At 39.5% G+C, this 72,089-nt stretch overlaps 1 protein-coding gene and 3 long non-coding RNA genes across 5 annotated transcripts in view; 2 read left to right on the top strand and 2 right to left on the bottom strand.

Moving 5' to 3' along the window:
* The first annotated feature begins 24,327 nt into the window (after nt 1-24,327).
* Nucleotides 24,328-26,098, top strand: LOC137173134 (uncharacterized). 2 transcript variants are annotated; one of them, XR_010925106.1, is made up of 2 exons: nt 24,328-24,559; nt 24,880-26,098. It is a non-coding gene; the product is annotated as an uncharacterized lncRNA (long non-coding RNA). The 2 variants fall into 2 exon arrangements; XR_010925107.1 differs by having other exon boundaries at nt 24,328-24,479.
* A 7,429-nt stretch (nt 26,099-33,527) lies between these two features.
* LOC137173269 (uncharacterized) lies at nt 33,528-37,414 on the bottom strand. Its single transcript, XR_010925144.1, has 3 exons — nt 34,483-37,414; nt 34,003-34,247; nt 33,528-33,748 (listed from the first exon to the last, which is right to left on the bottom strand). It is a non-coding gene; the product is annotated as an uncharacterized lncRNA (long non-coding RNA).
* Nucleotides 37,415-47,203: 9,789 nt separating this feature from the next.
* On the top strand, nt 47,204-49,189 carry LOC137173171 (uncharacterized). The gene is made up of 2 exons (XR_010925119.1): nt 47,204-48,143; nt 48,628-49,189. It is a non-coding gene; the product is annotated as an uncharacterized lncRNA (long non-coding RNA).
* A 14,338-nt stretch (nt 49,190-63,527) lies between these two features.
* The window catches only part of cdk13 (cyclin dependent kinase 13), a 9,229-nt gene continuing 667 nt past the window's right edge, over nt 63,528-72,089 (bottom strand). Inside the window, exons 1-14 of the mRNA XM_067577788.1 lie at nt 70,695-72,089; nt 69,670-70,236; nt 69,405-69,563; nt 69,167-69,306; nt 68,880-69,050; nt 68,573-68,762; nt 68,400-68,456; nt 68,147-68,248; nt 67,959-68,036; nt 66,922-67,038; nt 66,706-66,837; nt 66,429-66,625; nt 65,296-65,802; nt 63,528-65,085 (exon numbers count right to left, since the gene is read on the bottom strand). The exon at nt 70,695-72,089 is cut by the window's right edge and continues 667 nt beyond it. Coding sequence (XP_067433889.1) covers nt 64,385-65,085; nt 65,296-65,802; nt 66,429-66,625; nt 66,706-66,837; nt 66,922-67,038; nt 67,959-68,036; nt 68,147-68,248; nt 68,400-68,456; nt 68,573-68,762; nt 68,880-69,050; nt 69,167-69,306; nt 69,405-69,563; nt 69,670-70,236; nt 70,695-71,842 — 4,266 coding nt within the window. The 5' untranslated portion in view covers nt 71,843-72,089 and the 3' untranslated portion in view covers nt 63,528-64,384. The remainder of the gene's footprint in view (nt 65,086-65,295; nt 65,803-66,428; nt 66,626-66,705; nt 66,838-66,921; nt 67,039-67,958; nt 68,037-68,146; nt 68,249-68,399; nt 68,457-68,572; nt 68,763-68,879; nt 69,051-69,166; nt 69,307-69,404; nt 69,564-69,669; nt 70,237-70,694) is intronic.

Below are 72,089 nucleotides of genomic sequence, written 5' to 3' on the forward strand. Positions count from 1 at the left end.
CACTGCTGCTCTGCAAGCAAATAATGATTTACAGCTCTTACAATTAGCTCAGAGATTCTAATATAGTAGCCAGGGAGCAGCATGTTGCCTCAGCCATAAATCAAGAGGAATTACAAACTAGAAGACATGCCAAGACTGAACATGGAAATGCATCACCGCGACTAAATATGCATCTACATATTCCATCCATTCATTCATATACTTTCATTTCCACATCCATCAGTGCATAGCTTGATAAAGATTAGTCACAATGAGTGCCTTGAGTCAGCTAATACTCAGCTAAATCATTAATTTGCTCCAATTAAAGAGGCGAAATCCTATTTCTAGCTCGCATACTCAGTCTTTGAAACAGCTGCGTTATTAGTTGTTGATTAAGTTTGTTTGTGAGCCTCTGTTCATTTGCATTTTTGAAGCTCCTTACAATTTTCAGCTCCCAAAATGCATCCAGAGTAAGCCGGCAGATGGCTGCTTTTGAGTGTTTATCAAGCAACACTAACTTTTATGTCTTTCACTCTCATCTCCTGAGACTCATTATCAATGCTAGTTAAGTACTGTAGTAAAAAAGCAGTTCAGAGGTTGAACACCTGGCAAGAGAGATGAAGGATAATGAAAAATTCTTGACATTTTTTTGTAAAAACGAATCAATATATAACAAAATAGAGGTTGAGGAGAACACACTACAAGGTTAATCCTAATATGGGAAACCCCACTGCTCTGTCCATTCAATGAGGACCCCCACGATCCTGTGTCAATAGACCATCCTCAAATTGTATTTGTAAAATCCATCACTTAATCTCATTTTCTTTCATAGCCAGGCTTTATCAGTGAGGGGTGTCAGGGCCCGAGGCACAAACCAACTGAAAACCATCAGAATAATTCCATCAGATTGCCCAGAGATCTCATTACAGGGCTGGAGTGGGACACTAAGCATTAGACTTTCACTGTTGCCAGCAGAGGCTCTCTGAAGGCGGTGGGTTGGCTGATTGACAGACTGAAGGTTCTTTCAGGGTGAGTTCATAGTTAAATTGCCTTCTGCTCCCATTCTCTGTATCAGTGCTCTGTCTCTCAACTCTCACATTCTCTGATACCCACTTTCAAGTCCTTTATGTAAAAGGTGTAGAGGAGCAGCCAACGCACATAACAGTAGATTTTATGATAAAAGAATCTAATTTAATAGTGTTTTTTTTTTTTTAAATCGGCTGCCAGATACTTCAGTTAAACTAGGTTTTCAGTATGATGCATGTACTTAAATATATTAAACCCACCAAATGCACTTAGGCAATTCTTGTATTTTTAATGCAACCAGTAAGTTCGAGTATCAGTTATTGGCTGTAATTAGCCATGCTTGCTGTATGGCTAGACTAGCCATGAAATTTTAAACAGAAAATGAATGGCCCCAGAGGATGAAGCCTGATTTGTGATCCCCTGAATTTTCTTCTAGCACCACAATGAGGCTGATATTGTTTTAAGTAAAGTATCTATAAAACTGTCAGATGGATTGCCATGAAATTTGGTACACACGTTACTGATCACTTCCTGAACATTTCATCTAGCGCCACCTTCAGGTCATTTGTCCAATCCATTCTTAATGACTACATACTTGCAAAACTACTGACATATTTCAATCAGCCTCAACTGTAATTTGTATTTAGTGATAGTTAGCAAATGTTAGCATGTTAAGATGCTAAACTAAGATGGTGAACATGGTAAAAATTATACCTACTAACATCAGCATGTTAGCATTCTCATATTGAGCATGTTAGCATGCAGACATTTGCATTTAGCTTAAAGTACTGCTCTGCCTTGAAGAGCTGCTAGCATGGCTGGATTCTTAGTCTTAGTTTTAATGTGATATATGGGTAATCATTCTGGCTTTATAGCAAACAAGATAGGCTTTCTGGCACAGTTTGTGTCCTCAAAGTTTGATACTTCATCACAGACATCTCCAAGAACATTTTGTTATCTGCTTGACTCATGAGACTGCAAACATTTTGCCAAATACTAAAAGCATCTTATATCATGTAGAACATCACACCTAGAACAATGTTTATTCAAAAGAAAATATCTTGAGAGTTCACATGATCACTGGATCTTTTTTCTCTGGTGCAGCTCCTTGATGGCGTAGAAACAGATGTGATTTTTCAAATCATCTCAAGGGCAAAGTGTGAATTGTACATTGTCAGATAAAAGCTGCTCAGCAGCTACACAGCATCTAACTAATGAAATACAAATCGCAGTGTGAAGCTCTGCTATGAATTTGGAGTCGGAAATCTCTTTATATGTGCCTAACTGCAGCATCTGGAGAGAAAACTGCACATTTTCTCAAGCTAAAGGCTCTGCTGGGAGCTAAAGGTTTAATGGCTTCTGGCTGCTTTGCAAAAGGCTTTTACTGTGGCATATTTTGTATTATACAGGGTATATGGTCTAGGGAAGAATCAGTAACATACAGTAAAGCATATGCCAATGATCCACAAATCTTTTTTTCTGTATTGACAAATCATCATATATAGCTTGTAATAAAAATGTTCTATTTATTCCATACTTTTCTATCATTTCTGTTGGCCCTTCACCTCTTTTAAGAAGGGTGTCTCTCCAACAGTAGCTGTACCTGACTTCACTAAGCTGTCTTTCTTCTTCTCTCCGTCTCCCCCAGACTTGGTCCATTTATTCTCCAATTATATTCCATTACTGGACCATATACTGGAGGCTGGACCATTTAGCTTTTTGACCCCTTTTTTTCTCTCTTGGATGAGGGTGTCGACTGGTCCAGCAGCAAATCCACTGACAACCAAAAAGAAAAAGTAGAATAACGATGCAAATAAACTCACTCTCAACAAGGACTATACCTTCCACTGAATGAGTGGCAGTCTCTTAATGCTATTTGTGATTTTCTATGGGATTATGATACAATTGAACAGTACAAAACGTCTCAGAAGAAAGTCTTTACTTACGTCAACAAATCATTGTGTCTGAGAATAGAAAATCCACTTTCATTGCATAAGACTCTTAGCCATTGTGTCTGGTTTAGACTGGAAATACAAAAGCATGGAGGGGACAAAGACAGAAACGAAACCAATTTAGGAGAGAACTCTCATTTATAATCCAAGGTTTGTTCTGATAGACAGTAGGTGCTTTGATCGAAGGATTCATGCTTTACTCTACATTTTTCATGGGTTTTTTGGAGCCTTATGAACCAGTTTCTTCTCCTTTCATCTCTAGGCATTGCCAGCTGTTATTGCACATGAACAAAGCTTGACCAGAAGTCTTCCATATAACACAATTTCCACATAAACTGAAGTCTTCATAGAATTATAACCAGAATGTGACAAGACCGATGTGTCTTCTTGATTTCGTCTGTCTACCATGGATGATATGAAAAAGATGCCAAACTTCACTGAAAAAAATAACAATTTTTCAGTACAAAATATAATCCATGCATTTTCTGCAAGACTGAGGTGGGTGAGTTTTAATCATGTGTCAAGGTCTTTTGATCCACTAAGCATAATTTATGACCAGTTTACAGTTTTGTTGTCAAATATGAGCAAGCTTTGAATCCCATTACAACTACGGTGTCCTCTCTGCAGCTTTCTTTGGGCTAATACAAGAATTCTCCTCATGTGACAGATGAATGTTTGTAATTGGGCCACATCTTGCATACATTACATTAAAATAGCAGTGGAAAAGATGAATGCAGAGCGCAAATTCCTCCTGTGTTTCTTTTGCCCTCTGGCTGCGCTTGTTAGCGTTTAATGATCACTTGATCATATGTGATGTCTTTTTGGTCAGCTAAGGATAACATGGTGAGGAGTGGGAGGAGGTGAATGACTAATAATAACTTCTCTTCCGACCCTTTAGTGAAAACAATGTTGCACATTCGGGACAGTTGTAGCCTTAAGATATCTGTGCTTGTGTCTGTAAGGTCAAGAGTTCAAGTCCTACCAGTTCACTGATGGGAGAAATCTGGTTGGTGAGGCTGAATGAGCCCTGGTCAAAGTGCCCTTGAGCAAGACTCGAGCTGCTCTAGTGGGCACAAAGCAGAAGATTGTGGTTGTACTGGGCAGCTCCCAAGTGTGAATAAGTGTAACCCTATCCGGGAGAAACCATAGTAGTGCTGTGAACACGCTTGTCTGCTCAGCAAACCTTTCCCTGCATAATTAACGCTTGGAAAAATGAATGTGGGTGAATGTGAGTGAGGTCAGCCTGCTGTTACCATCTGTGCAGCGGGAGTAGAGGAATATTTCCTATTCTGCACTGAAAATACAGAATGACACCCACAATGCCATATCCTCAGTACCCTCTGAAGTATTTAAAAGCACAGGAGATCGCTAAATTCACACCCATAAAATGTGTTTTCAAATATTTATATGGTCTGGTGCTCGGTTTTGTGGAAAATTTGTGAATATGTTGCAGCCCCTGGGTACCAGAGTGAAATATAGAAAATGCACAATCCTTTTATTGCAAACCTTTATGAATCTGATTTTATCCTTCAAGGATAAGGAACTTGTTTACCTTGGACTTTAAATGGCTTTGTTATTTTAAAATATATTTTTAAAATGGTTGCAGCATTAGCATTGCAGCCAAGCATAAAAAAATCATGTTTAAGATAAGACTATAAGAGAAAAGAAAAGAAAGAAAATAGAGATTTAACATTAAAAAGCCATATACATTACAAAACTTTAGACTATTTAAACGAATTGACTGTAACCTCTATAGTTACTGTTGCTATGCCTAGCTTTTAGTTCTCACAGTTTACAATAAAAATGGCAGATTTAAAACTCAATTTTTTTGTAATTTTTTAAACAACGGGTCCTCAATTCCTGACAAAAATAACAAAAGCAGGCTTCTCATAGCCAACAAACATTAATTTCTTTTCTGAAATGACAACTCACTGGCAGATTTTATTAGTTCTAGCTAGTTTGCTAATTAAGCTAGCTCCACAAGTTTATTTAAAAATAAAGGAGCTAACGTTAGCAAACTACAGCACAAAAGTGCTTGTTTCTCACATACTGGGTGGTCAAGAGGTATCTGTGAAGATACTACAAATGTTAACACTTGTAACCCATCTAGAGATCACAGAGCACTTAAACGAATATTGGACCAGTGTCTATAAGTTCATAGGGAGGGGTTGAGGGAGAAAGTAATAGATAGACACAATAAGTAGCTGGAGCCGGAGAGTATGTTCAATTTGGCAAAAATATATTTAAAACCTTTGTAGAAAAGGGGGGAAAAAAGTCCTATGTCACTAAACATTAATATCTTATGTAGTGCGTTCAGTAGCCCAATAAACCTTTATAGTTAGAACACATAATACCACAAATCATGTGAAATTGGTAACTTAACCCAGCTCACTTTGTAATTGACTTCATGACTTCCAAGAGCCGTTTACTCTAATGGAAGTCAGCGTCCCTCTGAGGTTTCTGTCAATTCTGCTGGTTTCCATCAGTTAGGATAGTTTCAAGTCAGTTTTAGTTCTGATGTGCTCTTAGTTCTGAGTTTGCTGTTATTCTGGCTCCATCTGAAAATAATGAGTCAAGAGATTAGATGTGGAGCTGTAAAAGCCCTATACTCAAACGATGGAGATGAATGAATGGATGGTTACCTCCTCAGAGTAATGAGGTAATCAGGTCCAATGGTGGCTCGCCCTCACCTTCATTAATGGAGAATCCAAAATCAAAGGTATTTCCAGGGAATCTAAAAAAACCTAGCCAAGACGCTGCCAAATCAGAGCAATCAACTCTCATAACTGTTGTCTCAAAGCACGTTTAGCATCCACAACACATTTATCAAATTAAACCTTATACAGAATTAGTTTCTCACCCGGTTAGCACTCTAAATCTGCTCTCATTGTTTTTTCTTGCTCCGTACTGTCAGATTTTACTTCCTCTGCATTGCCTGATCTAACCAATAAGAAACAAATCTGAATAAAATGACTCACAGGCAGACACATAAATTGACCTATTCACTTTGTTTTTAATGAAACAGAAAATAACACTGAAAATGAAATAATTTTATGGAAGTCTTTTCTCTACTGGGTTACACAAGTCGTGCTTATATAGTTTTTTTTATTACGAAACCTTTTTAACTTTGTTATTTACATTTAGTTTGACATTAATGTGCAGACATTAAAGCAAACCCCACCACAATGGCACCAACACCGTGCATGAATGTAAATTATAAACAATGTAAGCTACTCTGCTGTGATACAATACACCAAGCGGCTGATTCTGAATGTGTCTTTGTGTTTATGTCTTCCCATTCACACGAACCGTAACTAAATGAAACTATTTTGTTCACTCAGCACCGAGGCTTAGCCACCGTCTGCTGCTCTGCTGGTTCCGCCGCTCGCTCTCCTCAATCTGTGCCAGAGGCTGTGTCCGTCCAGGAGATTCACTGCTGTGTACTGAGCCCATCAAGAGAACCGCTTTGTTGTAAACAGAGGAAGCTCAGGTCCATGATGAGGTTTTGAAGCCAGGGTAAGTGGAGTGGGTCAAAGCACAACAAATCAACAGGGCTTCACCAAGTAACGTGATCTGGCCCAAAGCCAAACAAGTACAGTAAGAGGCGAAAGAAAGGTGAATCACTTACGTCTTAACTTCAGACACTATGATACTTGTAGCTAAATGACACAAAATACAGAATTGAGGTGTCATTGCTTCACAAATTGACCATGGGCAAGACTAAACCCATCTCCTTCATTTTAAGTTAAATATTATTAGGCTATCAGCAAAAGTTGTAAAATTACAATGTAATTATTGGTTTATGGATAATCCTTTAAATCATTTGAATGTTAATGGAAGAAACTGCAACATCAATCCCCTTATAAAAAGCCATCATCAATTATTGTCTAGTTTCAAGTAATTGCTATTTAATAATGTCTCTACCCGCTAAATACTCATACATTTTATTCATGGCGTCTAGCTCTGGATTCATTTATTATGGTTAGTACAGTATGAGTACAGTCTGTCGACTTTTGTGCCTGAGTTTCAGGCCTGTTAGTTTAATCAGCATCTATCATTAAACTCTGTTTTAAGATTCCTACGCATGTAGGAATTCTGTGAAGTCTTTTTTTAATTGCACATATCTAAAATGCCTATATTATAGAGAGTTCTAATATTTCCTTTGTAATTCACATTCATTCATAACAATTTAATATTACAAGTGGGTCCCTGTTTTGTTTGTATCTAACACACATTGAAAATACAAATTTCTGCCTTCAGTTTCATGCTATTCTTCTGACTGACAATTGGTGGTGGTTACGCTACAATAATTGCAACAATGAGCCAACAAAGGCAAGAAAAAAGGAGACTGAGCGAGCAAAAGGATTGTTTTGTGTGTCTTAATCAGCTCTGCAAATGTTTTATTAGGAAGAAATATTTGTTAAACCTCAAGATTCAAGATGTTAATTGTCACTCCGGTTATACAAGTAAAATAGTATGAAATAATATATATATTACTATGCTATGTAAGTAAGTATATTACATAGCATCTGTTTTTTTTTACTCAGTTATCCTTTAATTTAATGATGTCTTATTTATGTTAAACATAGACTTTGCCACAAGGGCAACATTAAAAGAGAAAGATGCTATTCAATCAACATCGAACATTTAAGGTTGTAATTCATGTATTTCAATGATTTCATAAATACTTCTGTCTTCACACATTTACCAATTCATTTGTTAAACTAATTTTTGCCAGAAGAATAAAATGTCATAATATTTATTGTAATCCTACATCATCACATACAGTATCATGAAGATTCATCAGATCCTCTCAATATGTCAAATATTTATGTATAAAGAAGATTATTGATTTATACTCCCACTCTCTTCTACATTATCTCTCATGTAAACGACTTTAATCAAACTTCCCTTCAGTAGTTATTACATTTCATTTGCAGTATAATTAATGAGATTATCCTTGTGTTTGACCGTTCTCAACTGCAGTATTAATCTCAGTGTACAGTAATCCTGATGTTATCTAAGACAGTGGTTCCCAACCAGGGGTATGTGTATCCCAAGGGGTACTTGAGCAGCTTGCAGGGGGTACGTTGAAAGATTGGGGATTAGTTTATTTCCAAAATGATAAGAAAATGTTTCAAATCATTTCATAAGCCCATTGCTAAAATGGTATGTGTGCAGTTTCCTCCCCAGCAGGTGTCAACGGTTACAATACTCTGTGAAGAGGTCATGTTCACGCATGTCAAAATGGCGCACAAACCAACTAGCTAGCAAACATGGATAAATGGCTCGAATGTCCAGTTGCTGTTGCTCCAGATTCAGGTTTAGGGGAGCCTGGTGACAAAAAAGAGGCTAAGCCCAAACACCAGCAGTTCAGTGAAAAATATATATTTTGTATGGATTTACTTGAATGTCCGTGGATCCACCACAGCCACAGTGTTTTCTTGACAAACAATTCAGTGAAGCCCACCCATCTACAGTGGCACCAGAGGACCAAACACTCAGGAAGTCTTGGTAAAACTGAGGACTGTTTCAATTGAAAACTGTCAGAATTCAAGTCAAGTCAGCCTACACTGAAGAAAACGATAAATCTGTCAAAAAAGCACTGGAGGCGTCTTACGCTGTGTCACTACTTGTGGCTAAGTCTAAAAAAGCCACATTCTATCATTGAAGATCTCACTCTCCCTGCAGTCATAGTTTTGTCTGAAACTATGATTGATAAGAAAGCAGCCGATGCACTCAAGACAGTTCTATTATCAAACAACACAGTTTTCTGTCAGATTGATGATATGTCCATTAATATTGTTGGACAAGTGGTGGATAAAATGAAGCAAACAGGTCAGTTCTCCTTGCAGTTGGATGAAATAACAGATGTTAGTGGGGAAGCTCAGCTCCTGGCCTTAGTGCATTATAAAGACATGTTGGACATAAATGAGCATATTTTGTTTTACAAGAAGCTTACAGGAAAGACGACTGGCAAGGGGATTTTTTTCAGGTTGTAGACAGCTTTTTCAAAGACAACAATCTGGAGTGGAAATCCTGCAGTCACGTTTGTACAGATGGTGCGGCACCAATTACAGGGAGAGTGCATGGGTTACTTGGGCGTGTTAAGAGGGTAAAACCCAACACAAAGTGGATGCACTGTTTATTATTCACTGGAAGGCACTTGCCAGCAAGAGGATGAGCCCTGAGTTAAAGGGGACCTATTATGCTTTTCCTTATTTTCAGTCATGTATATAATGTTACAGTGTCAGATGTTCATATTAAATGTGGCCAAAGTGTCAAATAATGAGTTAAACGTAGGTAGAAGTACCAAAAAGCACCGGGTTCAGACTCATCTGAACTCTTTTGTCGGCTTGTGAGGGATTTCTTTATATGGTCATCTGTTCCACACACAACACGTGAGTTCACCGCTCCACTCCGCTAACATTATGGTATTTTTCCCTTGTTTTGGGGGTAGTCACGCCGAGCCATGACTCGAGTTGAGCTGGCATGCTGTGAGTGTTTTTCTATTACCCAGCACAGCAAAGCAAAATAAGTAGTTTACCTGTTGGAGGTGTGCTGGTCGTCTGCAACTCTTCATCAAACAGCATCATCACTGTGGTTGTTTCTGCTTGTACTATTCCTCCCTGCATCATTTCTAACTGATCCGCTGAACAAAGAGTTCCAAATATGTCGCCTGGTTTTTAGCACCGCTAATGAAGCTCTGCTGATTTGGCGAAGGAAACATTTAATTTCCTGTAAATTCTTTGCAATAAAAGTCTCCTGTTTTTTAGTAATTTAAAAACTTTTATGGGTGCTGGTGAGAGCAATTTGGTGCAGTCTAGCATCATATTATACCTGGGGAAGGCATCAATTTATGCATGAAAAGTGTAAAACATTTTACTTTCAAAAAGTATGCTACTAGTAATGAAGGAGTCCTATTTCTCTCCTTACTGCACAAAAAAACGTACTTATGTACGTAAACATACTTACTTTAACTATCCAACTATATTTTAAAATAAAAATAACACAAATATCTGTACTTATTATCTTTATCAACTTAAAGGCAACCAGAATCTAAATCAGTCAGTAAAAGAAAAAAGTTAAAATTCTTGTCACTTTCATTCATATTAACATATGACAATGACAATCTTTCAGATTATGGAGGGCTGCAGTTGCATTAGTTTGTGAGGGTCTCTTTTTCCCTTGTTTTCCTATATCTTGTCTAGGTGTAGCTGTTGAAGCAGCAGCAGCAGCAGAGGGTGCCGAGGAAGATTTCCCTTTTGATGGACCTCTTGATTGGTGAACTGCTCAGCCATTTTGTTATCTCTCCCTGTGTGCCCTATGAACGTACTCATAGGGGAAAGTTATGGATGTGTACTCTGTCACACACACATGCACAGGGGAACAATTTGAGTTTTAGACTTGTGTGTTAGTGTATGTGTGAGGTTGTCTATCTTTGTGAGGGCCGCATACAACCCTATTGTGATATGCACCAAGCAGCAGGCACATTCAAAATTTCTCTGAAAGTTTTCTATTAATAATATATTATCTGGTGTGAACAATCGACAGGCCCCCATGTAGGTAACACGGATACAAGTAGTGCAAAGGTGTGTAAGAGTGCAAAGATTGCTGAAATAAACACTGAATGGATAAAGTAATAAGTCAGGGCTGTAATTTTAATATATGCGGGAATTCTTTCACATATACTGTGTGTTCTTCTAATAGTGTGTAATGCTACAGTAAATCAGAGGCATGCATACTGGAGTTAAATGAAAAATATTTGCACTAAAATGGGCAGAACTTTTGGCTGACCCTACAAACTCCTGACTAAATTCATCATGGGGAAAAATAACTGAGGAAGCCCATTAGGTGGAAAGGCTGAGCTAAAGCAAAGGGTCTGGAGAAGATGGAAGAGGAAGGGAGAGGAAGAGGAAGAGCTGTGACAGAACTGACAAGTGTGATGGCTATCCTTGTATGTAAAAAAATAAAATAAAATAAAACAAAAAGAGTGCACGTCAAACATCAAATAAAGTATAAAAATCCTGCCCTCTTTTTTTGCAGCGAAAACTTTGGTGGGAAATCCAAATCCAGCATTACCCTACTGGATTTTGTCTTTCACACAGAGGGCAAAGAGATCTCGTAAGTCCTGCTTGATCCCCGTGACAAGCTTCACACTCTTGATGTTCCCGAGATCATTTCTGTCACAGTGAATCAACAGGACATCTGGCACAGCTCTTCCTCCAAGGCAACGATGAAAGAAAGGGAGGAGGTTCCTCCAAACCATACCACCCCACCCAAACCACTGGGAGAACAGGAGCTAAGACTACCTGTTAGAGACAGAGGCTGAACTGAGGGGCTGCATAATGAGCCGATATAAGATACATAAGGAGTTTTTTGAACTGTGAATCATGCAAAGCTACTCCAGTGGAGTCCCAGAATAAAAATATAGAGCTGGAAATGAGCATAATGGGTCCCCTTCAAGTTCTGTTTTGGATGACACAGTTAAGGTGATTAATTTCATTCAGTCCAGGGCAATGAATCACAGGCTGTTTCAAAATCTTTGTCATGACAGCCTGGTCAGAGCATGAGCGGCTACTGTTTCATACTGACGTCTGCTGGCTGTCTCATGGTAAAACGATACTGAAACGATTTGAACTTTACACTGATGTCTGTTTTCCTGAAAGAGCACTTCACCACCCACACCACCCCTTGCGGCAGTGTTCGAGGACGCGGAGTGGGTTGCGCGTCTGGCATATCTTGCTTGATGTGTTCACCAAACTGAACGACCTCAACCTATCACTTCAAGGCAAGGACTCATATATCCTTAACATGTAGGGCAAAGTGAATGCATTCATAAAGAAGGTCTAATTATGGGAGATGAAATGTGAAGATGGAGATTTGAGGCTGTTTCCCACTGCTTCATGCCCGTCTTGATGTTTAACAGAAGTCCTGTGATATGGTGTGAAAATGGTGCAAGCACATCTGTCCGAACTGATTTCAACCAGTACCTCCCTGATATTAAAGCGAAGTCAGAAAAACTGGACTGGGTGAGGAACCCATTCAATGTGAATGAAAGCAACAACAGACTTCCTGCAAGACTGCAAGAAAATGTTATGGATTTGTCCTCTGACCCTGGGCTAAAGATGGCACATGCTGACATGATGATGTTGAAAAGAAATATCCTGAGCTGGGAAAATGTACATTGAATGAACTTTTGCCTTTTGGATCTACTTATATGTGACCTTCTCAGCTTTGACTCACATCAAAACCTCGAGGCTGAATGTGGAGAACAGCCTGGTAACAGCTGTTGCCACATTGCCCCCAGAACTATTAAAGCTTATGAAAGGCAAACATGCTCAAGTGTCTTATTAAAGCTCAGGTGACTGATGAAAAGGAGTTGAAACTGCTACTGGGTGAGTCAATATTATTTTTTCACTCACAATACATGTAAATATCTTAAAATATTTTCATTTAGTAAGCAGTTGTTGTGCAGTTTAATATGAGTTTAATAGAACAAATTTAGGAGAATCATCAACACACATGAGTGAGGGGGTGTTGTTGGCATGGCAAAGCAGCTCAAGGGGTTCATAAGACAAAAAATGTTGGGAACCACTGATCTAAGACTACAAACAAATGAGTTCTAACATTTGTCTGTTGTTAAACAAGTACTGCAGTTAAACAGTGGAGTAATCTGAACACATGGGTTATGTTTTCTTGACTTCAACAAAGCAGTGGCTGTAACATACATGCTTGTTGTTAAAAGTATCTGCCATCGAGTTGCAGCATCCATCACTTCTTCCTCTTAATATGTTTGGGAGTTTTTACTGTGTGGATGTAAATTTCTCCCCTCGTACAAATTGCCAAGAAAGGAAATGAAGCCTTCAGCTTGATTGCCTGTAAAAAAAACCAATTAGATATTTGACCTATCAAAATGTAATCTCCGGTAACTGGAAATGAAAATATATGTGATTTTTTTGATGCATATTAATCATGAAAACAGATATATTGCTATTACGCTGAGATTAGTTGCCTGTGGCGTTTTCTTGAGGAAGCATTCTGAGAGAAAATTGATGTGAAAATCACATCTTAATTGAGTTTCCTGCCCAAGGAAGGATCCATAATGGAACCAGCACCAAAATATTAGTTGTTTTATGCTTGAAATGTTAAAGGAACTCGAACAACTTGAGGCAACTTTATTAGAAACATTTACAGGAATACTAAATGATGATAACATGAATTGAAAAAGTGTGTATTCTGTTTTTATTCTGTTTAATGTGAACCTTTCTTAATATCCTAGATATTTCTTTTCAAGAAATGTTCACTAATTAATTAATTCAGTCAAATATTTCTATGAAAATTGAGTCATAGAGTAATAATCTGGTGTCAGAAAAGTGCTCAGTGGGTCTAATCATGTTAGGGAAAGGGAATGAAGATGTTGTGTTATTAAAGATTTTTGATGATTATTAAGTGGCCTCTGACTGCTCAAAAAAACAACAAAAACCTTCCTAAATACTTAAAATCATGCTCCGCTTGGAGAGTTTTTCCCCTGCCACAGCGAAGAGTCAACATGTGTTTCCTCAGTCAGAAAATCCCTTCCCCAGGAGCCCGCTAACACCTTCTATCACACGCCATCAGCAGGATGTTTATTTTCCAACACCCTGCTGCTGATTGTGCCGTGGGTGATTTAATAAGCGGAGAGAAATTGACTTTGCAGGGTTTGATGCTTCACCCCGGCGAGGTTAGCTACATGCAGCACACATTATTGGAGCAGAAGCGAGCGTTCGCTATTCACCGGGCTGGCTGATGCATGGACCAAAATGGTTACCTGGTGGCTCAGCTGCAGCGAGTCTCCTCAAAATGTTTGATTGCAGCAATCTCCTGTGTCTGCTGGTAATCACACATCAAGCTGTGTACATGCTCCAATTTAGATATGACTGAGAGAACAGCATGGCGTATAGGACAGTGTTAGAGAACAGGAAGAATTAATATATCAAATTTAAGCAGAAAACCAAACCTCTTACCTGAAATTCTTCATTTGGGATTTCTGATATTGAGAAAAGCCAGTGTGCTTTGTCATTTAGTCAGTCAAGGACAGCACCTTTAACATTAGGGCGCCATAAATGTGCCACACTTCCACCCAACAGGGACACTGAGATAAATGGCTACCAGGAACATACAGACTGCACCACTTCTCACTGGGATCATCTGATTCTTCTACAAACAAAAATGCATGCCATCAGAAATATTTGAATTATACAATGAAAAATCTACACATTAAGGGCTTTGAGAGATATAATAACTGCATTTTCTGTCTAAGTTTTTGAGTTTTAACCAAATATGGGGTTGCAGCATATTACAGTTTACAGAAACAAACAGCACCTCCACAAACATCAGAAGAAATTATTATTCCTTTATGAGATATACTGTATTAAACTTCAGGGAAAACCAGCAAAGACCATCATCTAGTAACTAAACTGATCACAAGAAGAGTTACTATAATTAATAAGAGCAGCAAATCATGAAAAGATGAAAAACAAGTGAAGAAAGTTCAGGCAAACAGATTAGTTGGGTGGGATCATGAGAGAAAAAGGTCTTAGCTGGACACACATTTCACCCAACAGAGTGAGCACTGAGTTAAAGTTAGTTTAAATTAGATATTGTACCTGCATGCTTGAATCAGTTGTAGAGCTGTGTTCCCACTTCCCATCAGCAAAATAATTTGTTAAACTCAGACGCTGATGAATCTCTCATCGAACCGAATTATTTTCTATTAACAGAGATATTTGCAAATCATTCAGATAAAGCTGTCAGGCTTCTCATTTTAACCGGCACTGACCATTGTTGTTGCAGGTTAAATTGACATTCACCAGTGGGAGATTATATCAGCTGTAGCTAATGAACATTAGTTCTCTAATGCCTAAAATGAAACTTGGCATTTAGCTCCTCTGCTAACCAGTTTCCAGGGGAAAATCAGCAACAGTTTAACAGATTTCAATGAAATTTGTTGGAAGCACCAAAAAAAAGCACATGTGGACACATGTATTAAGATTAAAGGTGTACTCCAGTACATTTATAGTGGTGTTAGTAGTTTAGTACTTCCATTTTGTTGGGGAACTTCCAAGAGACTAATTTTTAAAAGAATGGTCAAATTTGAAGCAGCAGAGGCCGATCCCAATTTATAGTCTCCACAGGTAATGCTCTAAAATGGCTGGATCCTACATTTCTCATAATGCAATGAATAGCATCTTTAGCAAACCACATCAAACTCCACACCCCCTGTTTGTTACGCTAGCCTGACGATCAGACTGAATCGCCATTTAGTTTCACTTAATTTATTCATCAATGGAATCGCTGAACGAATCAGAGATGTGGGCAGTAATTCAGAGGTCTGGAACCAGGTTATTGCAACACAGGCTTTCTGTGAAAAGAAAATAGCTGTCTCCGAGCCCAAGCCAAGAGATAACCCAGATGAACATCCAGATTCAAAGAAGACAAAATTATACATGTTTTCAAAAGCTGACTAGAGCTCTCCATATCAAATAAACTGATCTGCATGTGTAAAATTAGCTTAGTGCCTTTTTAAAAATGTAAATTTTAAAAACATTAGCTCTTTATTGTAGCCTTGGTGGAGAATGCTTTCTAATATTGCTTATACATTTTTTAATTTAGAAAAAAAAAAGTTCAGAAAAAGTATAGATTTTACATCATCCAGCACCAACTAAGGCACATTGCAGTAAACCCATGATAACCATGAAACATTTGAAAACATACAGATCAGAGCACCGTAGTTCCATCCATGAGGAGAACATGCAAGGTTTTATGTATAATACATAAACCATCAGTCATATTAAGCTGGTATATAAATGGATACTCCACTTTGCATCTCCTCTCATGTTTAACAAGCAGACTGATTACTGGCCTACCCTTCAGAGACCAAGCAATGTATCCAGTTCAGGCCACAGCTCAATAAGTATTGATAAATCAGCCTTATTCACTGCCCAGAGCTTACAGTACCATATCTCCTGCATCAGCAGATAATTTCTCCAGGGCAGCTTGTGTTTGGGTGTGCAGATTTGTTGCGGCACTATCTAAAGCCATGCAAGTCTATAATTAACATTTCCACCGAGATGTTTAGTGACCAGCTAATAGCGTCGAAGTGAATCCCAACCAGCTCTATACAAGTCCTGTGAGAACCATGATTTCAAGTTCATTAGAGTGCTTTCATCTTAAATTAAAAGGAGAGAAAAAAAAAATCACCAACAGGCACTGAGCACCCACTAATGTGGTTTCTAAGTTGTTGAAATGCAACTAGACAATTCCTCTTTTTAGATTAAATAATATATCAGAGTCATGCAGGGATTCGGGCCTTGAGGAAAACCTTGCTTGCATCACACCTCTCTATTCATTAATGCAGTTTCGAACATGCTACTTTTTAACATTTAGCACAAGGACATCACAGTTTCAAGGTTGCATCTTAATTTATTGAGAGCGTCTGGGAATCACTTTTGTGTATAGCATGTTAGACTCCTTATAGCCCTCGTTACTAAAAGGGAGGTGTTTTATATAAATGCAAGTTGTTGCTTTTTCCCCCTCCAAAAGTTAGCTGCAACGGGCACGAAAGCTAATGTAGAAGATGCAGAGAAGCTGACATTTGATATTGACTGATCAAAAGTTTGCTTACGGCAAAAGAAAACACCAAGGAAAGTAATGTGTTTCATAAATTATTGAAATTAGGCAATCTAACATTTAAATTTGAAATCAAAATAGCTTTTATGTACATGGGAGGAAGTGTAAAGAGACAATCTATTTGTTTGGACTTCACAAAACTTTTAATTAAGCCTGAATCACGATAAAGGCGAATATCTTCAATCTCATGCTCCTTCATCTTCTGCCTACTACACTCAAGTATCCTTTCATAAATAAGCTCTGGCGTGGGTCATTAATAACAGGAGACAGTCATTACATCTCTTCCGCATGCTGAATAATTTAGCTGCTGGTTGCCTTGTGCGCTCACTGTAAATATGCTCATACGCTCAATTTTGGCTCGCCGCGCCGTGGACCGCAGACACATCAGTCTAATCAGGCTCCCACTCCCCCTGTTGCTGCTGCAGAGCGACAGCGGCAGCAACCTTCATCGCTGTTTTTGGCTCGAGCACATCACAACCTGAACAAACACATTTAATTGGATTAGTCTGCTGGATGCCGCGTTCTTACAATGTCCTCACAGAGACAGGAGTCGCACACCTTTGATCTCTGAAGGGGCAAACGCAGCCTGTTAACACGGCGGAACAAATCAGAAGGGCGCACGGACCGGAAGAGCAGGTGACCTTTGCCGTTTTCCACAGCCACATTTGCAACCTGACAAACCTCTCCTCGTTTTTAAATGTGAAGTTCTTCGAGGTCATGTTATTATTTAGCATGAAAAGAGCCTTTGAAGATATTTAATTGCCATTCGTGAGAGAAAATGCTGTGTAGACAAAGGCCTAGTTTGTCGGGAAGGGGGGGTGGTTTGGTAATCATGACAGAAAAAGCATTAAAACCTCTGGACCAGGGTTGCTGGAGTGGTGTGTTTAATGTACTTGCTTTGTTTGTTAATGTGAACTCAATGTATCAGATCAATGGACTGTATAGCAGTGCATCAATACATGACACAAATAAAGCATTCTGTAATCACACCGTCATTGAATTAAACTACTTTTTCAGGGATAGAGCATAGCTTTTAAATCTTTCATTGTTGCCTGTGTCTAAATACATTACAGCTGACTGAAGGTGTCAACTGTATATAGACATACGAGAATGCTGAAAGCATGTTTAGGCCTCTCTCGTGTTGTGTGGGTATAACGGCTGGGAGGGAAAAATAAATATGCAGTAACGACTGAGAGTTTAGCGATGGAAGAGCAGAGTGAGCTGATAGATTTCATCACGGTCTGCTTCTTTTCTCCATCATTACGCAGTATACGTGAAGCAGAATAAATAAGCTTTAAGCTGGTGCTTTAAATGAGACACCAATCAACTTCTAATTCTTGTGCTTTATAAATTAATTTGTGTAAATACAGAGAGCAAATAAAACTGTATACGAGTGAGAGCACATGCAAGCGATAATCATTTCTAGAAGAAGAAAGAAGCAGAAAAATCTTTTACGTTTATAGATTTTTGTGCTCTGGTTTTGAGATATCTGTCTTGGAAATTACTGGTGATCACAGTATTGAAAAATGACGTTTAAAAGAATCAACGTCAACATCTCTTTTCAAACACACACAACACACAACAAGACTGTCCTCATCAGGAAAACAACAACCATCTCAATAGAAAGTAAGAGTGCTGAGGGCCCTGCAGCAACCCTGTCCCCAGGTGCATCACTACCTAGTTCAATGGCATCAATGAGAAGAAGTATCAGAAGTATCCTTCATCTTTTTATAGACAGATATGACACGAACATGACAATATTTTAGTTTCATGATTCAGTTTCACTTAATTTCTTCTCTGATTCATGTAATCTTCAAACACATTATTCACTTCAGATCACTTGCAGGTTTTACAGCTCAACTTCCCACACACTCTATCATTTCAATACTCACTGTCTCAGTGAGGCAGGATCTAGCATATTACCAGTAATAGACTTTTCCTCAGGGATGTCCTTCATAATCCCCCTATCTATTTTTGTTTAGTTTTTCCTTCCTAATGTGCCTTACAGTGCCATACAATAGCTTACACTAGAACCAACCTAGCTTTCCTGGTGATTGTGTTAAAAGGGACATATTATGGTTTTTGTGATTTTATGTCATTTTTATACTGTTTTAATGTAAGATGTCTATGTTAAACATGGTCAAAATTCAAAAAAATTGAGGTGAACGTATGTAAAATGCCGCCTTCAAGTCCAAGATGCAAAGTTCCCTCTACTTCCTCGTCAATCCGGCGTCAGATTGTTCACGTACGCCCACAAACGGCGATCCATTTCCTTAGTCTTTGTTGCTAAGGTTGTTTCTTGGGCTGTTCGCGTCGTCCACTCTCATATTTTGGATCGGATTCGGGCTCGAACAAGTATGGATTGCAAAGATTATATTTCAAGGGAAAAAACGAGAAAAAGTACTGAAATCCTACTACTACTATTTGTTTACGTAGCCTCTACAAGTTAACCAATCAGAACAGAGTGGGCTCATAGGGAGGGGAACCTTAAAGAGACAGGAGCTAAAACAACCTGTTTGAGACGGAGGCTAAACTGAGGAGCTGCATAAAGGACCATTATAAGATAAATAAGATATTCCAGTAGAGCCCCAGAATATAAATATGGACCTGGAAATGTGCATGATTCGTCCCTTTCAAAAGGGTTTGGACAGGATTTATCTCTAGCATTAGCACACTACAGCATGCAAAGACTAAAGTTCACATGTGCTTTCAACCAACAGCAGCACTTTTGCTACGATTTGAATAACATTATAATCATGTGTTCTATGTTCAAGTGGAGAGGTTGGGTCTGCAAAGCGCGTGACTGTGACACAGTGAAAAGTGAGGTCTGTGGAAAAACAACTTTTTAAATTAAAATTTTCAATACTGTGAGCAGAAAATTTAAAATGAAAACTGTATTGGGGTGAAAGCAGATATTATATTTCAAAACCTTGACCAATTAAATCAGAGCTATCTGCGTGGTTAGACACCACAATGAGTAGGTGACAAAATATGTTTTTTTGTATTTTGGGTGAGTCAACTCTTTAGAAGCAAACATTGGGAGGGGGGGGGGGAAACAGATGCAGACGACATGTGACAATGCTCCCAGGCTAGATTCAAATCATTAACATTGTTTGTGCTTTATCCAGCTGGGACACACACACACACACACACAACACATTCTTTCAACAAACATTAAAGAATATGATTTTTTCCTCAGGCTATACTTGCACATTTTACTAAAGCCTTTTGCTCTGTGTTTTACATTAAATTCCGCGCTCTCCTTCCAATGTTAACCTCTTTACTGCATTATTTTCTCTACTAAAGTTGTAGTTTCAAGCAAATACAACTGTCCTGAATGAGGACAAAAGAATGGGGACACTTTGTACAGTTCGTTTCTGTCAAAACCGTACAGAGGGCCACTGTAAATTTTGGAAATTCACCTTTTTTTTGGCACTGACAAGTATGATTATGGGTGCAACAATAGCAATAACTGTGTAGGAAGGAGTGTGAGTGAGAGGAGAGAGCATACATGTTGCCTTTGTTGTTTGGCTGCTCTTAACAACACAAAATATTCAGCTGGAAACAGTGTGGTGATTAGAGAGTGTCAGGTATTTTTGACTGATTATTTGAAATAACAGTTCACCCACCACAGCAAACCTATGTGTGATTGTATCATCAGTGTTTAACTGGCCTTGGTGTCTTGTGGGTGGTAAAGTTAATTAAACTGTCATTGTTTTAGCATTTATCTTGATGCAATCTCCATCCAACATTTTTTAAAGACTTTGATGTTAAATCAAAAACTTTGATGTAAGAATTCATAAAAGTGAGTTTCATATTTATGCAAATTATGAGAAAACAGTGAAGGACACACTAAGATTGACAGCTGGAGGTAATGGTTTTCAAGCTGGAATACCTGAGAGCTTTGATTTTTTTTTAGCTTTCTGACATCAGTTCTTATGAACATGTTCAAAATGTAAACCTATATTCTGTATAATGTAATATTTGCATCAGTTAGTGTGGTTGCTCGGGAGAATTTGCTAATATTGCATCATTGCACTTTATTGAAGTTACAAATTCACCGATGGCCTGACCTGGGCGCTGCGTAATGACTCAGTAGTGAGAAAAGCAAGGCAGAGACTGTTTCACTTCAGATGCTTGAGGAAATTCAAGGGTATTCCCTCAAATACTGAGGAATTTCTACTCCCGCACCATCGAGAGTGTTCTGACAGGGAACATCACTGCCTGGTTGGAAGAAGACTGCAAGGCCCTGCAAGGAGCGGTTCAATCGGCTGCTCTACCCTGCCCAGAGGATATTTACACCAGGCCAGCGCTGAAAGGCACTGAGGGCTTTTACCCTATGCATAACACATATATTTATTACTATTGCTGTTCTATTTAAACTCTTTTTAATGCACAAATTGCAGGAACTGACAGGATTATATTTCACCGTATATGATTACATGTGGCAAATAAACTTAGAAAAAAAAACAAATAAGCTTCCGAAATCCTCTCAAATCCCATTGGATAAACTGAAAAATGCAATTTGGTGGACACAAAATACCAGGTTGCTTTTAAAGAGTTTCGAGATGACTGTAAGGCCTTTGAACATGAAAGGTGAGTAAATACACCTGCTTCAAAAAGGCTAATGGGTTCTCACAAATTACAAATGACATCTCAGATTTCAGTCTTTTCTCCAACCTATTTTTTCTAACAAATACAGAAACAATTCAAAAGGCACACTCGTTGTGGGTATGGACATTTTCACAACACAACAGCACAAAGCCTGGCTGCAGTGGTAACATCTATTTCTGAGTGTTATCACTTGCCTCTGATTTGCCTCTTCTATACCCTCCTGTCACCATGGCAGCAGCAATAGGAAGCAGTTTGATAACTCTGTTTCTTTATCAGAAAAAAGCCTGGCTGACATTTGGACTAAGATAGCTGATATAACATTGCGGCCGACGTTCATTTCACCTCTTTCAACCTCTCTGTGTATATATTTTCATAGGTGAATAATCATTGTGAAAACAGATATGTCATGATAAAGCAATAGGATGAATTGTTGTTAGTTGCGTTGTATTGTGAAAATGCTAGTCAGTTTCAACTGACTTCATCTTGATCCCACTACTGCTAAATCCAGTATGTAGCAATATCAAAGATACATGAAAAGGTCTATTGTGTGTGTGTCAGTAGTATTTTACTTGTATTTTTTGAAAGTCTTTTGAAAGGTTGTTTTTTTTGTTTAAAATCCAAGCCTTTCTGGTTCCATAGTCACAAATGTACCTTTTTCACAGCAGATATTCTCATCCGTCATGACAGGAAAAGCACAGGTGTCACTAATAACATAAACAATGGCTCAGCCCTGCAACCAGCTCACCTAAATGGAATACAGCAATCATTAATGGCTAACATTTATAAACAATATTGAATGATTTATAACACATGTTAATGTCACTGTAAGCAGATATGTGTCAGTGTATTGCAACAACTACAACTCATTTTGTGGGAATCCATACTTTAAGTGGAGGCTGATATACAGTATGAACAGATAATGATTGACAATATAGTAAAACAGTTTTATAATATAAAATATGTCTTCATAGGAGGTAGGAGTTAATTTATAATTGCTGGCAAACACACATATATCTGTTATAAACCATTTATTAAATAGCCGTGTACTGTTTATAAATTATATATAAGTTGTCTTGTTGCTACATGTATGATATGCAACAAGGGTCATGCGGCTGGAAGTTGGACCGTGGACATTGCGGTTATGTGGCACAGTATGTGCCTTAACCATTTGGCCACCGGGACGCCCTTAACTAGTATTTCATTATTTGCTGGTTGGGTGTTGTTTCAAAAGGTGAAAGAAATGGTGACCACAGTCAGGACAAATTCTTTTCATATGACATTAGTATTTTGTTTTATGGTAGAAAAAGCTGGACAAGAAAGTCAATATTGGAAAACTTTGCAAAACCTTTGCTTTCTTTGCTTTCTACAATATGGCTACATTCACATTACAGGCCTTAATGCTGAATTCAGATTTTTGAGTCAGATCTGGGTTTTTTGTGTGTGTGTGTGTTGATGGGTGAGATTCATGTTTATAATTGAGTGACATGTATCCGACTCCAGTGTGAACACCAATGAAGTCCTAAAGTGCCACACATGCACAGATTTAACTGAAATGTGAAGCGCATGAGCGCAAGAATAACAACAATAATGCCATTTGTGTGACAGTCAAATCATAAACATGGATGTCATGGCTTTGCTAGCATTCAGTTACAATAAGTTCCCTCCATTTTGGCTTGAATAGATGCTTCTCCATAATGTGAACTCAGCCTATGTGTGCATGGCAAACACAGTATGGTTACGGTAAAAAAAAAAAACCCATCATAGTAATGGCAAATATATAATATGGTTAAGCTTAAGTTGAGGCAACAAAACACTTGGTTAGGGTTAGTGAAAGACTGTGGTTATAGGTAATAAAATGGCAAATTGCAAGTGTGTGACAGGATGAAAACTCTACAGTAGTCTCCTGCCTCAAAGTCTGGTGCAATGGACCTTTTTCACAGCGGACATTTTGACTTGTCACAGCAGGAAAAACCACAGATGAAACTGACAACATTAATGATGTATCAGTTCCATTCATGTATCCAAGTAATCCATACCAGTGTCATGATAAATGGGATTCAGCCATCATTAATGTCATTAAATACACTTGTTCTTTTCCTGCTTTGACATGTCAAAATGTCTGCTGTGAAAAAGGTCTATAAACCCCTGACCTCCACACCTCATACTTTCTCCTTCACTTCATAAAGAATAAAATACTTCCTGCTATAGCACTGGATGTAAATTGTGACATATGGATTTGTCCACATTATTCCTCAGGAGACTGGGCTGTCTTTTCCAAACAATGTAATTACTCTTTACTTGTTGCTTTGAAAACATGCGCAAGGGTTTGAAAAGTCACTAAATCTTCAAAACAAAGTCAAAGGCTCTATTTTTCTGTGTAATATTTCATATTTCTGAAAACATTTGGGTCTTCAGTTTAGCTATAAATGTAAGTGAACACTGTTGGAATTTGATGCCTGAGGAGAGCCACACTAATTTATGTTCAATTAAATTAGTCATGTTGAACGTGATAATTACTCATGTTAAGCGAAATGATCATCCAGCACTAGACACTGATACAATGTGCCATGACTAGAGCTTGTGGGCATTTTATTTTCTTAGTCATAACAGCAGGGATGGACCGGCTCTAATTTAGAAGATTTAAAAGCTTGCAGCCTGAAAATGTACCAACTAAAACCCTTTGTGTGTGTATGTGTGTGTGGGTGGATGCGTGTGTGTGTGTGAGTGTATGGTACAGTGTGGTACTGCTCACCCTCTTTGTGATTATACTATGTAGAATACAGTAAATAGTATATAGGGTAATAAACCTGAAGTAATAAACCTTATTTATATACTACCTTTATAAATGTAAGTTATATGCTTCATATATGATTTTTAAAAAGGGGGAAAAACTGATTAAACATGCTTGTGAAAGGATGAAAATGTGGTAGGTAGTGGCAGGGGTAGAGGCTCTGAGTCCTGCCCTCCTAGCAGGAGTGGTAGTTCTGGTAATTGAGGCTCATTATTGATGATTTGGTGCACCTGCTGTTTGGCCTATTTAAACATCTCTCTGCTCTCCTTCACTGTTTGCTTTCCAGAGGGCACAACCTTGCTGCAGAGCCTCTAGTCAAATTCAGTGGTTTGCTTGCGTATGCTCACAAATATGTTTCCCGATTCCACACAACGTACAAATCCTAAAACTAATGCAGTTTGCTCACAGCTGGAAAAACATTAAACCAAATTGTAGATGGCATTGAGGTAGCAAAGGAAGATAATGGATGTAATTTTAAGTTAAATTGGTAGTAGCTTTCCACAGTCACAGTTTGAATTCCAGAAATGTATGTTGTAAATTCCTGTTTGTAGTAAACTAATTAGTTTCTTGAATTTTATTGCAAAACACTACGCTTAATATAAACTGTACATTAGTATGTAGAATGGAATGGGCATTTTTGCTAGTTTTATCTGGTAATTGAGTTTTCATAAAGCCTTCAGTAAGGCATCTTGACCATTTGTGTGCTTCTGTGTGTGTCTGTGTGGTTAGAACCAGCTGGATCCTAGTCACTAGAAATTTTTCCACAAATAGATTTTGAGACGTGATTTTTAAAGAATGATGCAGCCAGCCTAAACTCGAATGACGACTTGTTGCTATAATTTCCAGGAACCGGGTATTTGAAGCCCCTGAGTCTGCAGTGTTTGGAGCCATGGAGTGCCCGCCAGCTACTGACGATCCCTCTGCCCTCACTGGTGTCCCTGCTGGAGCTCCAACCTTGCCTCAGCCACAAACTGTTTTTGCAGGTGCTCGGCTGCTGAATCTGCAGCAGCTCGTTCCAGCAGTCCACACAGTGCTCCTGCGAGGGGGTGAAGGTCAAACTTTACAGCATCCAGATCCAAAAGGCCTCCTACTAGCACGACTGGAATTCACATTTTTTATCTTCTTGCCATTGCCCATCACAGATTCATGGTGATCAGTAGTTCAGTACTTAGTTGGGCAAAAGCCTTTTAGTATCTTGGAGCAATGATCCCCAACATTACCAGCACTCCTGCATGCTGTCAGAGGGGTCCACTGCCAAGAACACTGATGTAATTCAACCCTACATAAACTACAAACTGGTCAGCTCAGACATGCTGAAAGATGAGTCTGGCAAGCTTGGTGACAAAAATCTGGCATGCAGACATTTTTTTCCATTTTTGGGTAGAAAAACAAACCCATCGTAGTTCTAATAGAAAGAAATATTGAATCTCTTGTCCTTATCTCACAAAATTTTAAACAGTCATTGTGAATTCCCACTTGTCAGTGTTACTTTTGATGTAGAAGTTCAGCTGCTCATTGAGGCAATTAATTTATTTGAAATTATTTTCCCAGTGGTATGCACAAACAACTTGTAGGAATCTGTCAACAACCTAATCTGCATTCACAATCACCCAGCTGTTTCTGTGGGATGGTACAGAGTTCATTCAGAGTGTTATTCTTCATAGTTTCATCTTTGAAAAGTTTTTATTTTTTTATTTTTGACTCTTTCAACTTGGTTGAGGGTTGACATTGTTCTGATTATGACATTTTCAGGTCCCTGCACATTGTTTTTGGCAGTTGTTTTTCAAAACCTTTTTGAGGTCCCTGTTCAGTCCACTGACCATTAAATTGAACGTTACACTCAAGCAAAGAATTGGTAATGTCTACAGCTAACCTGAAATGGTCCTAATCTTACCTGCAAAATGGAAAATTGTATTATTCCACTGGGGAACATGTTTCCTTTTCCCTTATTTAAATATGGTGTACCTCAAGGCTCCATTTCAGGTCCACTTGCATTCTCATTGCAACTACTGTATGTTACTGTCCAATACTGCACTTTTTTTGTTAAAATCTGTCTATAAACCCAGTGGTTCATGTTTAATTTGCCAAAACACATTCATGTAATTGGAAAAATCATAATTTGAAATAACCTGGTAATGTTTGACATTTTAGTTTAGCCAAGTAAAAATGAATGAGGAGCATCCAGTCCTGGAAATCAGTTAAACATCGATTTTTAATTAGTCAGTTAATCCAATTAAGTAACCAATGCCTGTCCTTACAAGAAGCAGCAATGTAACCTCACAATACACCACTTAAGAAACATCAACAAACCTTAAATGATTTATGTGACAAAAGATCTGCTGCTCATAACTCATGGAAATACATGTCGAAGATGTCATAGATTTGTATTTAACAGACTGCACTGTAAATGAACTCGCCTTACAAAGAGCATGCATCAGTGAAAATCCCAGAATAATATGCTCTACAAAGCACCAGTGACTGTTTAGGGAGCTCAAGGGATCCATATCCCCCCACTGAGCTGTGCCTCGCTGCATACAAAACCTCATAAACATTTTTTCACAGTTAGTCCTGTAAGACTGCTGCGTTGATCCCAGCTCTGAGTATTTGATGTGTGGCTGCTAAATAAACAGCTAATCCTGTATGTTTCCTTAGAAACAAGGGGAAAAAAGTGACTGAAATTGGATTTAAGGCACCAAAAGACTAAAGAAAATGACAATGTTGCAATAATTACTTTACATGACAGGGGAACATTATACCAGCCTGATTTAGCCATCTGTTAAACAGAGTCATACTACCATTCAGCTCGTTCTAAATAATTTAGTACCCTGCTGTCGTAGACTGTATACCTCCTGGTGCAAGATTCATACATTGAGACAGCTATCAAATATTGAGAGCCCTGTCTTTGTATATACGGTATCCTTCATGATGAGTATGAATGTCAGATATTCTGTATCTATCTTTTATAAAAAAAAATATTTAATTTTTGGCAGAATTTGTTGTGTTTGTATTAATTGTGTGATGTGAAAACAGCAGGGGTACAAATGAGTGATTGCAGGGAGGCAGCAGGAACACAATGATCTCAGCAGTTATATTTACAAGGATGCTTATGTGAACCAAATATGGCAAGATTCTCTTTAATGTCAGGTTCCAACCTATGATTGCACATTGGCTTGAGAGACTGGTGCTCTCGAACACTGTAATTACTTACAGTAAGTGTCTTTAGAAAGAATGGCAGCTCACACAGGCAGGGGATGGACTTTTGTCTCAATTAGTCTGCTCTGTTTCATCTCCTTTCTCTCCAAAGACACCAGTAGCATCGAGATTGTCCTACATACATCTGCTCTCCTTAACACAACAGATAAAATGTCACAGAATAGAAACTGAAGCACTGAAAGGCTTTCTTTGAAATCAAACCATTCGTTTTTTTGATGTCTGTCATCACTCTAAAGTTGAATTTGTGATTTGCAAACAAACTGCATCCTTACTGATGAAGGAAGTCAGCATTAACATCTGCTACCTTCTGTGAAAGCAGCCCCTGAAAGACGTTTGATAGCTGACAGCTTTTGATAACTCATTTATGACAATTTGTCTTTTTGTCTTCAGTGTTTATTCTGCTGTTCCTATTAATGCTCAGTCTGCGGAAGGGCACAAGCCTATGTCTAGCTTTGTTGTTTTACATTACCAAACAGGTGGGTTTTTTTCGTTTGACAGTACATTTGAATATTCCTTCTATCTGTCACGATGTAGAAGGACAACCAAACCTCCTTTTAGAATTGATTAAATTAAAGATAAGCTTTCATCATATACAGATACACTTCTAGGAATTATATAGTGCTCATTGGAGTATTATGAATACGTATTTGGAAAAAATGCTATCAGAAATTCGAGAGGTAACCTCACTTGACCTCTCCAGTGCAGTCATACTCTACAGTCATGTACCAGTGTTAAAACAGAGGCTGAACCACCAGCAGGTCTTTGCTCCCTGTGCGTCCATTTCATCATGTTCCAATCCACCACAAGCTATATACTGTTACAAAAGCTCAGAGAGGGCAAAAGGCAGACCTGTCATCATGACAGGGCACTGGGGTGTCAAAGAGGCAGGCAGCACTACAGGCAAGGTCTGCCAGTGCTATATGGGGATTTTTTGGCGACAGTCAGAACAGGGCAAAGTTTTAAATGTCTCACTAGGAGAGAGAGGGAATGTGTATCAGGCAACCTGTATTAGGTTTAACATGAAAATACATGCATTTTGTCCCCACTATCCTTGCAGACCACGCAGAGCTAAGATTTTGGGGGTATTTTTGCAAGTTGGACAAAAAGGTTAAAGGTATGTATACAAAGCAGACAGGGCAGTCATGGTCAGAGGGCAGTGAACAGTGGACTGATGACCTCTCTCTTCTACAAAAAACAAACCAATCTGCTCTTATAACCCGACTGCAAACTGGCATTTCCATTTGGTTTTCATATGATATTTGTTTTGTTTGCAGACAATGCAAAGCCCAGTTTGCATTGTCTGCTGATGTTAAAATGAGTGTCAAAGGCAGGGCTATACTTTTGTTCACATGGCAATTTTGGCAGTAATTATGCATCTGCAGACATTAAAAATTGAGTTTGAGCACACGTCCGCGTCAAAGGCCCAGTCATACCCACATTTATAACTGCAACATTTCGGGCTAAAAATCAGTTCACTTCAATTCAATCACTGCAATCTGTGGATCTGCTTGTGGAGGTGAAGGAAATTTATGTAGTGCTTTCACCAAGAATTCAATTTTTGAATTCTATTAAATCTTTGACATATAAAATAGGGACAAATGCTGAGCAATCTGTATACGCAATTGGGAGTCCAATATTCAGGATGCCATTTATTTTTCAATCCAATTCCACAGAATCCTGCTCTGCCAGAGTATGAGGTACTGCACAAAGAGATGTAGCATGTTTTTTAGGGTTTTTTTTTAGTCAGTTGTAAGAAAGGAATAGATGGCACAAAAACATCCCTTTGAATTAAAGGTGCTTTCTTTTTGATCGATTGCAGCGCTGAGTTTTTATTGTATCGTGCATAAGGCTGCTGCAATGCAGTTGACGCCCTGCCATCGGTTTCACGCTATACTGAGTGCCAGAGTTGGTGGCGGTAATGTTGTAAGAAACGTAGAAATGTGCCAAAACAGTTCGTGAAGAAGAAGACTGCTAGCACGCAACATGAATATAAACAATGCATGACTTAAAATATAAAAAATTACTTTCTGCAAATGTTTTATGAGGAAGGAAATGCTCTCAGTTTTGGTGAGAAATACTGAATGTAAACATAACTCTTATTCACAAGAAAACTCCACAGGGCACCTTTTAATTCTTATGGTCTGGTTGGTAACCAAGACTAAGTATAGTCAGCATGTCATAAAGCTTAAGGCACTATCTTTGCAAATTCTAAGGTGATTTTTAATGATTGAGATTTTAAGAAAATCCAGCTTGCCCTGGCCTACACTTCTTGCTCAAAGTGAAAAGATTATGCAGCCTAGATAATGACATCTGAAATGTATTTCACTCAAGTCAAATTACCCAAAACTTTGCAAAGTTTACTACTGTATTCCTACAACTGAAGTGTTCACCACTCTCTGGAGAAGCTGATTAATGCTGTAATAAACCCAAACACATACTGACACATTAATGACCTAAAATAGTTGTTTTTCATGATGCTTTCAAACTGTAAAGTGCTAGTCAGCCCATCCGTTTACTCATTTTAAAATCATCGCTGCAGGTACATTTTGGATTCACCTCCCACACTGTTTTCGAGCATTGTGTGCACCGACACCATCTGGCATTAAGTGAAGCACTGTGAGAAATATGGCTGCAGCATGGATGCCTGACTGCCAAGGGCAACCTGGGGCAAGTGCTTTGTAGCTGAGGATATGTTTACAGTGTCTAATAGATCGGCACGGGCCCAGAAATCTGACCTGTCCACCTTAGGCCACAGACAAGGGTCAAACAAGTCGGTGGAGTGAAATGTTGAGGTTTAATCACCAAGCACTGAAGTGTTCAAGGGCAAGCAGAATATTCCAGCTATGAGCAAATGTATTTGCAGGTATTGGTGGAAAAAGAAATGTTTGTGATCTCCCTTTTTTTACTACAGTTCCCTCTCTAATACAACTACCAAGTCATTTTCTGTTGATTGTATACTGTAATGTCAAAACTCCTCATCTGCAGGCTTGAAAAATTTGCATGCTAGGTATCATCTATTCCCTCAAGTCACAATCCCCATAAAACTCATTGCTTCCCCTCCCCTTGCCCCCTGCACAGGTGACAAGCTAAAATGAGAGATAGCACCATTTGCTTCCTATAGCTAATTGGATTAGTGCTTAAGGCACTACAATAACGGCTGAATTTAGAGAGGCAAGCAGAGAGAATGGGGGAGTGGGGGGCTGAGTGGTAGAGCCAATTTTCCAGTGAAATGAGCTTTGCTCCAGGTAAAGAGAAAACTCCTGCAGAGAAATAGAGAAGCTCTGTGTGTTGGAAGATTTTATGCTACCAGACGCAGTAATATTGTATCACAGAATTTACATTCAGTGGCTTTACAGGAAGGGGGCACAGGGTTGTAAATGACATGTTTATACCGTCGTCACAATGCAGCAAATTAATTATGTGTCATAATAGGAGATGATTTGGCCTTTATATCATGGCCATGGAGAATACTTGATTCTGATTAGTTGGAAGGGTGTGCATCATTTTAGATAACAGTACGGCTAAATTAACATGCGAACATATTAATGGTAAGTCCATTTAAACTAACAAACTCAAATCCTGAAAAACACTGCTTGCAGGGTTCTTAGCCACTTGTTCATGATGAATTATCCCTTACATAATGGTTAAATAGTAAGAATTGGTTTATTTATGACCATGCTTCCAATGACTGTGATGCAAACAACTGTAGATTTAGGTTACAATTGTGTAGAATTTTAATGTGATTGTAGCATATTTCAATTTACATAATGGGGTGTATTTCTGTCAGCCACACTGTCATTCTTGATATTACCAGGAGAGGGTAAGTAAAAAATTTGTTTACATAGCACCTTTCACAGACACCAGTCACAACGTGCTTCACAGTCAAAATAAGTAAAACAGAGATAAACAACAGATAAAACACACAGGGGAAAAACAGGCATAAAACACAAGTTAAAACATAAAATACCACATGCTACCTAAATGCCTCTCTGAACAGATGGGTTTTTAACTGCTTTTTAAGAGTCCACAGAATCCAGAGACCTCATACTTATTGAGGAACTATTCCAAAGTTTAGGTGCTTCTGACTGGAATGCACAATCTCTCTGAGTCTTGAAATGTGCCCAAGGGACACTTAGAAGACCCTGATTAGAGGACCCAAGAGCTTGGCTTATGGTGTGGGGGTGTAGAAGGTCCACTATATAATGTGGAGCCTAGCCATGAAGGGCTCTATAAGTGAGCACCAAGATTTTAAAATTAATTCTAAAATTAACAGGAAGCCAGTGCAGAGAGGTTAAAATAGGTGTAATGTGTGACCACCTGTTGGATTGCGTTAAAAGCCAAGCAGCAGCATTTTGGACGGTTTGTAAAAGGTCCAAGGAAGATTTATTAAGGCATTTAAAAAGAGAATTACAGTAGTCTAGACTTAATGAGATAAAAGCATTTATTGGCATCTCCATTTCAGCTTTTGACACAACACAACTTTTTGTTTGGCTATGCTTCTTAAGTAAAAGAAACATGATTGAGTCAGCGTCCTAATATAAGCACCAAAACTGGATGGAAAAATGGATTCATCAAAATGACACAAATACGCAGACTAGACCGAGAAGACGAGGATAAGGCACCAAGGTCTGATCTGATCACTGAATGAAGGGTATCAGGAGCAATAATCAAGACCTCAGTTCAATCTGCATTTAACTGCATGAAATTATTTTATAATAAAGGATATAATATAATATAATATAATAAAATAATATTTAAATGGTTGTTTAATACAGACAGTCTATCAAGCTCATCAGGTTTGAAGGAAAATTATAACTGGATGTCATCAGCATACAAATGATAGGAGATGTTGCTGAAAATACCGATAATCTGTCCTAGTGGAAGCATGTATCGTGGACACACAAGTCTTCCTAGAGGACAGTAAAGTTCTCTGTTCAATAAAAATATCTAATCATGTTGATGATCTATTGCTTTACAAGCCAGAATTCGGGGACTCAGCTTGGAACAATCCCATCAAGTATTGGAGCTCTGCCTGACACGTGACCCTGAAGCCGGATGTTTGATATTCTCCACTTTACATCAGCAGATGCTCCTCCACCGGGCCATCCTGTTACAGGTCAACCCACCTGGTGTGTCTGCCAAAATCACAGAGAAATACTCACAGATGTGGAAAGAAAGTGTTGTGGGCAACATCATTGTATAACCTGTGATATTCTATTTATCATGTGTTATGCTTTCTCCCAGGTGGCCCTGATCTGATGTGATTGAGGGAGGACCTATAAAGAGGGCAGGAATCTGGCTCTCTCACTCTCTCTTCTCCACTTCCCAGCCTTGGCAGCAGCTGTTTGTTCTTGTGTTTGTTCTGCTATGCTTTAGCTTTGCCTCTGTTAGTCTTTGGTTTGTTTGGTGGGTCCAGTAGTCCTGTTTTCACGGCTTTCTTTCTGTAGTTTTTATGTGGATTTAATTTAGAGGGGAGAGCCCAGATCCTACGACCCTTTTGTGGTTTGTTGTTTTTGTTAATAAATTGGTTTAATTATTGTGAACTATCCTGACTCTTTAATTATGTTGCGCCTTCTGTGGAATGAGCTGTTTTTAGAGGGTCGTAACAATCATGAATCCCGTGTTTCCATGATGCCGCATATGGAAGCCTATATTTTGCAGGAGGGGGTCCAGTGCCTTGCCAGATGGATCTGGAATGATATCCGGGCAGCGGCTGATCTCCCCAGACCCTGAGGAGACCCTGGGGGTGACAGACCGTTCCGCTACGCAGCATACAGACAATTTGTTGTGTGGCACTGGGACAGGGTCACAGAGTTGTTATACCCAGTTGCTGTGTCTGGATGATAAGCAACCGTTGTCCAGATCCACATGGACAATACCAAGTTTTCATCCCTGTTAGGGTGCAAGCTGTAGTAGTGCTGTGTGAGCAGTAATTTACATTGTGCAATACCAATATTTATATTGAGTGGATGAAGATAGGTACAGTTTGTTTGTTTATTTATTTATTTATTTATTATTATTATATTTGTTATATTATTATTTGTTATATTCCTTTTTTATCCCCAGGAGGGTGTATACAATAATACAAAGCAGGTTTTATTTATTTTTTGTTTTGCATAACCTGTTCTCACTTGTTTGAATAAAATCTTGAAAATGATAAATGCCTTTTCTTTACACTTTAAGCATAAACAATCAAGCCATTACATTTATTACCTCTTTACATTCTGCACAAATAATTACAACCAAATGTGGTATGACACTTCTTTATTGAATTTTTGGAAACACAATAAAATATAATATTACAGAAATACTGCAACTTATATAAGATATATACAATATGTAATTACCACAAACTATATATATATATATATATAGGAGGGCAGAAAAGGTGTGTCCAGGGGTTTCTTGACTGTTGATTTAAAAGCAGGTCAGTGTTGGCTGACAGGTCAGGCTGTGTATGTGAGTGCTGTGGCAATCTTCCACTATTTTGGCAGTGATTGTCCTTTAATAAGAATATCATAATTACATATCTGACAGTAATTACCGCATTGCAAAGACACCCACATTACTGTCAAAGTGATAGTTAAATGATAACACTACAACTTTGGCTCCATTTTATGCAGTGATAGTAACAGTTTTTAATGTTTAATGTTAAATACCTATTGTGGGAGCAAAGTATTATTTGGCCATGTTTACAACAGAGCCATATGGATTTTAAAGTTGCTTTTGCACACACAATATTGTAAGCCAACTCACCTAGCTCTCTGCTAACTTGCATCTGCAACAGCTCCTGGGTGGTAGGGGCAGGGACACCTGACAGAACCCCATGTTGACGGGGATTGTAAGGCCTCCTGGTTCTGATCCGTGGCATCCCCTCAGTAGCAAACAGCTTTCTCTGCAGGATAGCGCTCAAGGGGTCTGTAATGTAGCTGTAATCCTTTTCCACTTTCAATGTGTACAAGCTCCACTTCCTGGACTTATTGTTGTTCACCTTGCTGTACCTGACATAAGAGAAAGAAAATTAAGCTTTGTGAAATGTGCTTATTACCTTACATAGCACAGTAGTTTACATTTCCACATAAAATGTCATCAACACACTAAATCAGCACCATGCATTTTGTTCTCATTTCCCAGACAAAACAATGTAATTGTATTTGTCATAATACTGGATCTGCCTTGAATCAGCACCTATAAGTTTACTGAGTAAAATGCATAGGAGCACTTATAATACAATACACTGAATTGAGCCATCAGCTTTTCTCTTTGCTGGTCTGTGGATGTGGTGATTGTAGTTCAGGCCAGCCAGCATGGTCCAAGCTGCGTATACAGGTGGGGAAAAGCTGAAGCGCTTGCTCGCATACATAAATATGTGATTGTGGAAGGACTCCAGTTCTGTAGTTGACCTGAGAGCACAGTGGAAACAATATAGAATTGCTTTATGTTCTGATAATACAAATTAAGCCATAGCAGCACCAAATCTGAATTACAGTGAAATATTTGATAGGAGAAAACAGTAAGTTGAACATAAACCTATGCTGAAATACTCATATATAGATACTTGTGAATGTCCTTTAGCCAGCGTGCATAAAGAATAAGTTCTGTCAACCCACATGTCCTCATATCCTGAGGAAAAACAATTACAAATGTATTGTGAATACTGAGGGCAGCAAGAAATCAAATCCAGTTTGCACAAACCACAGGTGAGCACAATAACCAGTCAGCAAAAGGGTCTGACCTGTTGGCAAAGGTCTAGAGAGCATTTTTAATCTGAGGTTTTTAAAGTAATATTTTGTCCAAAGCATTATTTTATATGTAACCTTTTGGTACAACTAACTCACATAAATACAGCAGTATATCAGTAATTAAATAATTACTCTATAAATGATATTTAGGGATGAGGGAATGGCGTCAGGCACTGTTTGAAATCAAATAAAAGCTTTAAAATCTCTTGCCTTGAATGTCTAAACATCAACACTGAATATAATTTTTTGTAATACAAATAACTTTTCATAGTTATTTGCAGTCTTATAGCAATGTCAGAAGTGGTTGCAGATATATTTGTTCCACATCTGTAGAATGGAGCACCCTTTTGCTGCACTGCCTGAACATTGAACAAAATAAATTTTGCTCTTGAACCCATGCCAGATGTTCAAGGTGTGGTGGACTCTGCTGTCTTTGTATTTCCCTTTGTCTGGAGGACAAAAAATGTAATAGAACACATATGCTATGCAACCATCCAAAACAATGTCCAGTCATAATAATGTAAGTGATGAATGTGGTCTGGGACTTTATGTAGATAGTTTCATTACTGCACCAACCCCTAAAGACAACTACAATAAATCCATTTACTGAAGAGGGCTGATATTTGTGTAGGAGCTTATATGCAAATTTCATTACATTCAGCTCTTAAAGGAGTGTCTCAAAGGTACACATGAAGCCCTCCTTCTTCATCACAACAGAGTTCCTCAGTGTCTCTTGCTTGTGAATGTTGACCATGCAGATCATCTGTTTGGATTCATTGTCCATGGCAGTGTATGTGCAATATTGTGCACAGAATCCAGGACTGTCCATCTGACCACCTCCTCTGAATAGAAATGAGAACAAAAAGAGAGCAAAAAGGGTAACTACACTGTTCAATAAAAAGCTGAACATATAATTGTATGCTGCTCCAACTGCATGTTTCATCCAGTTGGGTTGTGGTCTTGTGAATCCATGATTTGAACGTGTGGATGATGAATCTTTCTCATAAATACAACAAAAACACAAAGGCTACATCACCACATTTGTAAAATGTCACATTAAAATCCAATATAGACTTACATATGATAAATACTATCACCGGCAAATGATGTAAACAAACATGGCTACATAGCTAACATTAGCATTGGGCTAATACATAAGGTAGCTACATAAGTAGCTCTACGTTGGCTACAAACTTGAGGAAAATAACAAATTCCAAAAACAAAAACAAAACAAACCAGATAATAATTACCTGTCCAACAGAAATACGGCAAACATGGTGTCACTCTTCAGGCCCTTTACCTCTCTCAGTTGTTGCCATTGTTGAAAATCAAATCCGATGTTCACTTTGGTTTTGACCTCTTGCTTGATCTAACCTCTCTTTGATCGTAGCCTTTTCAACTTCTGTCTTTCTTTTCTTTCTTTGTTTAGCAAGCTGTCGGAGGTCGAGGTGGAACTGGAAATTTTGACTACACTTTCTCTGCCTTTTTTGAGGTTTAGCAATATGTCTGCCTAGCCTTGTGGAAGACTCAGTCACGCACAATGAGTGCACAGGCAGAGTGCATGCAGGTTGGTAGGAAGCCAGGGAGGCCGTCCGTTCATTTCATTCAGCCTGAATGAAATGATTGGATGGGCTTATTACAGGCCTGCGACAGCACAGATACCAGATTTTTTTCTTTTTATTGTCAGAGCATTTGATTTTTTGATTGCTGTCGGGATGTGCAGAGAATTTCAACGAATATAACAAAAAATACTTCTAAAATACATTACTCACCCTACCTTTAAGGAGAGTGTAATTTATGAAAACCAGATTGAAATTTATCAAACACCCTGTGCAAATCCAGTGTTTGTACAAGTTTCTTTTCAGCAGTCTTTTCTAAAATTTTGGAGAAGAAAGGGAGCTTAGAAATAGGCCTATAGTTGTCTGGCAGGGACGCCTGATGGTTAGGTGTTGAGCAAGAGGAAAGCCGTGGACAGGTGAAGAGGTCTCACAGAGCTGTGGAACTATGGTTACGCTCAGAGAGGCAATCCGTTTGGACTGCCCAGAAACCACGTCCATGAAGCTGGACAAAAGAGAGTCTTTCTTCTGCAGTTCATCAGAAAGCCATTAAATATCCACCTTAAGGTCAGCAATCTTTTTCTTTGCTTTCTGGAGTAACACATAATCATCTCAGGGCGTAGTGGGCATAGCTGAGTCACTTAGCTTAGCCATCAGGCTAAAATCGAGCCTGGCTAAGCAAGTAGCCAAAGACAGAAGGCACGGTGTAATGAAGCTGAATTTCCTCCCACACTGCTCACAATGTTCAATGTTTGTTGTTCAGGAGGTTTTTCACCAGTAGCCGAATTATCCGTGGAGGTCTCCTTCTCTCCAAGACAACCGGACCCGTTGACCAAAACGGGCAAAAACACTGAATAAAGCAGTTTCACGTTAAAATCTGTGTTTCTCTGGTGCTTTTGGGCGGACAGAGGACGACTGGAAGTGGTTGGGAGCCAAGGGGCATTGTCACTGCCATGAACATTTCTTAAAAAATCCATGTCCAATGACTAAAATACTTAAAATACTAAGATCCAAAAAGTGTATCACAAAAATGTGTCCAAAAACTGGATAAAAAGTCAATTCCTGACAGACCCTCTGGCAGTCAAAACACAGACGTATATGCACGAACTGTCTGAATAGGACACCAAAGTGGGGAATTTTTTAAATCCAACACATAATGACTTTAATATTTGATATATTATAATATTTTTGATTTTTATTTTTCTGTCCTCAAGTGTACCTTGAGGTGAAATTCAGAGAGACATAATAAGAGCAACTAGTGCATGCAAACTCATATTGTTTTAATAAAGAAGACAGTCAATAATCAGCCATTTCCTATCATGCCTTAGCAACCGGATTTTGATTTTCATGCACAGTGAGTAGTTTTCCACACAACAGCTGAACAGTAGGAGATGGGTTACCTTGCTGAGAAGATGGAGGTGTGCAGCCTGTCACATGAACTCACTGTGACTTCTCCTCCTTGTTCGATTACTCCTTGCAATATTTAAAACAAATCTGCTGTCAAAAAATGCTGAAAATTACATTTTGTAGACACGTATTTGATTAATGATCGCAAACAGCACAAACTTTGATAACAAATATATTGCGTTTCCTGTGATCGCTTTTTAACCAGCTGCGGTAGTAAATGTGCAGGTTGCGTTAGCAGTAACTTAATACAGGTATGATACGGCTGCAGAGAGTGAACAGTAAACAGTGATGCTGATATCAGTGAAATAAATTATTAACAGTAACACTGCATTACATGCTGCATTGTTTCTTATGACGGCGGACTCCGCTACCAATGAAAACTACTGTATAGAGGGGTAATTGCAAAATTTAAATATGTTGATTGCAAAAAACGACAATAAATATAAATAAATATAATCAATTCATGATTTTTTTCATTTTTGGTTCCAGAGCATTTGTGGGGTTTTTTTTAAGATGACCACAGTTAATATGTAATTAGATCAGAACGTCATGCTGAGTGTAAAAGTGTTACACAAAAAACATGCCTTTTTTATACACATGAATAGTATCCCATTTATAAAAAACACATTGCACTTTCTGGGGAAGTTTATAGCTATTACTCCTCCAGAACCACATGATCATTTACAGTGTCAGAATCTATATTAATCTGCATGAATATCCCGCTGTACCTTTTTATTTTAGATACCTCATAATTACTTATTATCTGTGGCAAAACGGGGCATACAGCTTTATGCAGAGTGTAAATAAATGCAGCAGTTACTGTCGGGAAACAGGGGGTTTGAGGTTTGAGGCACACTATTAAAACATGACATGGAATAGAAAATTGCTGAGATGCAATGGAAAAGACAAGGACTTATGGTTATTCTCCAGTGCTGATTTATCTGATGAGAGAGGCAATTTAACACTTCTGCGCTGATTTGTGGGTGTTCTTCATGCCCTGTCCAGCTAGATCAATATGGGTGTCAGAGTTATGGCCTTAAATTACTGTTAGAGGCTCATTACGAAGCAAAGCTCAATAGAATTGAGGGTGTTGGTATGGTTTGTGTAGGTTTGTGTGTGTGAGTGCACCTGTGAGTGCATCCTTCTGAAGTGCCTGCCAATAAACACCAAGGCCATGAGGTGGTTTGAGTTGCAGAGGTTTAATCAACCAGAGGCATGATCTCTCCCTCACGCACTCACATTCTCACACACACGGAAATACAAACCAAGGGGGGAAAAGACCAAACTCTCCTTGAAGTTACCTTCTGAAACCTAGGTGTCTCTGGGTATACAATATTATATACAGCAAATAATGTTGCAGTGCAGATAAAACATGAAATAGTATGTCCACAATGGGATGATCAAAGGCCAGAAAAAGCAATAAAAGAAGTGTGTCTATCCATCAACGGGCTGCTGAACACCTAGAATGATTTTAGTCTCAGGTGGACTAGATGCCTGACAGACTCTCCTCTCTAAATCACATGGCTGCTCTCTTATTTCCTGGATGACTGGACAGTTTCTCCCCTCAGCCATGTACAAAACAAGCAACTTCTGAAAGGGAAACTTCACCAGTCACATTTATTTATTATTGATTTTTCTTTTGTGTTGCTGCTCAGAGTGACATCTTATGAGGCTTAAAGAATTAATGGAACTCCGCATACACTTTGTAAATATAATAGTATTCTCTACAAAGGATGTGCCCAAATACAAATACGTTATTTGGCAAAGCACAAATAGTGGGTTTTTTACGAACATTTGTTTCATACAAATATTTTAAAAAAGAAACTATCTCAGTCTCTCTCCTCTGCTCCGCTGTCACGTCTATCAGCAGGTCTCAACGAGGGGAGTCACATCCACCTGCTACGTGATGCACATTTCCTTATTTGGACATCACTCTCGGAGTTGGAGGTTCTCTCCATGACCTGTTGTTCCCCTTCTCCTTTCCACAAAGTTAGGTTGTAAAAAAAAAAGAAGCAATAAATGAAAAGTGCAAAGCAAGAAATCACCTTTGAAGTTTTTCTCTACATGTTACACGCTGTGCTGTCTCTGTGTTATGGATGTTTATATACCTACAGGTCTATCTGCACGCTAGTGATGCGCTCTGTTTAACTCAGTAGTCAGCGCAGTCATCTATGATCTGGGAGACTGGAGTTCAAGACCTTGATCAAGACCAAGACGTTGTGGGGACTTCCTTCATAAGATAATTTATTCATAAACACTTATTTTAAAACTTTAATATCCTAAAATTAAAAGCGTATCAAAAATAAAAGCTGGATTTTTACACCTATTTCCACTTTTATTCAAATACAAATATAAATATAAATAATTTTGCTGCCTCAACAAATATAGATACAAATACAAATACTGGTCACATCCCTGGGCACATCCCTATTCTCTACTCTGTCTGTCTTTCTGCTTTGAAGTCTTTTATTAGTTTACAAGCTGTATTCCTTAATGTAATTTTCCTCAGAACTACGTATTATTTTACAGCACTGCTAAGCTTCTTATTTGTACAGCTACTCTTTCGAACGTTACATCCATGAGCTAGTTGGAAACACCAACTTTTTAATGTTTCCAGTTGACACATTTTAAAACAAGAATCTTGCAAAATATCATACATTTGATGGCTAAACATACATAATATTATGCTAAAAAAAAAACTGAGGCTAAAGCTTGATGTCCTCACCACTCTTGTGTTGCAGTGTAGAGCTAGTTAGTCCAAGTAATATGGTTCATATTATATTTGATATTGCTATAGTTATTCTGCCCTGACATAACCCTGTTTGTTACTTAGCTTACATACTTGTTTATATATTCAAGTCGTATTGCTGGAGTGAAAACTTCCCTAAATCCAATAAAGAGCAGGATCTCTAACATTAGGCTGAACTCTGATAGCATCTCAGATCAGCTTCCACAAAGTGGGACACTACTACACAGTGGATGCGCTAGTTGTGAACAGGGTTTTGCTTTTAACGTAACTTGTACTGCACAAACTAATGTACTGTAGTCAATTAATGATGAGCTCAATAACCACTGTAGCTATTAGAGCAGATAAACACCTTGTTCTATTAATTTCTTACTCTTGTGTTTTTGGTTTTAGAGATACAGTGACAGTGACATCAGAGACACTACATCCATGTTTACTGACTGTCTATAAAGCAGGACACACCACACCATGTTTTGTAGAAAATGTGCAGCCTACGGTTGGATAAAGGGTCCAACACAAGTCTCCTGTTCTTCTTGAAGAACATCACCCCGACAGTATCAGACTATCAGGTTACCTTGCTCCCAGACCTGTCACTGGCTGATGTGCTTGGCTGCCGACTGTCTGAGGACACAAGTGAGACCATCCTAATGAGAGATAAGAGCAGAGGCATGCCTGTGTGTTCCAGCATGTGTTTGTGTTGGGCACACCTGGGTACAGAAGGCTCACATTAAGGCTATGTCTACACTGCATGTCTTCTAAATTTTAAAAGACCTTTTTTTGTGTGTGAAAATGACTTGCACCCACACTAGCATTTAGCTTAGAGATCTGCCCACAGAGAAACCAGAACAACTGAAAAATGGCTAAATCTCCTCTTTGTCCTCTTTTCAGTTGCAACAGCAAAATTGAGCATCACAGCAGGAAAATGCTTTAATTATTGGGGGCTGCCAACTGAATATAAAATGAGTGATGTCACTGTGTATATATATTTTTTTACTGTATAGCACATCGGGGTCACTCACTAAGCTGGCCCCCATAAGCTACACACAGAAAAGCATGAAGCAGTTCTAACAAATGCAAACTTCATTACCTTTTTTCATAAACTAATTCACCACACGACAAGAAGCATAACCATTACCAGCCTGTTATAAACAGTGGTTAAAGGTGCAGTGTGTAGAATTTAGTGGCAGAAATGGAATATAATATTCATAAGTATGTTTTAATTAGTGTATAAGCTGAAAATAAGAATCACTGTGTCTTCCACGGAGCCCACCATGTTGCACCGCCATGTTTCTACAGTAGTCCACAACGGACAAACCAAACACTGGCTCTAGAGAGGGCCTTTTGTTTTTTCACAAGTTTTTTGGCCACTGTAGCTTCTCCTACATGCTTAGAAGGGGAGGGTTAGAGGAGGGTAGGTGTATTCAGTTGGTTACAATCTGCAACCTCACTGCAAGATGCCACTAAATCTTACACAATGCACCTCTAAAGCAAAAATAGTTTGAGCGCTGTCCTTGGTGCTGAAGATGTCCCCCTTGGCCATTTGAATTAAATGCAAAACAAGGTCTATGCTCCAGAGCTTTTAGGTTTGACATTATTCTTGAAATCCATTGTTGGAGTAGCAAGCGGAGATCACCACAGGCAAATAATCCACCACTACCAAGACAAGACAGCTGTAAACAACTAACACTGTTACTGCTGCCGCTATTAGGTTACTCCTACTATCTGAACTCGAACATAGCAAAGATTGTTTTTTTTTACCTATAATTCCACATCCACAGCAAATAACAGACACGTTTTATTTCCTCTTAGCAAATCGCTCAGAGAAATGCCGTCTAGTGAAGTTAGACATTTTTTCCACTTTATTTTAGTTATGAGGTTCTACTTTATAGCCTCATGTACAATGTTCAAGGTGCACACACTCACGCTGACTCTCACACACATACAAAGTGACTGAAATTGATAAACAAGCAGTGAATGCACGGTAGCAGAGTTATGAATAAAATCATGTCTGGGGTTTTGCTCGTCTTAGAGGGAGAGGGCATGTCAACATTGTTGTACAGGTGCACAGGTCTTAACTTTGTTCACAAGCTGCTTTACTGAATTATTCTCCCTAAGTGCTTGCAAGCGTTGTTGAAGGAGTCGGACACACTCCAGGGCAGCGCGAACAGTAGGCCCGAAAAGAGCCTTGCTGCACATCAAGCCAAAATATGCTCCCAACAAATAACTTACTCAATAAATAATTCGAATATATTTTTCCCATACATCCCTACAACTCAGTTTTAACCCACTGTACATATAACCACGCTAATGGTAGGGCAAACACAGCTAAGCCAAATCTCGCGACATGGTCTGAAAAACCAGCAAAAACACAAGTTAATGAAAACAGCTGCACTGTATGTTTAACTTTTTATTTGAAAGTTCAGCTGAACTCCACTTCCACACAGCCCCAAATCCTCACTGGGGAGTTTATGTTATTGTTTTTGCAAAAGCTCAGTTTTTCCCATACTCACAGAAACACCAAGCTGGTGTTTTCAGATTTACACACTCTGGAGAACATTTCTGAAAAGCTCAGTTTAGACTGAACGGAGGGCTGAAACAGAGAGAGAGAAAAAGATAATTTTGGAAATTTAGTTTAGCTTAGTGTGGACGCACTTTGAGTGGTAGAGAGCAGCCGTAAAAACATTTTATGTATTACAAAAGGCTTTACTTATTCAGTTATATTAGTATTAAACAACTTAATCGTATATAAAGAGTTGTTTTTATATTAAGAGTCTCTTACTAGTTGGTTAAAACTGCATGGTATGTTTAAGTTGTACTTTGTGTATTATATTTACTATATTGCATTATATTTATTATATAGCATTATATTTAATATGTAATGAGAAAAAACATTTTTAAATAATTTTGCAATCAGATTTTTATACATTCATGCCTACGACAAAATTAATTCAACACTCTAAATTGAATGAATACTAACTGAATAAATCCTAAATACATAGTCCAGCTTACCCTGTTTTTTTCACAGTTTTAAGACAAAGTCAGCAAACTTAAAGCACATCACAGTTACATTCAAATTTGTGATCATCTTAATACCAAAATTTTGGACAATTTTGGATTTACAGTCTAAAATACCTGTTTTGATATAATGAAATTTTGGCTTTTGTGCTTTTGTTCTTCCTGCTTTCACTGTATCCAGTTTTTACAATTAGTGTCTAAATGAAATGCGCCTTTGCACCTGCACTCAAACGTATTAATATTGTATTCTGGGAATATAGATGCACACATTTAACCTCAGTTTATCAAAGGAGGGTACTTTCAGCATTATTCACAGTCATACAGGTATTCAGTCCTGTGAGCTGCCTAATACCCATTACAGTCTCGTCTGACAGATTTTACCAGATTTTTCCCGCTGGTCTGGGGGGGCGAACGAACAAAGCCACCTGCTCTAATCACTGAGCCATCACAGCAGCATGGAGTTTGAATGTATTCAATATGTACTCTGCACTGTAATTCATTGTGCCAGAATGTGACTGCGGTGTTCCTTTTTGTATGATTTGCATTCATTTCACTTAGTAATTTTGACAATTTACCATTTTTACAGGTCATATTAGGCCAATAGGGTATATTTATACCTTTGATATAGAGAGCTTCAAAGCCTTTACCACTCACTGAAACATTATTGACCATATGTCTGCCTGATATAACATTCAGACACCATGAGGAGGCTGCCTTTGATCTATCAACCGAAAACTTGTCCACACAACTTAAAGCAAATAATTAAGCAAGCACAAAGTAGGACACACTTTCACGCTCCCAATATTGAATTTTTTGAACTGGTAAAGCTTCAAATAGTTGAACAGCTCACTGGGCAAATAAAGGTTTGAATTTGTAAAAGCCACAACCTGACTGTGTGACAGAGGCTTATCTTTGAATTCTGGAAGTGCCAAAATTTCTCCATGTTTTTCACGGCTTACACTGTTGCTGTATATTTAATGAACTATAAGCTGAGCAAATAGAAATTCAAAACTAGACTAATGGGCAAGTTTTGCCATTTTTCACACTGCATTTTTAATGAAAAGCTTGAGAGGTTAATCTAAAAAAAAAACAAACAAAACAAAACAAAAAAAAAAACAGCCAATGTTCCACGAAGATTCATATGTGTTGTCATAAAACACTTCACTGAGCCCAGTTACCATGTTGCCAGAAGAGCGCTGTGCATTCGACGTAATTAGGATTTTGTTTGGCAGTGTCTCCAAAGCTTGTAGCCTCTGTAGATAATCCTAACAGGCTACACAATGTGTTTGTCTGAGCTATGGGAGAACTGTGAACTCATGCCTGAGCCTGTAAGCTGCCACAGAAGAAAATGAATGAACACCCACATTCACAACAAAGCAGACTTAAAGAGAGAGAGAAGCAGGAAGAGAAAAAAAAAAAACGGTGGCAGAAAAGGTGGCTGTTCAAGTGATGACACATAGCATGGCATCCGTTCTACCGCGGAGAGAAATGACTTCAGATCAGAGTTTGTGCAGAAAGTTTTTGTGTGGGTAAGTCAGTCCTACATTTGTCCAGCAGTTTGTAGTTTAAAACAGTTTCTCTATAGAACGCAAGAACTTTAGAGCCTTTTTCACATTCTTTATTGCAAGGTCAATTTTTTTTTCAGAATTATTCACACCTTCGGATGATTTCTGAAGGAATAGAACATTTGGAAATAAACTTATTCACTTTCTTGCTGAGAGTTAGATGAGAAGATCGATACCATTCATATAAAGGTTGACAACTAGTGTAGCGTAGGGAACAGCTAGTCTGGCTCTTTTTTTAATTCACCCATACCAACACCTCTAAAGGTCATTAATTATCACGTTATATATTGTTTGTTTAATCATTACTAAAGCCAGTGTAAAAAAAAAAAAAGATGTGGTTTTACGGCGGTTACAGTGACTTCTTGAACCGCAACTTGTTGCTGTTACACTTAAGTTATTCTACAGATTCAGAAAAACAAGATGTGTTAATTTGTGAGCTTTAAAGGCGCTGATAGACTGATTTTTATGCTAAGCTAAGCTAACGTCTCCTGGCTCCAGCTTCATATTTAACAGACTAATATGAAAGTGGCATCAGTCTTTTTATCTACTCTCAGCAAGAAAGTAAATAAGCATATTTCCCAGAATGAGTATTCCTAGTTAAATAAAATGAATAGATAGATAAAAATATCTCTGAACAAAAAAAAAGAAAAAAAAAGAAAATGTCACTTTGCTTCAACTTCAAAATAATAAATAAAAATTCAGAATCTAATTAAAAGTTAGACTTTATATAAATAAATGTCAAATAAAATGTCATTGCCTATGTAGCAGCTTTGAGCCAGCCATTCTAGTAGCTGACTAGAATTAATATAAACTCATTGATTTTCATGTAATTGTTGATGACTTTGTGAGTTTGGGGCTCATTAAAACAACAGCACAATGCAGATTCGCAGCTTAGCGCCGTCAAACTCGCATCTCTGACCTCCAAGGACCACTGCGTTTAACAGGGAACTGCCTCTCATTACTTATCCTTTATCTACTGTCTCATTATACCCTTGTTCTGTTTTTTGAATTTTTCTATTACTGTCTTTGCAATGCAAATCTGCTGCTTAAATCAGCAGCTCTGTGTATACAAAGGCAAGAAAAAAAAAATGACTCATCCTATTAGCTTTGAGAAATCTGGGCACTTGGGGAAGAAGTCAGGCTGTAAAAAGGGAAAAGGGTCTGAAGAATATTCCCATCATCCTAAATGCTGCTTCTCTTTTTTTTTTTTTTGGCAAAGTATGATTCATATGAGAGAGAGAGAGACTTCTTATAATCTTGGCAGCGCAGCATCAGGTCTGCAGTAAACTAATGTGTATGTGCTGATATGCCTTCCTGGATGGTGGATGATAGCTCATGTGTCATGACTGCAGGCCTATCACTCGCTGCGTTCCCCCCGCAGTGTGAGCCAATATGTTCAGTAGACATAGATGTGGGCATTGCCTAATGGAATCCAGTCAGCATTGCTGATACCATCACTAAGTCACACTGCCAAGCCTCGATAACACTGGGCTCTCTCCCTCTTTGGAGCTATGGCAAGTGTCCTGGAGAGCCCTGCAGGACGTTACATATTAATACTTCTCGACATTTGCTGGGTGATAAGCAGCCTGGATATAAATATTTCTTTTTATGAATCCACTTGGGCACAGCTTCCTCACAGAAGACAATCTCTGGCTATTTTCCTCTTTGTTGGACCCGTATCTGAAAACAAATGTTCTGTCCTCGGTAACCTGTGCTTCTTAAAGATACATCATCACACCAACGGAAAGCAGAATTTGGCGAGAGTATGATTCATACTGTCACTATACTGTATTATGTGGGATTGAAGGAATAGTTCTACATTTTGGGGAATTTCCTGCTGAAAATTAAAAGAGAAGATTGATATCATTCATGTGGTATCAATCTTCTCATCTCACTCTCCGCGAGAAAGTGCATGAGCATATTTCCGAAAATGTCTCTTTAATGGAAAGAGAGTCTGCTTACAGTTACTGTGAGCCACTGTCACCAGGTATGAACGTGTGTGTGTGTGTGTGAGGGTCGGTCTCTATGTGTCTGGGCGCCACAGAGCCTTGAAATCTAAATGTGAAATGCAGAGTGAAACGAATACAAACCACACGGATCTTCCTCCTCCTCACCCTCTCCGCCGAGTGAAAAATTCATGTTCTATTACCCCATCAAATATGAATTGCAGTTTATAAGATCACATTTGAAATTCCAGGTCACAGCTCATGCATTCCCAAATACTTTTGGTAACATCATCCGGGTCTATTTCGGGAGCCTCCTAACACACCAGCTGATAGGAGTAGTTTAAAAACGTATTTGTTCACATCATGAAGAGCTATCGTATGGAATAAATGTTCAGGTAAAGACTGTGACAAACAAAGCTATCGCCGTTTAAAATGCTGAAATAATGAAGCAGAGATACTATATATGGAGATATATTTAAATGTGTGCATCAGTGCTGCATGAGTTATGAGATTGCCTGATCACTTGTCACGAACTGGCATAAGGGAATGAGGCATGTGTCATATCTTGTTTAAGCAGCCTGATGCAGTGTGTTTTGGTGGATGGTTCACAGCTACTCCTCAGCCTCTCATTGCAGCTCATGTTGTTGAACGGTACCTCCCCTCCGGCTGTTAACTGACTGGGGAAGTTTCCCGCCGGATACCATGACGACGGCTGGCATCCGTGCTTTGCATCGTGGCAAATGGAGGTCATCCGAAGAGACAGCACCCTTACCTCTTACCTTCACCGGAGCTGCTGCCATGGCTACACGAGCCCAGCAGACTGTCTGAGCCCTAAGCCATCCCAGCATGCAGTTCACCACTCAGCGGGCTGGAGCCACCGACCATTCTGAACGTGCATATGCTCATGCCGGGGAATTCAGGTGCCAGGAGACAAACGCAGCATGTGCTTTGCTTCTCTTACACATCCAAGTCCTTTGGGGCTTTACGTATCCTAGTCCCTTCAGCTCAGTGTAGAAAAAAAAACACAACCACTGCCATGAACGAGTTCCACACTTCCCTCTTGGCAAGTAGCCAACAGCATGAAATGATCAAAACACATTAATCATTCATCACAAAGTAAAGATTCTATATCTCTCATGTGTGTGCATCAACAAGATATTTTAAAGTTTGATCCTCTCCAAATCCATAAAGTTACTTGCAGAATTTTAGTATTCATGTTTGTGTTTTTGTCTCAAGTTTTTCATCCATTCTTTGCTCTGCACTGGTTATATATCCATCTTCCAGTATACCATTAAAGGGGACATATCTTGTACATTTCTAGGTCTACATTTTTATTCTGGGGCTCTGCTGGAATATCTTTGCATGATTTACAGTTCAAAAAACTCCTTTTTTTATCTTATACAGGCCCTTTATGCAGCCCCTCAGTTCACCTTCTGTCTGAAACAGGTCGTTTTAGCTTTAAGGACCTCCTCCTGATGAGCCCACTCTGTTCTGATTGGTTAGCTGCAGGAAGCTGTATTTATATACCTTAACCTCAAGTTTTAATACTTTGACTATGTTTAACATAGACATCCAACATCATAACAGTATATGAATGACAGAAAATCACAAAAAGCATAATAAATCCCCTTTTAATGCTATGATTTCAGGCTTCAGACAGATATAAGATATAAAACTAGACTAATTTACGTTGCATTATTTTGATCAGGGATTATTTTATAGCATACAATGTATTTTCTCTTTCCAATTAAAGTGTACCACCTCAAACCCACTTTCATTTATGTTATTAAACTGAACTAGACAAGGCCTCACAGCACTCTTGCATGAATGGTTTTCTTTTGTGCCGTCGACAGTGTTTGACTCAGCTACTGTATGTCCTGATCTGGCTCTGAGTCTGGTGCTTGGGGCAGTAAATACCTGTGATTGGAGGGCTGTGATGGAAAAAAAAAAAAAAGAAGAAGAAGAATGAAACAGCACAGCCTCCTGCAGTTAGAGAGGACAGGTACAGAGCTGGATGAGCCTGCAGAGGATATACAGCAAAGAGAAAAATGTTCAGCTGGCAATCAAAGGCACAGGATGTAGAGAAATCGGGTACCTGGCTTTTGAAAGATTATTCCTCGTAAGAGTAGTTGTTTTCAGGCTTATTGTTTGAATTTATGTGTTCAAGTTGAAATGACATCAGAGAGATTTTAATATCAACATGTGCGTAGATGACGCAAAAAAAAAAAACATAAAAAGAAAACTGTAAAACAGAGGAATGTGCTTATACCTCATTATTGTGCCTGTTCCTCAATATTGCCTTCAGCTAATGACAGTGAGGACAGTGAAAGATGAATTGTCATTGACAGTGGAGCCAAATGGCAGCGCAAAGAATCGGGAGCGTGAATAGCAAACTGAATCAAATATTAAATTCATTCAGAGGGGGGGATAACACTGGCGGTGACAGTGTAATCAATCCACATTTTGGCCTGATCTATTGTGTAACAGCTCAGACAAAAGAGCACAAATGAAGAAAGTAGTCGATTTCTCCTCCGCTGTGAAACCCATCTCCCTTTCACTCTTTCTTTCTGTCCTCACTCATTTCTTAATGTTCCTTTGCTCCCGCTGTTCTCCTTCCTCCAGATCACTTAAACTCTATTTTCTTGTGTAACTTCAATACATTACAGTTTTGTGTGATTACATGTGGTATAGCTTCACATTTCAGAGTTATTTGCGGTAGTTTATATGTGGTACCACCACAGTGGAGAGACTGCCTGCTCAATTTCTTTCCCCGTGACAGATTTCATCCTCTGCGTATCCATCTTTCTTACCAGCTTGGGCCACATTGCTTCTGAAATAGGAAGAAAAGGTCAGAGCGTTAATGCACAAAGTGACAGCAGATACATCACCTAAATCTATGGTGACTTTTGGCAATACATCCCACACACGGACACTCAATTTTTATTGGGAGAAAACAGGAGTGATGACAGAGATTGGGAAACATACAAAGTCTCTTTGTGTCTTAAGGGGGCTTTGATTTGTTATTGTTAATGGTGTCTAACAAGAAGATAAAAGAAGTGGGGGGGAAGTCATTTTGCTAATATAACTCATATTAAAGACGAAGTATAGACTCAATTTATTTTCCATTAAATTATCATTTCGCTGATTAAAAACAGATGGTGACCAGTGTACCTCATAATGTCTTCACACCTCAAAACTGTGAGTTTGAACTATGGGACATTTCCTCTAGCAATGCATTTGCATTTTAGCTTTTACAGGGTTTTTTTTTTCACTTTTTACCCAAGGATATTATCAGAGTGTCCTGTTGTCATTTTTTGCTCCTTGTTTTAAGAACATTTAAGGAGAAATTTTCTTACCATGTGTACCCTCGTGCTGCTGTTTTCCGTTGCTTTTATCACACATTTTCCTCACCTAAATTGTGTCTTAAGTAAACATGAGAGTTCCTCCCAGTAAGTAAGAGGGCACCAATTTTGACTGGATTTTGTACAATCATGCTTTATTTTTACATTTGTCTTTCAGATTAAGGCTGATGGCAGAGTCTTGCTTTTGATTTGTCAGTTGGCTTCACCGGGTTGTGACTGACGGTTGAATATTTATCTCGGAGCCCAAAAATGTGGAAATCAGGGAGGCAGAAACTGGAAGTAAGATGCCTTTGGCTCTCGCTGTGCTCCCAAATGTGCACATTAATTTGAAACACAGTTTTTCAAAGTGTTCAAATGAACACTTCAAATGAATGAAATTTTAATATAACCCTGATATTGGCACTCTGTTGCAGCTTTGCAAAATGTGATTGATGGCAGGACTTGTTGTTTCCTCTGCCATTTTGAATTCACAGAGAGTGAATGAGCCAGAGAGGCAAACCTGACTAGTGTGGCAAAACTGATTTGATGTGAGTTATTTATTCTACAAAGTAAAATAAATATATACACAGTTTAAAGCTGCACAAATCAATGTTCTTATATTAAGAATGGAATAAATTACTATGTGCAATATGAAAGGTGGCGCATGTAGTAGAGAATTATCACCCAACTCTGCAAGTCTTCTCATGGTCTTTCAGGTCATTGTTAAAGTTTTGCAGCCACAGCTTTGCTCCTCTCCAGATAAACTCTATGTACTCTGCCTGCCAACTGCACCAAATAAAGCACTTAGCAGCTAAAGAGACACACATTTTTCATAGGAGTTGGTGGAGACCAAAAGGAGAATGAATATTGGACTTAAATTTGCTAGGTGGACAGAAACTGTACTCAGAAAAAAAAGCTAATATTGTTCATGTCTGCTGGATGTGTAAAAAAGTTCACCACATCAACTTACTTAGTTCTTGGTGATGATATATGTCTATACGTGTCTAACATGTAGTAATATAATGTTTACAGATTGCTGCGCTGCCTCCTAGTGGACAAAAAATAAATGAATGCAGGTTTAAATACACTAAAATATTCTTGCATATTAAGATAAAATAGAACATAGTTGAAAAATAATAATTAACAAAGGTGCAAAGTACATGGTGCAATGTATGAATGAAAAGTTCATGTTCCAAATTACAAGAAATTAATTAACTGTAAAATATTAGACCTAAACTGTGTATGTAAAAAAAACCCCAAAAAAACCCCAAATGCATCTATGTTACTATATAATGTTTGAAATTACAAGTACAGAAATATATAAAGTGAAAATTAATAATTAAAGACACTGAATTGTATGATGATGTCCTGCAAGAAACTAAACCAAACTGTACAAGTGCAGATTATTGATTTAATATATGAGCCTGTTATTTTTATGGTCATTACAGTGTGGATAACCCTTAAAGGTTCAGTTAAATGTCCCGTAGATTGCAGGTTGTTGGAACCATTTGTAAAGAGGCACTTTTTTACACCCTCTGTCTCTATCACTCTTTGTCCTTGTGGGTGATTAGAATGCACCCTGGTTGTCTGTCTGCTTGCTCATTAATCACACTGTGAGAGACTGGGCCCAACACTAAATATACAGTTTGTCCTCATCTCAGCACTCCACACAAAGTGCTATTACAGCAGAAAACCACATAGGGTCATAAATGACTCATAAGCAGGGCTAATGGTTGGCTATCACTCGTTATAGAGGCCTTACTTATGCGTAAGGTGAAGAGTAACTCCCCACCATGCCTTATGAAGCAAATTTTCACCTCATGTTATTTGTTATTTGTTTGAGTATTTGTGTTTATTCCCCCCACGCAGCCAGAATACATTACTGTACATTAGCTGTAAGCTAGCGAGCAACAGTGCACCGACCATGTCTGAGGGTGCGTGTGTGTCTTTGTGTTCAGTTCAGCCTTTGACCGAAACTCACCAGGAACTCTGGTTCTTTCTGATATTTACCCCCAGTCTCTCTTCTTTTTTCCTTTCTCCTCTCCATGCACATCCATGAAGTACATTCTAGTACGTTTCCCCTCCAGTCAGCAGTCAACATGGAAAAAGAGAGACTAATTAGATAACACCCGACAGTTGAGGTCAGCACCTCCGCGGCTCGCTACTGCAGGTCGAGAAGTGAGAAAGAAGATAAATCCACTTTTTAATCCCAAAGTTTAAAAAATAAAGTCTGAGCTCTCCTCCAGCCAGTAAACGGCTCCGGATCAGAGCAGAATCCAGAGACTCCAGGTGTTTATTCCTCCAGAAGCTCCAGCTCTGCTCCCCGCTTTCTTCTCCAGATCTCCCCGGAGCTCAGCAACTGTTGGCTCCATCCGTCCTCTCTGCCTGGTCCTCTACACAAAACACTCTGCAAAACCCTGTGATACGCACAAATTTTTCACTCAAGTTGACGCGAATTTCATGTATTCGCTTCAAGTAAATAGCATCGCCTGGCACAAATTCACGTCTTTGCCTTGACTTTGTATGTAACTGCACTGTGTGAAAAATTTGCTTTGCGTTTGGTGTGAACACGCCATTACACTCATTAAAAACAAAATATTGGAGACCAACAGCAAACACTGAGTACATTACCATTACATTACAATGTTTGCAAGGATTTTTTCAGTTCCCAGCAAAAGGTTCTCAAAAAATGGGTGGTGACCCAACACCGCTTAAAAATGGATAGAATACATACACTGACTGAAACAACTGACAAATTGTTTATTTTGACAAGTAATACATATCCAGATGTTATCAGTCTTCATCTCTGCCTGAATAATTTGTCTGTCAATTAAGCCAGGAAGGCTTAAAGAGGCCGACAGCAAGTCTCTGCAGTGAGTAAATAAGAAGCAAAGATGCCCAAGACAGGACACACCACAAAGATACAACCATCAATACACAACAACTTCATCATACTATTAGGTTATTTTTAAAAGATATCCACTTCAATTGATGATATCTCTCTGATGTAACATCTGATTCAGCTATTTAGATTCAGCAATGTCGCTGGCAGATTATATCAGCTGTAGCTACATTTATCTAAGTAGGACAAAAAGGGTAGGTAGGTACTACTTTGGTATACCGATAGGCAGGTAATAAAGCAAAGGTTAGCTCCATGAGCTGATTGAAAACGTCTTGTTCTAATATAACCCTGTTATGCTTTGAAAGACAGGATCAGATTTATTGTTTGGAAAGGGAGGATGATGACCGATTGGCAAACGTAACACTATCAGATAACAAGTTGGGTTAAGGTTGCTGGAGTTCACCTTTTCCAATTAACAGCAGGACAGAGCTGTGTCTCACCTTAACTCTGATGTAGTAGCAAGGAAATGGTAGTGGGGAAATACAACACAGTGGATGTAGTAGTGGTGAACTTTTTTTTTTCTTTAAATATAACTTGGAAGCCCACAAATTATAGTTATCAAATGATATGCTACGCATTAGCCTTGGAGGTAATGCTAGGTTACTTGGTAGCTAGTTAGTCAGACACTGTTAATTATAATATTGAGAAAACTTGTTTTTTTCCCAAATGCAACTACTGAGTATTTTAAATTCCGGCACCACTCCGATATGCATGTCGGACTGGAATCTTCTCCATAGCAACAGTGGCCGAAGCTTATGGGTGTTGCACTACTCAGAACCGTCCGCCATGCCAAAATGACAAAACACTCTCAGGGTTGTTACATTATCCTTGAGAGTCCCATGTTTCTATGTTTAGTAACACTGAAGATATCCTTTTGAATATGAAATGAGATTACAGAATTGGGAAAAACACTTCTGGAACCAGCAGTCCCTCCTGCTTCATAACTATGGATATATATATATATATATATATATATATATATATATATATATATATATATATCCATAGGACAGTTGTTTGGAGAGAAAGTACAGTATTTATTCCCTGTCAGTAAGAAATTTGACATTTTCACATTTTCATCCATGCAAAAAACTGAATGAAAACTCTGCCAATGTCATCCCAAAGTTAAACTTTGTGTACACCAAATGAACTTTTTGAACTCAGAGGTCCAAAGGATGCAAATGGGGACACTTTTGTTTAATGAAAAAACATCTTCTGTAATAAGGGCAGACAGCACTTGCCCCTCTAGGCTCACTGCTACCACTAATTTTCAACTGTTTACAGACGAAGGAGAATTTGTGATTCAGAAGGGCACGTTCATCAGTCAACAGACAACACGCATCAGAAATTCAAATAAATTGGCAATATGCGTGATGTAGCCTACTTAACCGTTCAAATGCCAAGTCAAATCAGGTCTTGTGGGAGGACAGCTTGCACCAAGAACATACTTAACCAACAGATACACAATGTCCTGTGATGTCAAGGATCTGATTAAAAAAAAAAGAGGACACTGCAATAAGGATGCCTTTTTATATTCTCCGTCCTCTAATTATTCTGCTTCAGATGGGCCTCCGCATTAAAGACCAACTGGAGGGCAGTCATTTACCTGCAACGTAAACTCATACGGCATTATTGCTGCATGATTCACAGGAAAACATAATGAGGTTGGAGCGGCCGCTTCCCTAATGGAATCCAAACAAACCCTGTTTTTTTTTTTAGATATTGTTTTCTGTTTAAGGACTTACCAACTATCTGTGTGTGCGTGGATTGTTCTGCATGTTTAGCATCACATTCAGAATATGAAATACATCCACACAACACCAATTATCTTGAAAATAAATGTCTTCTACCACAACTGCAAGCTTTAATTCGACGCAGCTTTAAGATTCATCCTGTTCTCTCGGGAGAAGGGGATGAGTGCGAGAGCTCCACAGGGAAATCTGACAGTTGTGACCCCTTAAAGGAGCGCTCCACTGATTTTTACGTGTCAACGTCACTTTTCTCATCATAGGGAGTACTGCACGGCCTGTGAAAACAGTTGTGCAATTACTTCTTTGGCTCTGGGGGAGTTTTGCCAAGTGATATCTTTTGAGTAATAACAAATTAGGCTCTGAGACTTCATATAGGTAATAAAAACGCTGCTCTATAAAGTTATGTTGTGGAGTTTGAAAGATGTTGGTGTTTACCAGGAAGGGACGGTCAAATGAAAGACGCTGTGAAGTTGAATTATGGGCAGTGTAGGATGTAGTATTTTTGGAGCTTCACCCTCAGGCTCTGATGCATCAATTTTGACCAATATTTGGTTTAATTTGTCTCTTGAGTACCCTAAATTTGTGGAAGTGCAATAGTAAATAGTTGAAGTCAGCAGTATAACAAAGTCCTTGTTGTGGAAGTCACAAGTCTTACCTCAAGTACTTTGAATCTGAATAAAAATGATATTAAATATACTCTTTTTATGCTTTTTTTAACTCATGTATTACTGATAATACTAAGACACAGCTGTGCAATGACATCTGTTTTATTTCTGAAATAAATACTTAGCTTTTATGTCTTTCCTGTTGGTTACTCATGTATATGCATATACTATATGTAAAGGCTATATGTATGTAAATTCTTTGATTATTTTTGAGCTGACTGATAGCTGAGACATTGGTAAGTATGTATTTAAATTTCCTAGCTGGCATATTCACTAAAAAGTGTCACTCATCATCACTTTTTGTGTATTTTCCCCCCCACTCATCATAACCACACAACAAACTGGTTTTATTTGTTCATTCTGATGGCTTCAAGACTCTGTTGGGTGAGTTTTCCCTCCAGGTAAATGTGCTTCCTTGGTGCGAAGTAGTATGTTTTTCTCTGACAGGCTGTTTGCTCAGGAAGATGTCAGTGGTTCATCTGTAGCATATTCACTTGGAAAGAACACTTAAAACTCAACATGGGAATTGTTGGTTTCCACAGCCGCTGGGAGAACAAGCTGCAGAACAACATGTACAGTATATGCTACATCTTCCAGTGCAGTATCAAGGCTTTACAGTACGGCAAACTGCTGAGCACAGACCGTGCTGTATTTTAGCAAAGGCGTCATCTACAGAACAAGCAATGAATCATAAACAAGATGTCTTATTGACTTATCGACCTTTACACACGTCAAAGTGGTTGTCTGCTTTGTATCCATCCCCCCACGCCATTTCAATTTGAGCCACAATAATTCTCTGGATTGCAACGCTCGCATTTCACGCTTGATTTCATATTTCTCTCCACATTTGTGGAAAAGCAGTTGTGTTTGCTTAGGCACATTTAAGTTAATGGCTCTGGAGATTGTTTTTCCATGGCTTGGACAGCCATAAGGCGTGGGAAGTTGCGTTATAAAACAGTTGTACCCTTTGTCACAGATCATCTAGCTTCATTTCACCTTGGACATATCAGATTTGTATGGCATAAAGCCATAATTGATTTACTTACAGAACAATATTACACTGTCCATTGTACAAATATTATTTACAGTGAATATAAATATGAATAAACTTTATGAGGACAGAGAAGTATAAAACTACAGAAATAAGAGCCATGCAGAAAAGGTTCAAACAGTGATTGATAAACTGTAAACACCTCATGGAAAATCTGTAGGTGAATTAGTCAAAACGTTTAGAAAAGAGAAGAAAAATGGTGAAATAATTACATTTATCAAGAAAAACAAGTCTCAAAAATGATGTGACAAATCATCACATCACATCAATGATAATATACCAGCTCTTTCCTTGAGTGAGTGGTCGGGCTGTCACTCTACAATTTGAAAAAATGGGAACAATTAAAGCTCGACTATGTATCTTCTGAAAAGGGGGAATAAAACAATCTTCCTCTTGCAAATGAAAAGTTAAATTTATAAGCAATAAAACACACCTGTGCTCTACTTATGCAACAGTTAAAGCTCATTCAGATCCCCTAATGATGATGTCTTTGGGAGCATCCCAATTCCGCTAATTGCATCCACGTTTCCTTGGATCTTAGTCCCTTTCAGTCTCCATCATGATGGCGTACCACAACAATTTACAGGTCTACAGTCTCTCTTTAACTATTCACTCTGAAATGATCTGCTTAAATTCCAAACTCACATTATGTGACAAAAATACATCAGCACAAAACATTTGAACAGAGCGTCAACTCTACAACATAAATTAGGATTATGCTTCATGTGTTGCATTTGAAATAATAGGATGCATGTGTGTGATTTATGTATTAGTTTGTTTAAGTAAGTAAGTAAGTAAAATATCACAACCTCTTGACTTTGTACTAAAGTTCCTTACAATGTACAATGTAGTACAATTTCAAGAGGTTGTGATATGTAGCACAACAAGCTAACAAAGCTCTATAAACTGAACCACATTCCTGCACATGCTCAGTGGCATCTGCCATACACAGAACTACTCTCTGGAGACTAAAAACGTGATTGCTGTCATTACTCTTTGGAGCTGTTTCTAAACAAACTAACGTGACCGTAATCTTTGTCGTGAAGGAACGTGTCACCTAGTGCAACAGTGTGACTCACTGACATGTTTTTGATAGTTTTTGGACAGCAACAAGGTTCTGCGGCACAGAGGAGTAAAATATATCAGAGTTTGGATACACACACAATACTTGTAGGTAGATCAGTTCATTGTTGGTTTGGCTCTGCACATGTGATTTGTTGACAATAAGAAAAATAGAGATAATCACCAGTCGTATCCTTTAACAAACCACAGGACATCTACTTTGTGTTGACCAAAATATGTCTTTGTGCGTAGACACCGAGAGAGAAGTAGGCTGCACTTAACACCATCTTAAAGCTTAACAAGACCATCCTCCTGGTTCATTAATATTCTTTTCATGCTCTCGAAAAGCGCAAACAGCTCTCCAGTGCAAACACCTAACGACAGGGTCCACAAACTGTGTTAAAACTGCACAAATGTTTGTCTGTTTAAGCTTCACACAGTCAAACTTTTTTAAAGAATTAATGCTCTCCAACAACTTTTAGCTCTATTGTGCCCTTCCAAAGAAAGTCTGGGGTTCAAAGACAGTCGTGCAGATTGACAGGGCTAAATTTACTTCTATGACTTACTGGAATCTGACCTTACATATCAAAGGTAAGGTGTAAAGAGAGGTTGAGCATGACATCGATGGGTCACATCTGCTGTAAATGATTGGAGCGCCCTTTGTCTCCATGGTTGGAGTTAATGGGGATGTCAGGAAGAATGTGAGGCCACGTCTCACAGCGGAAGAGAGAAAAACACAGATGAACATGTGCATACGGTAGGAGTAACACATTTGTGTTTGTCGTTTGTGTAAAATACAGCTGATCTTCCTCTTCAGAAAAGCTCTAAAAGAGACAAAGCAGATGAGAAATCAGCAGTTTTACAGCACACGTGGCTATCGATGGCCTTATTGATCGGCCTTGCGGACCAAACAAGTGACCTTTCGGTAATGTGATGGTTTCACTAACCATTGGCCGTCTCTGCCACCCGTGTGTGACAACAGCACAATAAAGGTCAGTGCAGCGTAACCTTTGGGCAGTGTGTCACCTTGCTGAACACACAGACACTGATACAGAGAAGCAGGGTGGAAAAGCTGCCCTTTAACACTCCATTGTGATTGATCTGCTCTGAAGGCTTTACTCTCTTCATTCAGTGAATATTAAGTAAATCACTATCTCTGAAATTACACAGTTAATGCGCTGTCCTTAAAAAGAAACCGCTCATTAAGAGAGATTAACACTCTGTAATGTAGTCACGTTAATGGTTGGTTTTCTACCTGAGCTTAAATAATATGCCGCGGGCGTAATTACTGACACTATGAAAGTTTTGCTGTGCGTGCATGTGGAAGACTGCACAACTATTGTTTCACTGCCACTACTTTTAGATTTCATATTTTAATTAAAAACTACTTTGAACGCAGCCCCGGGAGGGAATCACTCAGAAATAAAACCGAAAATTGTAAACAAAACATTATCTAAAAATGTCAGCTGCATACATTTCCTCTCTCTTTTCTGTCTCACTCGCTTTAAACATACACACACACACACACACACACGTACACACACACAAAAAGAAAACAAGGTTTGACCAGAGGCCATTAAACAGCCATTAGTTCAGCTGACTCACCTCTTCAAGGAACAGTATGGCCTAAGGTGCAGTGATGCACTGTGGGTCACATTATGGTTCAGTTACTGCAAAATCTCAAAGGTTAATTCAAAGTCAGCACTTTAATTCTTCAATAAATCATCCTTAAGTCCTAATTATTTTTCCTCCTGCATTTAACTGTCAACAGTTAGCACAAGTAGCGCCTCTTCCTGCCCTCGAGCCACCTTGGGACAGTGCGGAGGACTAATGAGTTAACAAGCTCAAGTCTAGGTAAGTCTCTGATTAGCCAAATATGATAAGCTTGTGGATCATAATGAAATTGGCTGCATCTCATTTTCAGTAAGAGCCAGCAGCTAAGGAAGTTAAATAAAGTCTTCAGCCCTCTGCCGGTTCCCTCGTGCATTGAAGCGAGTAAAAATGAATTCCCTGTCTGCTCTGCTTGTCAGACACATTTATTAACGGACATGTGTCGATATTTATGGGCTTGGGTTCAAGGATGAAAGGTATATCTTGGTCATAATTTTCAGTTTTGCAAGGTTTATGAAATCTAGTTGATGGACTGAGATGCTTCTGATTTTTTTCTCAGCCCTCTCTCTCTAGTCCTTTAGCGCCACGCTGTGTCTCAAACGGGCGGTACAGTTGCTAGAGACCGTGTGGGTGCGTGCAGAGAGCTGCAGTGTGCATGTGTGTAAAGTTAAGTGCGTGTGGCATGTTGCTGATCCCTCTGTTTTTCAGAGGGATACGGTTAGTTATTGGTCGGGGAATTAATCTAGACAATTTAAGGCCCTCTAAGTGTAGTAATAGAAATATGTGTGTGTGTATGTGTGTGTGAGTGACAGAAAGTAGGAGAATCAGAGGGCTCAGTAAACACCGCCATGCACCAGAAAAGAGGGATCATGCTGTGAGGAGCTTTTTTGTCTCCCTGCCAATTTTCCCGTCAGCCTAGTTGTTGTGTGTCCTTCCCTGCAACTGTGTTTACCATCAACCTCAAGGAAACTATTCATTCCGTCTGCATTAATGTTTGTTTTTAATCCTGTCTGATATTTCATAAGTAGCTGTTTTCTCTTAAAAACACAGGGGGAAAAAAAATGGGGGGATGTTTTCAGGGTCCACAAAGCAAAAGCAATCCTGTTCCCACCATATTCCCACTCCAGGATGCTTTTCCCACTGACCCCTTACCCTGTGGAAAAGCAGACACAGGCTTGCAGTATATGGGGAACTCACAATTGTCATTTTCTGGACAATACAAGGAGTTTTTTAGTCTTTCTTGTATTGTTGATGCATACATTTTAGAAAGGGAAGATAATTTCTGTTGGAAATTGGTGTTGCACTGCTATAAGCTGGTCAGCAGTTACATCCTGATGATAATAAAGAATCATTCAGGCACTTGAGTGACCTGGTTTATCCATCCAAGTGTCCTACATACTGTGTAATGTATGTAAGCATGTATGTTGTTTAAGAGGGAATGAGGGTGTGGGGTGACGGAGCCTCCTCCCGCCCTCTGGAACTCTCTCCCCATGGACATTAAATGCTCTGTGACCCTAGTTTTAAAAAAAAAAGCTCTTAAAACTCACCCTTTTAAAGCCACTTTCAACAAATGCTCAGCTTTTACAGCTTTTACTTTTAAATGAGACTTTTTTGTCTTTTCTTCTATTTCACTGCCTTTGTTTTCTACTTTTAACAGCGCCTTTCCTGCTGTTCCTTTGTTGTAACTTCTTGCCGATTCATTCATCTATGAAAAGCGGTAAGGGTGATTATTATTATTATTAGGGTTGCATGATTTTACAAAGGTTTTATTCCTTGTTTATTCTTATTGTTTATCATTTATTCTGTCAGGATTCATAGAAATAGCCTTTTCTTTTGCTTACCTGACAGGAAGTCACGTGACTATAGGTCATCAGCTCACCTGCTGTTCACTGTGCAACTCTGTGTGGTTTTGAACTGATGAAAGCTTGAGGTCTGCTGAAATACTTGAACCCTCTTGAGAGACATTTGCTGGAATGTAGGTCACATGACATTTGTGGCATGTAGTTTCACTTAAATATCGCCACACACTGGGAAGTGTGGTGTTTTTGGCTGGTGAACCCTTCAATTGAGGCAACATTACTCCTTAATGCGGCTGTGAGTAAAGAGCAGTACAACCCAAGAGGCATTTTTTCATCTCAGATTGTTTCATATAAATGATTTTTTAGAGGCTCAGGGATGTGAACACATTCAAAACTTCACAAGAAAAAGCAGAAATTAGAGCAAAGTTGTAAAAAATAAATATGATTTTGTGTAAATGAAATATATATTTTTCCTTTCTTACCATTCTCATCATATTGTGACCCCTCAGATTTGTCAAGGGACCCCAGTGGGAGTCCTGGCACCTAGGTTGAGAACCTACTAAATTAGATGCAAGGGAAACTTGTCATCTTAAAATCTGTATTATAGCCCTATTTGGATCAATTTAAAATGCAAAAAGTGGTGTTTTGGCTCAAAGCTACAGTGCATGTCCTCCATAAGTACCTTGCCTTCCTAACGCTGCCTCTTCTTTTCTTCTTCTCTTTAAATATTCACTGTTGTTACAGTCACTCACCAAAAATATGATGCTGCCAGTCTCGCTGAAGCTCCCATAAATTTCCAGCAATCCATCATTCACGCCGTATTAATCACAGACTAGCTGCCATCCGCGTCCTGAATTAGCTTTGCAAGAACGGAACCCCTCTGAGATAATAACTTTTTCATCACCGGCGATGTGACGTGACAAATTCAGATGTGGATATAATGGGTAAAACAAAGGACAGATGTGTGTGGAATGTGTCTCAACGTTTTAGCATGCAGAATAGCATTCGGCGGACGTCGCTTCTGCCGTTTGCGGGTTATTGTGTATCACAAACAAAACCATATGTTTTATAACCCTCCTGTTCTGTGAAGCTTTACCTTTGACTTATAGCATTATGCAGCCTTTAATATCTGTTTAAATGGCAGTTGCCAATATTTAAATAGTTTCTGTTGAGTCTTTGCACTTGGATCTGGAGTGAAATGTTGACATTGAGGAGCAAGAAGTTATGATTTTTAATTAGTGATTCAATTCTGACTAATAATCTACAATCAGATACGTTTTTACATAGGTTTGCATGTTGATGTACATTATTACATGTTTAAATTGAACTGGTATTTCCCTGATTTGATGCTTTATACACCTGAGACAAATCACCATTTTTTTCTCTGGCAAAATCATTTTAACTGAACACCGTGTGCAAGAAAACAGCTATTTTCTTTGAGAGAAAGTCCTCATTTGATAAAAGGTGCAAGTGGCAAAAAGGTCAACTGACATACAGAAAAAAATCACATCAAAGTTGGCATTAAGAGGGAGCGTTGAGGAGGGCTGATTTGTGATCTGTGAGAAACTTGTTTTCTGTAAAGTTCAAAGTGTTTGAGGATCGAGTCCACCGGGAGCTGTCATCCATTAAAACGTTTCCTTTCTTCCTGACAGTCGCACTGCTTTGTATCTGTATTCAGGGTTGTGTAATATGTTGTCTGAAACTTGATGTGTGCTGCTGCTATCTTCTTAGCAATGTCTCTCTTGATAAAAGACATGTAGTCTCAGCAGTGCTAACCTGACAGCCTTTAAGGGTTTTCATGCTACATCTGGTGTCAAAATATGTCTACTTGCATCATACACCGGCTCATCATCTTATCATTCGTAAGATGATGTATCTGCTCAGAGATTAAGTTTAATTGTGGTTGCAGGATAAGGTCTATTGGTTTTGAGTGAGACAGACAAGGAAGTACATTTGCCTGCATCAGTGAAACTATGTCCATCCATTGCAATGAGCACATAATCCAGTTCAGTGAGAGTGCGCTGATATTTGACATGATACTGCCATCCAGTGGTATAATTCATGAAGTCACCACTTCTATTATAGCAAAATGATCTTTATAAAGAATTAAAACACACAATGATACATTGTTGGCATTTCTTTAATAAACATTTGCCAAAGGAGGAGGGTGGGGGACAAAATCATTTTAGTACAAAAAAAAAAAAAAAAAAGAAAAAAAAAAAAAAAAAAAGACATTGTTTGTTTGAAGTTGGGTTACGTGTGTTTGTTTTGCTCATGATTTTACAATACCTATTGGAAAAAAGGCATGTGGAATTTAAAGTGAAAACAGCCTTTCTCCATGAAGTCAGATCAGATTTGCTGCAGTCATCCAAGTGCTACCAGTCTCTCTGGAACTAACAGTCCTTTTCCTCAAATAGCTCCCTGTGCTGATACCTAAAGCCATCAACCCAATCAACTGAGCCATCCTTGTTTCAACATAATCATGACCATAAAAAAAAAGAGGAAACTACATTACTGGTCATATTCCTAATTGTGCAGATAAAGCACATCATCCGTTTCCTTTCATAGCTAAAATAGTTTCCGCCTACTTCAGTCAGTAGTGCAAAACATTAATACTACTCTGCCCTGGAGCAAATTACAGAAAGGCTAAAGGTAGAGGTTTAAAATTTACCCGGCCTGATAAATGTACACTCAAAAAGGTAAAAGTTTAATTTAAAAGACAGCAGAATAGATTACAAAAAAATATGAAAATGGTATGAGCAAGAAAAGCTCCTCCGGTGTTATTCAGCTGTCCTTCTGCAACGTACTCCGCATTCCAGATCGAGGAGGAATACAATGCCTTACACAGAATTAAGTTATTACAAATTGAGTGTGCATCTCCAGATCCCTCTGGTCTGGCCTGAGAGGCTCCAGGCTCAAAGTTGAGTCCTCTAGCCTTTTGTCCATTGTTACAAACTGCCATTTCATATTTCCAGTCTATCAGAAAGGCAGGCCACGTCCTCTGATTGTTGCTGTTGAGTTCACGTGTGGGACAAAACCGAGGGGTAGTGGCGGAGCCCCGACCTGAGAAGGGGAGCCCCAAGGTTGGCCTGGTGCCGGGATGGGTGGGGGAGGAGGTACACCATCCTTTCTAGTCATGCTGTGGTTGTACAGGTGGATAGCACTGGGGTTGGGCTGTCCCTCCACATGTAAGGGGCTGTGATTGTACTCGAAGCGGTGGTCCTTGTCCCCGGTGAACACCATGCTGCTGGCTCCGGTGGCTCCTGCGCTTGGGGGGAAGGGCTCAGGGTGGGCGGGGGCCAGAACCCCTGCGGCAGAAGAGGAGCCAGCGGCCTGGCTGGGCCCGCTAAATACTTCCCTCAGAGTGTGAGGTGGCAGGCCTCCACCTAACATGTGGCCCATGTAGCTCTCCCCGAACCCCGCAGGAGTGAAGGGTGGAGGAGGCGGATGGCTGTATTCTCCCCCGTATCCGGGCCCTTCTGCGGTAGGGAGAGGTGGGTAGTCCGGCTCTGGGGGTCTCCCTCCGTCACCTCCACCTGCAGATGCGATGGGGGGAGCGTGGCCTGTCTTGGGCTCAGGTGGTGGCTGCCGGTAGTCCAGGTCAGCGTGTGGAGGTGGCTCTGGAGGCTCAGGTGGTCTCTGGTCTGGAGGCAGGATGGACACTCCACCTACCTCTGACACTGAAAGACAAAATAAAATAAACGTTGAGGATTTATGGTTCAAACCTATTTCCTTTTATCTTTATGGTAATGAGTTTTACTGACTACGGCTCTTTCCTAAGAAGCTTTCTTGGTATTATCCGTTTTCTTTTTACATAATTCGAGAACAAAACTCTCACACTCTTGTGTTGAACTGCCTCTCTAAATAGATTAAAACAGAAAAAGGCTTACCTGGAGAGACAGGGCTGGGCTCTGGAGGCTGTTTAACCTCTGGAGGAAGAGGAGGGCCCCCGGGTGCTCCTGCTGCAGGGTTGGTGCTCTCCACCCCTTCTCCGCCACCATCGCTCGGTTCCTGCCTCTGAGCCTGTTGAGCCTGGAGCAGTTGAGCCAGCAGCATCGTCATGGCTGTCTGAGTGGCGGCTGCGGCCTCTCCTTCCGGGAGACTTGACGGCGCAGACATGGGGGGTGAAGGAGGCTTGGGCATCGGGGGTGTACGGGGCACTCCTGCTGGAGCAGCTGGCTGGGGAGGTTTGGTGGGTGTAGGTTGAGGAGGAGGAGGCTCGGCCGGGTCGGTGGGAGCTAGGACTTTGGAGATCTGCTGTAATGTCTCCTGGTTGACCTTTGTGCTCATGGTCTGCACAAACTGGGCCGTGTTCACTGCGCTCTTGGGCTGGCCGAGGAAGTTTAGGAGGACTGCTAGCTGCTCCTGGGTCAACTGGGAGTTTGGACCCTTTGGGTCTGCAAGAAGACAGAGCGGAGCCATGTTTTAACTCAGTGTGTCAGCGCGTATGCTCATTGGATCAAAAAATTACATTTGTACTGGCAATATGACATGAAAGATCATTCTCCCAAGTGAAATGAAAAAATTAAAACAAGTGCCAAAAGTATGTCTGACCAGGTGGACTTATTCCTAGAACAAGGACCAATGGTGTGAAGATATGGAGCCCAACAGTAGTCTAGAGAGGAGCTTTGTTCAGTGTGTCGTCTATGCACGTGTATGGTCTTTAGAGGACATACATTAGGAAAGACAGGTTAACTGAGAGAGTAAGCGAATGAATAAATTACATTCTGGATCCAAGACATGTTTGGCCAAGATCAATTACTCCAGGCTTTTATGACCTCTAAAAGTAATATTAGGTATTTAAGTCTAAATTAACTCGCATATGTTGGAAAGATTTTACAATGAGTTTTCAGTATATTAGTTAAACCAGTTATACTTGTGTTATTAGAGTTCACTGCATTACTCAAATCTAATTTTAATTGCGTAACACCTTCCATGCAGGTTAGTGCCAGTTCAAAGTGCTCCACAGGTGACTGACATGTCACAATATGACAGTACAAATATAAACGGTGGTCAGACTTACCCAGCAGCGCAGAGGCAGCTGCGTTCTGGGCTTTGATGCCTCCAGGAGCAGGGAAGCCCTGGGGAGTGTTACTGCGGCTGTCGTCGAGGCCCAGTTCTTTGCGGGGCGCCTTAGGAGCTGCCAGTTCCTCCGGCATCTGCTTCTGCCGCCGGCGTTTCTTACTCCACAACTCGTGACAGTCTTGCCACAGTGGAAGACTGGAGAAATGGAAATGGTTAACATGGTAAACCTGATTAAGAAAAAAACAAAACAAAACAAAACAGGAACCAAAACATACTCTGGTGGGGGCATTTTGTCCGGGTCCACGTCCTTGAGGAACTCGCTGCCTAACGCCTGTTCAGCCGTACAGCGTTTGCTGGGGTCCAGGTTTAGCATGTGGTCAAACAGGTCCAAGGCAGACGGAGGAATGCTAAACAACAACAAATGGGTTCTCAGTAAAGGAAATTGCTGTCCCTAAAATATATATAATTATACATGATATACATATACTTACAAAGCGAACTCCTCTCGTAGTCGTCTCCTGTACTGTTTCTTTGGTTTCATGGTGTTAAAGAAGGGAAGCTTTATTACATCTGGCCAGACGGCGGGGCATGGACTTCCACATATTCGGCTAAAAGACAGAGATGCATTTATTCGAGCAGAACGCAGCAACGTGTGGACACAGCTTCTGACGGTTAAACAAGTAAATAATAGACAAAGTAAAACATCAAAAGTGATGATGTTTCATACATTTTAAAAGAGGGAAAGTTGAATGTGTTGCAGGAGTTTTGTTGTTTCCTTCAGCCTACCTGGTGTTTCTACTGATGCTTTCTGATCATGAACTTTTCCTACAGTTTCTACCTCAGTCAGTGACTTACAGCATTTTCCCAAAATTACTTCTGACAACAACAAGATAACTGGCCTGACTTGTTGCTTTACAGTGCATCACGTTTGTCTTCACTGAGCCAATTTTATCTCCTCCCACACTACCACAACTGTTCCAACTGGCTAAGTGAACAAATAAAAGGGAAGAAAGTAAATCAGGATCAGGTTTATCGCCAAATAGGTTTGCACATACAAGGAATTTGCCTCGGTGTTGATGTGATTAACAGTCAAAAATATAGACAAAATGAAGTCAACCTAAATAATATAAAAAAAAGAATTACAATAAAAATATGTAAAATATATTCTAAGTGAGAAGTTGTGTTATGTCCATTTTCATAAAAGCCTACATACCCTACAGCTAGATTCCTGCAGCAGAGAAAGCTGCTTTCACTGAATTAATGACTGTTTTCACCTTTCTTCTAACAAGGGCAGTGATGTGAAGTAAGGCTTGTTAATCAAAACACATTTGCGGCCGTGCGGTATTATGGCCAAATGAGACCATCAGTGAGCAAATTAGCGGAGCTTATTCTTCACTTCTTCTCAATAGCTTTAGATAGCTGAAATCTCTTTTCAGTCTATGTCTCTGGTTCAAGTGGGTTCACCGCTATGAAGGAACCAGTCTGGGACTCAAAACCAAAACGTCTTCCTCATTTAGTGTAAACGTACCTGATAAGCTCCAATTGAGCGAGCTCCTGATTAGCCTGAAAGATCGGTTTCTTTGTGAACAGTTCTCCAAGTATGCATCTATAATAGACAAAACAACACATAATTCATGATTATAATAACAAAACAGTGCCACTGACTTGGTAAACAATTACATAAATACACTTCTTTAATATCAGTCTTGCTCTTACCCGCAGCTCCACACATCGATAGCTGGCGTGTACCTCTCCTCTCCCAGGAGCAGCTCCGGGGGACGGTACCATAGTGTAATCACTTTATTGGTGTATGGTCGACTGGAAATGAGAACGCATACAAGTTTGTTACCATCATAATCATAAAATATGATTGCAAACACTTGTAAATATTAATCTCTTATGTGGGAAGACAGCTTGGTATGTGAGGAACAATGAGTATCTATATGGGATATATATATCCCAGGCTCACCTCTCTTCAGAGTTATACAGCCGAGCAAGACCAAAGTCTGCAAGCTTTATTTGACCTCTGATTAGGAAAAAGAAAACAGATTAAATCTAGTCCAGAAAACATGCTTGATAATGTAATAAAATGTAACAAAGAGTGTTCATTCTGCTGCAGTGTAAAAAACCCTGAGGACTCACTTGTTGTTGAGCAGAATATTGGAGCACTTGATGTCTCTGTGCAGAAAGTTCTTCTTGTGGCAGTAATCAAGGCCCTCCAGCAACTGCCGCATGAAAGACTTGATGTGGCTCTCGTTGAAATGGACCAGACCAGACTCCAGCAAACCCATCAGGTCGTGGTCCATGTACTCGAATACAAGATAGAAAGCACCTAGAATGGAAGAAAAAGATTTAATCATCAAAAAGAAAGATATCTTATTGACAAATTGTAATATTATTTGTTTTTTCAGTGCAGTCTTACATGTGAGGGCAAAAACATATTGTATACCTTTATCATTCTTGAAGTCCAGAGCATCCTCCTTGTCTGTGACGATTTCCTTCATGTTTATGATGCTCTTGTGGTTGAGTTGTCGCAAAATTTTTATCTCTCTGATGGCTGTGATCGGGAAGCCCTCCTTTTCATTGTCCAGTCGAACCTTCTTCAAAGCCACCATTTCAGCTACAGGACAAAAAAGGGGAAACTGCATCTTAAGACCAGATCATGAGACGGTCTCATCACATCACAGATTCTCAGCAGTGACGACGGTCTGACTTTAAATACGGAGGAGTACTCACCTGTGTCTTTGTCTTTAGCTTTGTACACCTGACCGTAGGTGCCTTCCCCTGTGATTCCAATAATCTCAAATTTGTCCACACAGCGTTTTCCCCAGTCTATCTCAGTTTCCTTAATCTCACCATATCTTGGGCCGCAAATTCTGGGATTTACAAGAAAATTACAGAGGCAAACGTGAATACACAATAAACAGTGGCAGAGGAAATACTTATATGTGACATTAAATACTATGTAACATACTTAGGCCTTTTGCGCAGTGTTTGGGATTTTTTGTCCTCGGGTGGGCTGTGTGGGGAGGATGTACCACCAGCAAGTTCGGGGGGGAGAGGCAAGTCCGACAGAAGTTGACGGGCCTTCCGGTCTGACTTCTTCTTCCCTGAGAGCAAGCTGTCCTTCAAGCTGATGGAAGAAAAAATGCAGGAGATAAAGAAACAGAGAGAGTGAGTAAGTCATGACAATCAAGCAGAAACATTTTAAGTCAAATAACCCAACAACACACGCATACCTTTCTCCTTTATCCATGTGCTCAAGAACTGTTTGGGGCAATGGGAGGGATGACATATTAGAGATGAGTGGACCAGTGGCTCGTTCCTTGTCTTTGCCCTGTCCAGATGCTGGTGCTTTCCTCTTATCCCGATGTACAGAGTCATCTTTCCCCTTTCCGTCTCTGTCCCTGCTGGTCTGGTGTTCGCTGGTCCTCTTGGACGACCTGTCAGAGGGGGACTGAGGCTGGCTGGATGTGGGAGTTCTGGGACCTTTCTCTGGTGGCGGTGGAGAAGGAGGGCGGCCCTTTCTGGATGCGTGATTGGACTTAGGGCTGGGCTGGTGTGCAGATGAGGAGCCCTTGGTTGGTGTAGATGTGTTGCTGGAGTTCTTGGCCTTGGCGGCTGCTTCTGCAGCTTTAGCCTTTTTCTGCTTACTGAGCTCAGCGGCGAGGCTGGTTTTGAAGGTGAGTGTGCTCGGAGAAAGGCTAGAGGGGCGACTGCGGGAGCGAGAGTGGCGGTGACGGCTACGAGAACGTGAATGCCTTGAGGATGAGTATGGACTTCTGCTACGTGACCTAGCAGATCGCCTGGAAGACAAAAAAGAAAACAGGAACACTCTTTTTAGATTTTGTCATTACGACACAAACTTCACATGACTATTTGACTTACTTACATTAGATAAAAATCTAGTGGGTTTCCCAGTTTGAAGAGAATTTTTATGTACGGCACATATATACAACATATCAATCAAGTTATTACACCCACCCTACCAATTGCACAACAGATTGCGAAACAGACTTTTGGAAAGGAACAGGCAAGCCAACAACAGTGGAAAAAACCCACAAAGCCACATTAAATAGAAATTCTGTAACTTTGTCCTTCTCTGGGTTGTACAACTGTAAGAATTACATTCATAAACTTCATTAAGAGGCAAAGTTCCTTCATAAGCCTAAAGCATTAGCCGTCAAATCTGAAAGTGTTGCTTATTATAACAAATCAAATCAATACACCAAACAAATAAACACATTAATTTATAAGACCTCACCTGACATCTGGACTTGGGCTCAGGGACTTTCTGTATGGACTTCGTGATCTCCTGCGGTTTCCGTAAGGACTCGAACCAAACTCTCCTTGCTCATATGGACTGTGTCGGCCATAACTCGGGGACCTGCGCCAGTTCGCTGGGCTCACAGGGGACCTCTTCCTTTTGTTGCTGGAGTATGAACTGGGTGACTTTGGCATATTATATGCCCCATACACATCTACATCCCGGCTGTAATATGTGGAACTGGGAGAGAGTCTTTTGCTCCCATAAGTTGGACTTCTTTTAGATATCAGCTGGTTATAACCACCAGGCGACTGGTAGCTATACGAGTATGATGTCCCATAGGGACTTTCTGCTTTGAAACCAGGACTTCTCCTGTATGCCCTGAGGTCTTCACGGTCATCTCTGTAAGATTGTGGAGCATCTCTGTATGCAGATGGGGGCTCTTTATCAGATCTTGTTTTACTTCTGTGCCTTTTTGAATCCCTTTTATCTGCAGATTGTGAGGACTGACTTGTAGATGTCCTTTTACCATTTCTGTCATTGCTCCTCGTAGTGTCTCTGTGGTTTTTAGAGCCACTCAGGCTACCTCCACTCCTAGCTTTTGAGGAGTCTCTCTCCCGGCTCTGGCGGTCCTTTTTCTTGCTCTGCTCCTTGTCTTGCTTGCTCCTTTCAGATGGTCCTCTAGTTTGCTCGTCCTTGGTGAGGCAGACTGCCTCCCGGTCTCTTGGGTGACTTCTGTCAGGGGATGCTGGTCCATTATAGTCACCAAAGTCAACATCGCTGAGCCGCTCCACTGAAAGCCGGTCAGCATGGGGGTCAAGTTTAGGAGAGGGGCTCCCAGAAAACCGCTCTGACTGGGAGCTCACGTCATCATACTCTACCAATGTCCGGAGTTCAACCTCTTTTTCAAAAGTGCCTTTTCGGTCATTGCCAGGGTCTTCTGTTGTACCGACATGCCACAAGTCTCTTCCCTTGGCCTGTCTACGTTTCTTTCTACTTGAAGCCGATGAGCGCCTCTTCTCACGGTGCCTCTCCCGCTGGGCAGCACCGCTCCCCGGTTTACTGCGCCTGTCCTGCCTGTTAGCATTTCTCTGAGCGGAGGGGCTACGTCCCCGACCCTCGCGAAGCACCTCTGAATTAGGCATTTATCTACAAAATTAACGCTATAGCCAACACGGTTTTGAGAATAACCTTTTATATATTATGTTACTTTACTTAAACTGTGGAACAAAACATTGGGTAAGCGGTGTAACAGGCTAGTTAGCTGACGTTAAACCAGAATTCACATTTAGACAGCCAGCCAGCTAGCCAGCTAAATCACAAGCTTAACGTTAGCATTACGAAGCTAGCTCGGCTGAGAAACCCGATAAAGCGGAGTTAACTCAGACGATA

This window comes from Thunnus thynnus, chromosome 21 (genome assembly GCF_963924715.1).
Source record: "Thunnus thynnus chromosome 21, fThuThy2.1, whole genome shotgun sequence".
In the NCBI taxonomy this organism is placed as follows: domain Eukaryota; kingdom Metazoa; phylum Chordata; class Actinopteri; order Scombriformes; family Scombridae; genus Thunnus; species Thunnus thynnus.